The sequence below is a fragment of the Neopelma chrysocephalum genome, unplaced genomic scaffold (genome assembly GCF_003984885.1).
Source record: "Neopelma chrysocephalum unplaced genomic scaffold, ASM398488v2 Primary Assembly neopelma1_43, whole genome shotgun sequence".
NCBI lineage: Eukaryota > Metazoa > Chordata > Aves > Passeriformes > Pipridae > Neopelma > Neopelma chrysocephalum.
This window is the reverse complement of record NW_020897702.1, coordinates 17,878,442-17,950,530: the sequence shown is the minus strand read 5'-3', so window position 1 is coordinate 17,950,530 and position 72,089 is coordinate 17,878,442. Positions and strand designations below refer to the sequence as shown.

General features: G+C 42.2%; 1 protein-coding gene across 2 annotated transcripts; it reads left to right on the top strand.

Annotated features, from left to right (window-relative positions):
- The first annotated feature begins 39,274 nt into the window (after positions 1-39,274).
- On the top strand, positions 39,275-47,452 carry PRSS23 (serine protease 23). Of its 2 annotated transcripts, none has more exons than XM_027677475.1 (2): positions 39,275-39,369; positions 44,268-47,452. In XM_027677475.1, exon 2 carries the CDS (start codon positions 44,281-44,283, stop codon positions 45,397-45,399), a length of 1,119 nt encoding a protein of 372 aa, XP_027533276.1. In that variant the 5' UTR covers positions 39,275-39,369; positions 44,268-44,280; the 3' UTR covers positions 45,400-47,452. The 2 variants fall into 2 exon arrangements, with proteins under 2 accessions (XP_027533276.1, XP_027533277.1); XM_027677476.1 differs by lacking the exon at positions 39,275-39,369 and adding an exon at positions 42,045-42,241.
- The last annotated feature ends 24,637 nt before the right edge of the window (positions 47,453-72,089 follow it).

Sequence of the window (72,089 nt, the reverse complement as noted above, 5' to 3'; positions counted from 1 at the left end):
CTTCAAAACAATCTTCCAAAAAGCCTTTGGGTCTGATTTTAGGAGACTTTAAGACTCTTATGCATCTTAAAATAAAGGAAGACTAACATTTTTGAAGTCAATGGGCCTATATTTTTGACTGATATAAATCATCATAGTCTTTTTGACATCAATGTTTCTCTTATTTATACACCAGCAGAAGCTTAGCAGCTTTGTATTACTAACTTGATCACTTCATTCCAAACACACAGCATTTTTTCTGAGCGCTTGTAGTTAAAAATACGTATTTATTGTGGAGGCAAGAAAACCAGAAAATAGGAAATTAACACTTTAAAAGGCCATTTAATAAAAGTACAGGAAAACTTGCACTGCTAAAAGTCAATTAATCTATATGGTTGGCTGAGAAATCTCTCTCGGATACTATAATCATGTAATAGTTTAGGTAATACAATTTATGTCATGGAACCTGCATGCATGGGACAACTGTAGAAATTTTAATCAATATGTTCATTTTCTAATCAGAGCTGCTCCCTATCATTAAAAACCATGGCCTGCCAAGCTGCAGCTGAAGCCCAGCTTTGCACTGAGGCTGCTGGGAACTGGGCAGATATGTGCTTCTGCTGACTTTGCTCTGAGAAATTAACTTTTGGCAAAGGAGGTGGATAGCAGCTGGCTCTGCTGATGTTGTAAACTTCTGCAGCACAAGTTGCCAGCCCTATGTGTCAGGGAGACTTTTTTGTTGGTTTTTGTTTGTTTGTTTGTTTGTTTTTAAGGAGAAAACAGCAATCATAACACTGACCCAGGCAGAAATGAGTTTGTGTTGGGGTTTTTTTGCAAATAGACATTCTTTAGGTCACAGTGGGGAATTCTGACATTGCAAAGGGGATGAAAAAATTAGCAGGCAATGTAAGAACAGTCTCTACTTGTAGCTGTAATGTGCAAACGCTGCCAGTGCATCCGTATAGGCTACTGGATACATGCAGAAGTCTAGGAGGCTTCTGAAAGCTTTTTAGTCCATGGAAAATGCCACATGTGAAAGTTCATGCTTTATGAATTGCCATATACAACAAGGGGAAAACACAGATTATTGTAATGGTGAACTGTGCAAAATGCCTAATTTATGCCATAATGAATCTTAAGTGATGAACTAATTTGTGTTACTTCTAGGTTAGGAGGGAAGCAAGCCACAGGCCCATCCCTAGGGAGCTCAGAGTAACTCTACTAACACCTATTGGCATGTGCAATGCTGATGAATAAGCTCATTCTCCAGGGCTGAGTGGAGACAATCCATCACTGATAGACAGAAATCTGCAAGCAGCAGAGATTGCAGTGAGCCATTCTTAAATGAGGAATCACTTTCCTGGAATCACAAAAAGCAATCTGATAACAAAATAACTTCATGTCCAAAACTCATATCAAAATCAATGTAAAACTCTATGTCTGTATCCCAACATCACTACAGAGAGCAATGGAAAGAATAGGAGGAGAGAAAGGTAGAGACATTCCAGGTTCAAAGTGCACTCACAAATTATAGATAATCTCTAAAATCTGAAGACTGTTAAAACATTTCCTCAGGATACATCCTGCATCTACCAGCAGTATGTGAGTGGGCAGTATGCAGTAGTGAATATTTCACTGAAATGGAGATGTGAATGTCAACATGGCCAACTCCTAAGTACCCTCCTCTCCTTCGACATTTGATTAGCAGAATATATAAGAGTTCAGCACAGGGAGCAACTGAGGGTTGGTGTAACAGATTCTCAAAACTGAACCACCATAATAAAGTCGAGGAAATGGATACCACCTCTTTATAACAAGGCAAACTATCACTTGCTTAAGTGTAAAATTGCCAATGTGGTATAATAAAAAAATGTATAACATAACAAAATTAATGAAGGATCTTTGAAGCCCAGAATCATACAAAATGCTCCTAAGAGATTAGGTGTTGCCAAACTGCTGAAAACAGGATGAATAATCTAAGACAGGTCAGCAGAGTCTAATCTTGAGTCTAGTCTTGAGCAAACAGAGGTATCTCCAGAGGCTACTTTCTCCCACTCTAAGTGAAGAGTAGAATGGGCTGTGAATCGCCAGCTGGGAAGTGTCTGACTCTTCTCATCTTAAAGAATGGAGGTGTATCTTCAAGATGCTTTCTAATATTTAAACAGGCAAAATAAATTAACCCTTAGAGACCACCTGGGACAAGTCTGGTTTGTGTGCCTTGTTCACTACAGTTTATACACTGAGTTACATCAACAATTATTTTCCTCTTGCTAAAGCTGGCTGTTTCTGTTATTATGTATCCACATCAGTATTCCCTGGGAAAAGCTAAGCTTTTTCTGCCATGAGAGAAGGGTCTCTGCTGACAGCTAGCTCCTGGTTGGATGCTGTATCTCTAGCAGAGAGATCTTGATAACTGAAAGACTAAATCTGAAAAAGAAGGTCTACGTGTGTGCTGGAAGGAGGGTAGAAGAGAAAACGAAGTACAGAAGCAAAATTCCTTTGGAGTACTGAATGTGCTGGAGCCTCTGGTATGACAGTCTGTGTACCAACATCCATAACTAAAGTGCAGCCGTATCCTTGCAGCCTGCCAAGTTTCTCCCCTGTTCCAGTACAGGGAGACACAAGAGATCTTCCCCTTCCCACTCACATTTTCTAAAACCTGGACACTTGGCTGCTTTTCAGAGCCTATGTGAGTCATTGAATAAGAGTTTATTACTCATTGCTGAGCAATAGCTCAGGAATTAGGAGCTCTGGGGTTCATGTGCTGGTAGTCACTGTATACATGATGTTAAATGGGGCAGGTTTGTCTGGGAACCCTCCGAGTCATCACTCCCTTCCTTTTATTTATTTATTTAGTTTTCAACAGGGTTCAGGGACAGGGTGTTCCTGCTTTCTGGGTTATTTTGTTACCCTAGGGTGAACAAGCAGACAAACTGTGCAAGAAAATGGATTTTATTCATTGTGGGAAAGTGACTGTATACGGGGGAAAAAATGTGTTCTACATTCTCTCCACATGATGAATTTAAGATTCATGTGGAGATAAACCAAAAATACCCATGAAAGGGCTTTGGTTTTTGCATTTCATTTCCACAGGAGATTCCCAGAGTTGTTTGTTTGAAATAAACAACATAAAAGAAGATCCTCTGCCCACTCTCTGATGCGAAGTAATTAATAGCTAGATCAGCATTTCCACTCTTAATTCTGCTTTTCATATGGTTTGTTTTAAAAATTTGCTCCAGTCATGAACTTAACATGTAACAATACTTTTTGTTTAGAAAAGTCTTTCATCTGAGCAGCACAAAGTGCTTTGAAAATATTAGTCAATTAAGATTCACAATAGCATGAGAAATACAGGCTTTTTTTTTAAAGAGAAAGAGAGGCATTCAGGGTGAGACACCCCGGTGACATTTTGCCTGGTGATATGACTGTATTAAAAACTCAGATTTCTGTTCATTAATTCTGATAATCACTTGAACCCATCACTGTTTCCGTGACCTACTTAAAAATGGCCTTTTTATTTTTCACACTGAGAAGAAATGTGGAACACTTACTTCAGTAATTTTTTTCTACATAGCTAGATGCACGTTTAGGATATGAGATATTAATAAAAATTTTATTTTAATAAATATAAACATTAGTATAATTATTATTTAGAAATATAAATGTATAATCATCATTAATTATTATAAGACCTCACTAATGAAACAGGGAGTCACCTGCTGCTGATCTGCAGTCATCTTTTGGTTGTTGATCATCAAATATTAACAGCACACTATATCTGCACTGCAGCTGAGCTTAAAACTGATAATGTAGATGGGATAAGGAACTATAAATTATACTTACCTGAGATGGAATTGGCCCTCAGTCTCATACTCACTGAGCACATGGATGGGGTTTAGTCTGGGTAATTTAGGCAACTGACTTACTCTAAATTTCCAAAACTGAGTGTAACAGTTCTTGTCCATTATAGGCTGGTTGTCCTGTTTAGTTCAACTGCTGTTGAAGACTGCCAGAGTGAAATCCCAATTAGGCTTTCCAGCTTAGGAAAAATTGCCAATTTAGGTGACAATTCATTTCCAAAGGTACTGGAGGTTTCCAAAGGCACTTCCTTCTTTCCATTGACTGCACAGACCATGCCATATGGGTTCTGACTTTTAAAAGATTGCTTCTTAGATGGATACCACTAAGGTGCTTCCATTAGGTAGATCCGATGCATGTGTCCTTCTGATGTTCTGCAAAAATTACAGTGGCATCTACAATGTTCAAGTGTCCCCCACTGCCCGCAGCATCATTTCAGCACTCACTGCAGCATTTACGCTTGCTTAAGGATCTCTCAGCCCAGTATTTGGAGCTGACCCTCTCCATGAGAACATGTAAGTTCACAACACAATACAGCCAAACTACAGGTGAAAATCTTATTTTTCCAGCACAAGAAGCAAGTCTAAAAGTCTTAATATTTTTTGTTCTTGCTTGTTTTGCTTAGGTAGAACAGCTGCTAAGATGCTTTGCACTGTGGCAGGGAAGATTACCCAATCCTACTCTGCATGAGGTGACATCCAGCCTTAGCCTATGGGTGCTCTGGTTATTATGGGAATGACCTATGAAGAACCAAGTCAGAAATTATCCTTGCCCCCTTCCAACCTTGTGCTCTGACTTACGGAAGCTTGCAGAAAGTGGTTGTATCATGCAATCAGAAGGAAGAGAAGAAAGAAAAGAGATTTTATAGGAGTCCACAGGACTACATAGCTCTAATGAATGCACAGCCAAGCAGTTTCAAGTCAAATAGTTACAAAAGAGTGAATTACATGAAGTAGGCATAAAATCAATGAAAAGGAGATGAGATGCCTCTCCTGACCATCTGCCCAGCTGCAAGGTTGAACAGCTTGGCACAAAAAGTAGTGGCAGGTGTGGGAAAACTAATAGACACACTGGAGGAGCTGGAGCTGAGCTATAAAGGTCCTAATAATCTCTTGAGTCACAGAATTCACAAAATTAAAACAGTGTGGACAGTGGTGCTCTGATATCCTACATGGTTTGTGACGTTCAATTTGCCCTCGATATCCTATTTTGGAACAAGACAATTGTTAGTTGAGAAACTAGAGCCCTGGAAAGGAAACCATGGGAGGATCCATTTGTGGTACTGCAGAGAGAACCATGGAGGGACGATGTAAGTCCTCATTAGTCCTGTTTATTTCTCTTTCTGACCATGTTTTTTTTTCCAGCAATTACAACAATCGATCAAATGTCAGTAGTCAAAAACCACCATATCTGCTCCTTTCATGGTCTAATCTCCAATGCAGAGATTAATTACCCATGTTTTACACTTAATGGCATAACTATTAGTATATCAGTAAGCTTCCCTCCAAACAAATAAATTTAAATTTGTATTAACCATGGAACCATAAAATACCAGGTTGGGAGGGGCCTCAAGGATCATCTGGTCCAACCTGTTCAAATCCTCTGAAAAGTCTGCATATGAACTGGTTCCCTGACCTTTATCAGGAGAAAATGTATTTCACCTTTAACTCTGTAGAGGCAAGAATAAGGAACATACATGATTGCTAGTAAGCTATGCAGCACATAACATGCTGGAAAGATTGCAGAGTCGCGCATTACCCTAATGACTCTGAGAGGGAGTGACAATCTTGCTCCACAGTATATTGATCACTAGAGGAACTGCCAAACAAAACATCAGTGAAATATTAAAAATACTTTGAACTTGGCCCTTTTTCACAGTATCTTGTTCCAGGGTTTGTAATTGAACAACTTGCAGGCATGAAATGGTCCTGTTTGCATTAGCTGTGTATTCCTTTTGGGGAGCTCTCTCTAACTATGGTGTCAAAATACTTCCCCTCTTCAGCCTGGTAGTTCTTGCTCCAGCCTCCTGTGATTCCAATTTTTCAACAAGTGACCTGCACCATACCTGAACAGGGACTTTTTCAGGATTACATGGAAGTCTGTGTCAAAACAGAGTAGTTTCACCTGTCCAGCCCAGTGCTCTGAGAGCAAAGCCATCTTCCCCACCCACATTTTTAGTCTGTTCTCAGGTATAATCCTTTTTTCCACCAAGCTGTTACAATGCTGAGTACCATAGGTCTTCTGATTGCAAGTGCAGGAGATACAAATAGAAATAATCCTTGTGGCACTAAATAAGAAGTTGGGGAAACTGCACACAGTTACAAGAGGTAATTCTAACCTGATGTATAGCACAGAGCATGGTAGCAGCAAGGGGACTGATGTAGGGATTGCAAACAAGAAGATACATCCCTGCAGCATATGGGGTTTAGACTTTGGCTTGTGTGGAAGCTTGTGATGTTGCAGCTTCTTTTTCTTCTTCCTTTTTTTTTTAATTATTATTATTAATCTAGAGCCATTGTTGGTGGTATAAAACCCTTTTAGCAGAGTGCTTAGGGCATGGCCCACTGTGATCACGGGTAGCACATTCAGTCGCCGTCATTAAACAGTGCTGCCTTCAATGCCCGGAGGTGAATGACGTGATGTCTTTTTACAATGTGGCAAATGCATCTGGCAATGTTCAGATACGGGCTATGAGAAAGTGTTTTTTACAGGCACACATGCAAACATATAAAGCTGTTCTGAGCAAGGTCAGAATAATTCACAATACATTTTTTGGCTCAGCTTGAAGATCATCTGCAAAACCTGCATACCGAAAATAGCAGGCAAGACTAATAAAAAAATTAATAGTTTATTATGATTTGGTTTAATAGCCCTTTCATCTGCTCTTTCCTCATGCCAAAAAACATTGGCCATTACCTGCCCATGAACCTTTGTTTAACTTGACATGAACCACACCTCAGAGAAGACACTACAAGAAAGCTGGAGAGGAACTTTCTAAAAGGGCGTGTTGTGATAGGACAGGGGAGAATGGCTTTAAACTGAAAGAGGGCAGGTTTAGATTACATATTGGGAAGAAAGTCTTTATTGTGAGGGTGGTGAGGCGCTGGCACAGGCTGCTTAGAGAAGGTGTGGATGCCCCATCCCTGGAAGTGTTCAAGGCCGGTTTGGATGGGGCTTTGAGCAACCTAGTCTAGTGGACGGTGTCCCTGCTAATGTGTAAAGATTTAAAGAGCACAGTTGCCTGACTCAAACACTGTTAAGGCCACAGAAGGATTTTGGCATGAGATAAGCACAGAAGGGAGTGACAGTATGGCACTAAATCCAGGCCTGGCAGAGGAGAGATCTGGTTAACACATCCTGAGTAACGCATCCAGACGAAAATTCCCACTGTGGCAAACTGTAAAGAAGCAACTGCTTGTACGTATATCACCGGTCAAACAAAGATCACCCCAAGTTCTGGGACAGATGGCATCTGTGACTACCAAAGACCACCAAAGCCCCCCCCAAATTTGTCTCCATGGATACCTGGAACTTGGACTGCAAGTTAAGCCACCACAGCAAGAACTTGAGATGAAATAAAGATGGTACCCTTGTCTGGGCATTACCTCAGACTTAGGAGGATGTTAACAAAGCTGGGGGAGAAGAATATGTCACTGATAATGGACACAAGGAACTTTGGTGTATGGTCTCATTTGCACCTTAATTCAGGCAGAGGCATTTCTCACTAACTGGATCTTAAACACCATGGCAGGGAGGTTGGAGCTAGATGATCTTTAAAATTCCAACCCAAAGCCATTGTATGATTCTATGATTCTATATGGTAAACATGTTTGTGTAGACATTCAATGGAGTGGAAGGACCAAAGCCAGATCTGGTATTTTATGTCCGCACCCAGAACAATTACACTGGAGTCACTTCTCTATGTCAAAAATTAGTTTCAAAATACAGTTTTGTTTATAAACTATTCCTTTTTAAGGCTAATTCCAGAACATTAGATGCCTTTGGATTGTTTTACCTATTATTCAAGGTTATTTTGTTTCTCTGATAAAAGTCCTGCTTGAATATTTGAGATTTATCCTGGGGAGCACAATAACAGGATATGGTCACAACAACAACTGACTGGGAGGTTCAATAGCCGTGAACTCATAAAACCTCAGCTATTTTGTGGAAGCAGCCCTTTGCATGTTTCATCCCCAGGTGCCAGGGAACAAGCTCCCTGGGTCATGCCATATTTACCATGGAGTATGCTCCAGCAGTTACCGGGATGCTCCAGCAGTTACTGGATGGTCTGTGAACTCACATCGCAACTAACCCCTCAACAACATGTTCATGGGCCTAAGCCCAAGACACTTTCTGCTGCAACATACAATAACAGGGACTTTTTAGCAGCAGATAGAGAATATTCCTGTCACGTGAATGATTTTGGATGTTAACAGAGGGTGGGAGCAACTGCTTTGCCAATGAGTGGGTTTTGAGACAAGCTTTAAAGGAAAAGAAGGGAGGATTCTTGGAGTGCAGAAAGCCTGAAAAGCTAGATTTTTTTTTTCCCCCTCCAAATAAGCTGTGACCACAGAGTCTGCCCATCCTGAGTCCTTGGGATACTGGACAGAGATGATGAGTGATTAGAAACAGCTGAAGTATTGCTTTAAACCTCTATTAATTAATCCTGTAGCAATCTCACTGTCTTCAGGACTTCCTTCAACAGGAAATTTTCCTTCCACTGTCTGAATGCTGAAGACCATTCTTTTCTTATTATTATATGTGAAAAACTTGTTTTGGAATGAGTTTGTCAGATTGCCCTTAGTGATGCTGTACCTACCAAATTACCCTGCAAACGAGAAAAGCCACCACAAAGCACTAAACAACTCACTCCACCTATAGGAAACAGCCTGTAGTGCATAATCATCCCCCTGGGCACGATCACATCTGCGTTCCCACGGCCAGGTGTCCAGCTTGGCAGGACAATAATGTTAAGCTTCTGAAAACAAACCTGTGACCACAGCAGGAGGCAGTCACGGGCCTCTCTCACAACCACTTTTAGCCACCTTCCAAAGTTGGGGTTGGGAAGCAGCCTTTGAAGAGGTGCCAACAAGGAGAATGGTCCTAAATAAAGAGCACGTCTGCACCTCAGGATGCGTGTGTTTATGGATCCCATTAGTACTAGTGCACAGGTAGGATACCCAGGAATCTGAGTGCTGAAAACCCCAACAATTCAAAACCCTCATCTGCAAGATAAATATAAATACATTGCGTAATGTATTAGTGGAAAATAGTATAGGGATGAACAAATTAATCAAGGGTGAATAATACAAAATAAGTAATAATAAAATTCATTGTCATGCAAGAAGCACTACTAGGCTGAGACAGTGTTATCTATAGGAACCAGAGGAGACTCCATTCCTTGTCAGAGTTTCAGCTTGACTTGGCAGAGCAATAAAATACACTGATCAGGAATATGCCTGGGAAACTGGTAAATCATATTATCAATCACTTTCCCATCACTAGAAAAACATCAGACTATAGAAAATTCTGGTTTAATACATTCAATGGGCAGAGGGCATATAATGATAGTCCCAATTATATATTTTCACATACAAATGGGCTGGTTTTTTACATGGTAAGATAACTTGTCGGAAGCAGACTTGCTTATTTATTGCCCTGAAGATTTTCCTATGTTAGGTAAGAATTAAGAAAAGATCTCTGTTACCTCATTGAGGAAAAAAATATTTACTCCAATAGTGACTGCTCCCCTTCTTCCAAACACTGGAACTCCTTGTAAAACAGGAGTATGATTAATGTAAAGCTACACACATTTGCCCAGGCCACCGACTCCTACCAGATGGAACCTGAACTCTGAGTCACACAGTTCCATGATACCAACAGCTACCAGGGACTCTCCTGTATTTCAGTGTCTGCTTTCTCTGGGGTAGAGCTCTGAGCTACATGTTCATTCATGCAGTGAAATTCTAAGTAACTATAGCTTGAAGGCAACATCTGTTCTAAGAGACTTCAGAGTAAAGGGACCAGCAGGTACTGAGATTGTGTTTCAACAGATGGTTTCCTAGGTTCATATGCCACTTACCTCTAAGAAGCAAGGTCCAATGCATGCTTTAAACCCTAAGATATGATTTACACAGAGGCAAATAGCTTGGTCCAGCATTTGGCAGAACTGTTGAAAGCCACTGGTAGTTTTCCTTTACTTTTCTCCATGCCTTTCTTCTTTTTACTGTTTCCTGGCTCCAACATGGCTATTTGAATACACAGTGAAACAACACACTGAGCCTGAGCCTATTTGCTACAGAAATGCTTGTGATACCTATTGAGAAAGGGTACAGCAACAAGAGGATGGTGACAGATGTCAAGAAGAAGGCATGGAGAGGGAAAAAAAGAAAGGTAGGTGTACAGAAAGTAAGTTGCTATATATTGCCCTGATAAATCCAGTAGAAACACCTAAAAAAGGAGTAGGGCATTGAAAGCGATGATACAGAGCCAGCACAAGCAAGTGGACGAAGACCAGTCAACTGTCATATATCAAGTAGCTTCATCCTAATGCTAGGGAAAGAGCAGGGAAAGGGAAGGACAAATTTAGACAATGGTATTACTAAGGGCTCTATCATCTGGGCATCCTTGCACAGAGGCTAAAGTCCATGGTTTCACACTAGAACAGAACTGAAGAATTGAACTTTAGGGTTTGCAAGGGAACATGGGGCTGCCATTTCACACATTTCCGACCAAGAGTGTGGGAGTGCAAGAAGAGGGCTGCGTTGCTTCAGCTTAATGAATGTCCATCAGCTCTACACAGCTAATGCAACATAAAACAACTTCACCTGCCATACCTGCAAGCCAAAATGTGTGAACTGACCCTAACATGAGGGTGGATCCCTTCCAAGGCACGATGAGAGTAGTTTTAGAAAATGCATGTTGATTGCTACTCAGACAAACAAACTTGAGGTGCATTTTATCAGACAGATGGCAAAGTCACGGTAACCACATTGTTTGTATTTAGATAGTCATATAAATTACCGTGGTTTTGGCACTGATAGTCTAAAGTCAGTTTTTCCCCCATACATTCCATGGGCTTTCCTTATAAGACACACTGAAAAACTGCCCAAAGTAACTTTTCCTTTCTTGAATCCTGTGTTTCTAAGAAATATGAATATTATGAAACTGCCGTGGGAACAAGAGAAAGGATTGAGTTTCATACCAATAGCTACAGCCTTTTGGTTTAACCCAAGCCCAGATCACAAGGCATCCCTTGTGTGTTATAAAACACACCATGTAAATAAATCGTAAGCCTCTTAAGTGGAGGAGGAGTCAGGAACTGCTAACCTTTCCCTTTAAGGTCTGTGCTCTGAGTAGTTTAGAAACTTCCCTTTTTTCATTGGTCCAGGCATATATTTGAGTTCAGCTAAGCCATTCCAGCAGATGTTTCCTAACATTCATGTACCTCATGGATACCCTTCATCCCAAGCAAGCAGTCATCAGCAGTGCTGGTGTATGGCGAGATCACTCACCCACTCTGTTAGTAAGGGACTAGTAAAAGTGTGTGGGATCTTACTGAACCAGGAATGCAGCTAAGTGGCACTAGGCCTTTTTTTAACCTGTTCATCCAGATTATGTTGGAGAAATATTTTAAAAATCATCATTGCATTGTTCCTCAATTTAGGGAAGCATCAAAGCTGCAGTATGCCCAGTAGTAATACTTCTTATGGGTAAATCAAATTTTGGGTTTACACAGCATTTTCTAGTGTGAAAAAGGCTCTATCATTCTGTTTTCTACTTTTAAGCAGTTTGATCCTCACATATTCAAATACCAGTGGGTTCCACTTCAGACTGGACTGTTGAATACAAAAGTATATATGGCCAAATGCAATAGAGGACATGTAAACACTACACACACAAACACACTCATAGATGTGTGGGAAATGTACATGTAAATAGTGCATCTGAGGCATATGTATCCTTAAATAGTGTGTTCATGTGCCCTGAATACTGTACCCTTGGATGAACTTTCTCTCAGAGCAAAAGTGTAGTTTTTCATCTTGTACTCATAATTTTTTCCCCATAAAAATATTTTAATGATTTAAGTCCCACAAGCCCAAGAGCTCCAGATGCATATTTTAGTTATTTGTCATAAGAACTATCCAACACAAAAAATGACCACCCTTTTAGCCAGAATGAGTTTGCAAAATGTTTAAAGTGAACTAGAAGAGTTTTTCATTACAGTGAAAAAAATTCTTATAAAATTGTCATTTGTGAAACTTTAAAACCAGCAATGGTAAATTAAGATTTTTAATTTTTTTTTTTTTTGCCATCTGAAATGCTTTAAAAGGAAATAGGTCTCTAGAAGGTGAATTCCAGTTCTTATCAAAGGCAGCAATAACCTTCCAATTGATTTCAGTGGTGCTCAGGTTTTACACAGAGATACAGCTTTTAGCTTTTTCACTTTTTGACTTTGTGGAACCTTCAATTATTACCGTCCACTACTGGTAATTCTTTTGGGAAGAATTGTGTACCTATCATATTAACCAAACTCTTCTGCAAGGGTAAGTTAATAAAAGTCATACATGTTTTTTTAAGTCATCCTAATAGATTAATGAAATGATTTTCCAGAGGACCACACAAACACATTGTTCACCTGCCTGTGACTGTTGTTAAACCAAGGCAAGGCACAGACCTATCTGTTTGGCTTCATATTTCTTTTCCTCAGAGCATCTATCCACTTTGTCAGGGCTTGGATGTGGATGCAACAGAGGAACCAAACAGAATTGCATGTATGGATGGAAATAGATGCATGTGCTTCAGAGTAAGCTGGAATTGCACTGATTTCAGGAGGCAAAATTCACTATCATCTCCTGAGGAATGGTATTTGGATGCATCCCTTAGGGTCTTTTCTTCCGAACATGCCTATCTCTACATTTGGGTGGAAAGTGCTTGCAGAGGGATGTGCCAGAGGGAGCAGTCTGTTTCAAGTCAAACGTGGTTAATGTACCATCCACTTCTCATCTCTATATAAGACAGTGTAATTGGTTTTCCAATTCTTTTTCAAACTGCCTACTTTTCACTCTCGGTTAATGATAAGCAACACTATTTGTTTCTGGAATTACTTGGGTGATGCCCACTTAATTGCCCTCTGCTCTTTTCACCTTGGGATGAACTCAGATTTACCTGAAAGGGAAAGTTCTTGCAGTCTTCAGTTAAATATTTACTTAATGCCTTTTTTTTTTCCTTGTCTATGGTATTCCCAAGTCCTCTGAGACATCAGTATCAATTCCTGCTGCTCCTATAGACACTCCTCTCCTCAAGCAGGGTTACTCAATACTCTTTTGGATGCATTTTCTACTATTTAACTTGACTGCAAATATTTTCATATTTGTGTTACAAAGGTCAACAGTGACCTTGTGGACAGTTTCCTCCTGTTCTCAGAAAAGTATGTGCAAGTGTGGTTAGGATACAGACATTTCAAACTGAGTTCAGAGTGGACTGCAGGACCAGACTGCATAACCTATATAAGTCAGAGTGATTAAGAAATTACTGAATGAAAGACTTATGTGGCCCTTGCCTCACCAAAGCATATTTACTGAATAACAGTAAAATGCATACCAGTGCTGAGGTACTTTGAAACATATTGGCTTGTCATAAGAGAATGCAGCAGATATGTAAGGAAAACTAGGGGAATATCATGAGCACAAAAACCAAAAAAAATTAAGATTAGATTCAAGATAGATGTGGTTCAGCATTGATGAAGCTATTCCTCATACTCCTAGTAGCAGCATTTATTTACTAGACTGCCCTTTTCTGAATAGGGAGCATTTTGAGGCTGTGAGAAGGAAGAAGGTAGTACGTTGAATGGGGAATATTCACAGCCCTGTGGTTCGGGGATTCCCTTGACATCCACTATGTTTTAATTCAAAGTCTCCTTACAGCAGGGACTTGCTCTCCAGCTGTCGTTACCTTTGGTGTCTTGCTGAGTATCATCTATGTTGTTATTAAACTGGTCTTTCTTCAGCTCACTTACTTCCCATATTTTATTAAGTAAAAAAATATTGCTAAGGTCAGACAGAATTGTTTTAGCCAACGTAGAGTACAATAAGTTGTACAAAGTGGAAGTCGCTACAAAAGGCTGGAGCGATTGAAGGAAGCCCCTGCCCCGAGGACACTGCTCACCTGGAATTTGAATGAATTCAGACAAAGAGTTTAAACAGGAGCTTCCCTCCTGCCCCAGCTGAGTGATGCTGAGGTGTTACATGTAAGGGGCCTCATGTGTGAAGCAGAGGCATTTCCCAGATGTCTTGTCCTGTCCAGTTTTTGTACTAGACCAAGAAATAGATATGCTCTGAACCCTGGGAAGAAGAATGTTCACCCTAAGGAGCCTACCAGAGCTTTGTCTTTAATAAAGACCCCGAGCGATGGGGTGGTGACAGCCTGTAGAAAGCTTTATTCATATACCAAAATATTTCCTCTTAAGCATTAATGAGGACTTTTCCTTTAGTATTATGCAGCTGCTGACATGCCTCCCAGGCTGCCGGTGGTATCATGGCATGATGGACTTGTTTACCTAAGTAATTATTTTGAAGGTTGAAGTCCATTATGAACCTGGACTTTAAAGGCTGCACTCCAGAAAACCGATTTTTGCATACTCCTAACTGAACAGAGAAGCTTTTCTGTGTTTCCCACTCTTTCCTAACAAGGATTCCTCCCTCTCCAGTTAGTTGTAGTGGACACTCAGGATCTCTGCATGGGCTGGAGTTCAGTAGGAACTGGTGGCTCAGTCAGCTTTCTGCCAGGGACTTCATCTCCCTAGAACATTTAGCGTTGCCAGAATTCCTCATTGGGAAGGGTAACACCCGTGCTTTCTGAAATGCAATGTGCATAATTTCTGTTTGTCCCTTGTCTAGAACTGACATTTATATGGCAAACACACAACATTGAAACAAAACAGAAATATTAGAGTTGTTTCTAAGACATTTATGAACTTTCTCCTGTGTATTAAGTAGTGCATTTCTACCAAACTCAGCCATGGATGTTTTTATCTCAATATTTGATTTTACAAACCACAGTGATGCTAGTTTGCCTTTTTTCCTCTTACTGACTGACCACTGACCCTGAGGCATCCTTCTGCCCAGTCTGTACCCACAGATTTCCAGTTTCAGTGGCCTTCAACAGCTGAAACAAGAGAGAATAAAGAGTACTGGCAAGAACCAGAGCCCTCAAGTCAATGCTTTCCAGCAGCCAAATTCTTTATACAAGCGGCACTCAAGAGCAAAGAGGTTTTCCTTGCCTTTGTGAAAATATCTGTGTGCTGTCAATCTGAGACTTGTTCAGGGTGTTCAGGGTGGTGGCTGGCTGAGGCAATCCAAACCCTCCCATTTGGTTACTCATGTAAAAGCACCTCAGGTTAGAAGGTTTCTGTGTTTATCTTGAAGATGACTGATCAGATTCAAGCCAATATGTCTTGAACAAGCCTTGAACATGCCCACGGGGATGGAAGGTATTTGGGAGGGACAGTGCTAAGCCTTCTTTGTGCATGCTTAATCTTAGGTTGCTGATAAGGTTTGAAAAGTGTGGCAAAAACCTCATTGCACAGTATGTACTTTGACACAGTACCAAGTCCTTGGTGGAAATGTTGTTTTCTTCCCCTGAAGGGGATCAGACTACTATCTACATATCACGTGCTTTCTTCAAAGGTGCCTGGTGATGCTTTCCACAGTTTACTTAACTGGTCCATGGAGCTTGTTATTAAAAAACCCCACTGTCTGCAGCTGTACTACAAAATGCAACAGACCAGTGACTGTTGCCTGGCATGAAGTCAAAGGGCATGTTATGATTCATACTCACATGACTAAACTCTTTTCCCCCTAAAAACAGGGTGGCCACACCCAGCCTACTTATTGGGAATGGTCCCAAGAATGTGCTGTTCTCCACACTGTGCTAACAGGTATTGTCTGCTAGCTGATGCTAATCCATGTCAAGGGACCATGAAACAACATAGACAAGCGTGGAGCAGTGTTAGAACTGGTGTCATGGCCCTGTTTATTTTACTGGTCTAGACACAGCCATTAATATTAAGAGTTTAGCAGGATTCTTGAAAGGGCCAGTGCATTTTTATGACCAGTGAGAATATCCAGAGGAACAGGAAAAATATTTCAAAAGCAAAGAAATCCCAAAGAAATCCCCAGATCAGGTACTTTGGAACTGATAAAGTATTAAGTTCCTCTGGGATCAGATTGCACAGAGTTTCTGGTATCCCCCCGGCAAAATCTGGTGCTGCAGGTTTTTGAGAAGAGGATGCTGGACAAGACAGCCCTCTGTCCTATTTATGGCAGTCCTGGTGCTAATTGCCATGCAATATTACACTTTTGGTAAAATCTATGGAAAAACTGTGAAAATACCTCTCAGGATCTCTGATTTCCTTGGCTCATTCTCTGATCTGAACAGGGAAAATCCTGCAATTGGAAGCTGGCAGCTGGCTTCTGCCCAGTGCAGCATTGAGATCAGCTGGCCTGAGTGTACTAGCCACAAAGCTGCTGAGTGAAACTGTTCTGCTTCACCCTGGGATGGTACATTGAAACAAATGTGGATTTAGTTTGTAAGGCAGTTTTACTGCCTGATATCTTTATACTTGTGGGAAATATACGTCTAAGCTGTGTCTGTCATGATTTTTGCACTGAATTCTTCAGCTGATCCCCAGCTTAAGCTTTTTCTCATGTTTTCTTATTTAAACCTAACTAAAAAAGGACATTTAGTCTCTCCCATGCACATATACCATGGCTTGCCTCCTGTGCCCCTTCTCTTACCTCCAGGATCCAACTCGATATCTTGTTCCAAACATACCTGTGGTGTGATGAGTTGGGGAGTTTTAACTTCCACTTGACCTTCCTTTTGTGGAAGTCCGTGAGAACCAGCAGCTGCAGAAGAAGGGGCTGAAGCATCTGTGTAGAAATGGCACCATGGGCAGACCCAGCCACTCATTCTTACACACAGCCAACCTGTACGATTGCCCTGGCTGGAAATACCAATAGATTATGGGAAGTTCAGAATAGCTGTGAACGTCATCTGCGCCCTCTTTCCCGAAGGCAGAATCTGAGACACAAACATAGTCATTTTATGAAAAAATAGTGATGCCTGAGTGAAGAACCAGTCTTGGCAACTCAGCCAAAGTCCCAGTAGTGTCTGTAGCAGGATGCCAGGGGACCGCATGCATGCGTCAGTTTGCATGGCCATGGTACAGGCACAATGCCTCTTAGTGTGGGAAAGAAGACATGGGTTGCATAGTCCATATGGGAGACCCTGAGCCAAAATTACTCATGTCCCACCATTTCCTTCACATAAGTGGCACTACCTTTGATTGGTGGTAGTTGGTGTGCAGATATTTTATGTGCAGGGTCCCTTTACATGGAAGAAATATTATTACAGATAATGTATCTGTATGCCCCTTCCATTACAAAGACAGGTTTCAGGTATGACTTAAAATGTGAAGCCACATCCTATATCTCATGCTGACCCAAAATTCCCACTAAAAGAGGACTGTGGAAATACAGAATCACACGCAGAATCAGGCAAAGTTTAAATGCAGTTTGTCCTTGTTCTTTCTTGTGGGTGATATTCCTTCCATTCCTGATCCTTGGCACAAAGTGTAGCCAACATTTAAACCCTTAGCGGGATGTTTAAGTGGTGTCTAGGTTTTGTGCTGGGTCTCTGCACTAGTGTGAATTTTTACCAATGAGGAGAAGGGTTGCTTTGTTCATATCGAAAAGTACACAGCCAGCCTTCTCTGTAATATGCCTCTTAATTTATTTTTGATTTAATCCTTTGCATTGAGGGAATGCTGATTGCCCTAAATGAATAAAAGCTGCGACTCTGAGGCATGTGCCTTTTGCTACCTATGGAATCCAAAAAGTTACATTCAAATCAAATCAAAGCACTTCAAGGGCCAAATCTAGAGCCGTTTTTTCTAATTGGCACGTAAAGTTTTAGTTAATTTTGTTAATATTTTAAGGCAAACTAAAAGCAATATTTTAAATGCTGAGGATTAAGCACAGTTTCCTCAGACGTGTGAGTACTTCCACACCTCTTTATACAATCTGCCACTAGCAGCTTTTTGGATAATGGTACATCAGATGCAGCTGTTGTCTTTGCATCATGGGTTGCTAGTGAAAGACTCAAGGATCTGAGCTGTAAAACAGCTATCAAGTAAAAAGAGGAGATGAAAAGCTCTGAAAAACTGTCTGCTGGAATACAAAAACAAAGTTTTGGTTCAGTGGCTTGGTAAATATTCCAGGAACTGCTCTTCTTTCTATGGCATTAGAGGGGAAATCCTCCCTCCTTTTCCCTGTCTCTTTGTGGAGGCTGATGTATCTGGTACTCATTAGGGGGTGGTTACAGCAGCCGGATCAAATGAGCTCAGATTATACTTATGAGTTACTATAGTCTCCTGGTTCAGGCAGGGGGCTGTGACTCAGACATCCTGACCTGCGTTCCTGGTTTTGACTCACAGTCAGGCTATGGACAAGTCCCAGGTACCCAGGTTCCTTTTTACCTGTTTATTGGATACACATAGCACTCTCCAGCTGTGTGCAGAGGCAGGGAGATGCTTTGGTGAGAAGGACTATAAATGCAAAAATGCTGGCACACAGGTGATGAGGGAGAAGTATTTTAGTGAGCAGACCTAAACATACCATGGTCAGGAAGAGAAGGGTGGAAAAAACGGTCGCCAACTGGTCAAGAGGCTGCATTTGTCAGAAGAGAACGATGAGGATCCCTGACCCAGGTAACTGGTAACAGCTGAAAACACAAACAAGCCAGGCTTGCTTGGCTCTGGAAGGTCCCAAGCACAGGGCTGTGAGCACAGCGTGGACTTAATGACTGAGCTTAAAGCTATAAATATACAGCCACTTTCAAAGAGCACTGAGCACCAAAATGAGGTTCTCTTGAGTTCCTTTGAAGTATTTAGCTTATATAGACTTACCTTGACAACTTATGTGTTGGGCTGTCCCTCTCCCCTGATGAGTAGGATCATCACATAGCTAGAGGATGGAAAGAGTTAACCCTGTCCCTCACATAGCTGTATTGTCCCAGCACATCTCTGCTAAATTCAGAAACTTACCTCATACATCTAAGGGTATGCCTCCACTAATAAATTAAACAAGCCAGAAAATGTTGCAGAGCACTGGACTTGAACTGCTGCTATCAGAAGGGCCCTTGACATTGATGTAGTGGAAGGCACTAGCCATGTTCAAACAGTCCCTTGTCATGACCTGGGGGCCCACTAGCTCCCAGCTGGTGGTCCTTACAGAGACACCTTGATTAGGAGAGCAGGAAGATTTACTCTCCTGGGTAGCAGTTGCCTGGTGCCATCTGGCCTAAGGAACAGAGTTTGGACACATTTAACTTCCTAATACAGACCAGGTTTAAGATCTGGAAAGATAAAGACACTTTCAGTGTTTGAGCCAGTCCACTCAGGATCTGAATCACTCCTGAAGGTGTCTGTCTACCTCTCTGCACTGGGAGACTTAGGTGTTATCCTCCTCAGCAGCTGCCCCAGCTGCAGGTGTACAGTCAGGGCAGAGGAATTTGGGCAAGTAAGGGTAGCCAAGATATATGGGATTAGACCAGAGGAGTGTATTTTCTCTTGTATTCTGCTGGATGATAAATTAATTAAATGATTAATATTGGTTTTAATACTCCTATCCTGCTTCTCCAATCATTGTAGTAATAACATGTAGCACTTTGAAAGCTAATATGGATGGTTTGGGAATAAGAATTTAATATTTGCATCCAGCCAGGGTCACAGAATGCTTTCTAAATTGTAGTTAATTTTCATAACATTCTCAAGAGGACTCTCAGTATTAGTGTCCCTGCTCGATGAATGTGTAGACTGAAGTACAGATAGATGAAAGCATTGTTTGTCCTTTTCCCCCTCCCATATAGCTAGACAGATGAAGCTGGAAGTGCAGGCCCTGGGACTCAGTTCCTACTCTTCCAAACCAGCCAGCCAAGGAAGTGTCTTCCTTCGTTTTAATGAAGTTCTGTTTGCTGTTTCATTTTACAGACTGTTAGGCCAGAATAATGGGAAATAGTTACCCTTATGGACAACAGGAAGCCTTTATAATTTGTCAAAGTACAATTAATAGCTGGCAAGTTCAAGACCAGCTCTCTGTCAGTATATACCATTTGGACCAGAGTCACTTAAAGGTTTCTGTGCTTGTGCCTCCAAGTTGGCAGGGTCAGCTGCAGCTCAGGCTGAAATCTAAATCCCTAAGTGCAGAAGTGATCCTGATCCTGCATAGCCTTCTTAGAAAATATATCCCAGGCCTCCAAGACCATGAGTCTTTTACATCTGGTCAGAATAAAGGCAGAGAGACAGTCAGCAAAAGGCAAGGTCTGATTTGTGCTTTTTAATGGAGTTGTTTTCTCCTCAAGCTCTTCTCCAAGGTGGATTTTCTTGCCAGACATTATCAGCTTTAGTGGTTTGGCTTCAATTTTTGCTCCAGATTCTTTTGTCCTCTTGACTTTTGGATCAACTCTGCACTGGCTCTATTTTGAAAGTTGCTTTACCCATATTAATGTTTAACTTGAGTGAGTATTAAATCATAAGTTTAACATGGAAATGTTTTAGTCTCTGGACAGTTCCTTTCCTTGCTGCTTTCACACTGTACATGAATCCAGCTTCACTTGGCAGAATTTCTTCTATCTGGTGCTAATCTCATGACACTGTTATTACTGTGGCCTCGATGCAGTGGAAAACAATGGAAAAAGACTATGGTATTGTAGGCAATACTGTGGGCTCCTGTGAGTCAGAGCGGCTGAAGGTGGGAGCCTTGAGTGAAGTCTGAAACTCATTTACTTCACATTATATCCATGAGTTTCCATGGGAAGTGTTTTAGGGCTGGGAACTTGGTGGTGAATCTAGAGGCCCTACGAGGAAGGAAAATGTATGTTACTGTTGTCATATACCTCTTTACAACTCATCAGTCATGGTTTGGCTATTAGATACCAATAACAATAAATGGGAGTGAAAAACAGATATTAGGTGTATCAGGACAGTTATCCTCATGAAGAGTATCTTAACTTTCCATGTTGGTCCTACTTTGTGCACGTTTTCCAGGGAACATGGTGATAGAGTTGTTATGGTTCTCATTGCCCTGAGTTGCCTTCAAGATCTCACAGAACCATAGAATATCATGACTTGGAAGGAACCCACAAGATGATCGCGTCCATCTCCTGGCCCTCCACAGGACCATCCCCAAGAGTCACACCATATGCCTGAGAGCATTGTCCAAGCACTTCTTGAACTCTGTCAGGCTTAGTGCTGCGACCACTTCCCTGGGGAGCCTGTTCCAGTGCCCAACCACTCTCTGGGTGAAGAACCTTTTTCTAATATCCAACCTAAACCTCCCCTGACAGAAGTTCATGCTGTTTCCTCAAGTCTTGGCATTGGTCACAAGAATGAAGAGATCGATGCCTGCCTCTCCACTTACCCTCGTGAGGAAGTTATAGACCATTGTGAGGTCTCCCCTCAGTCTCCTCCAGGCTGAACAAGCCAAGTGACCTCAGCTGCTCCTCATATGCCTTCCCCTCAAGGCCCTTCACCACCTTTGTTGCCCTCCTTTGGATGCTCTCTAATAACTTAATATCATTCTTATATTGTGGTGTCCAAAACTGCACACAGGAGTCAAGGTGAGGATGCACAAGCACAGAGTAGAGTGGGACAATCACCTCCCTCAATCTCAAAGAAAGGCTTCTAAAGGGTTAATACCCTGAAAAGCATAGGCCTGCAGCTTTCCTTTTCTGATGCCAGCTACTTTGTCTCATATCCTATCTTTGTCTGTACCACCCTCTGCAGAAGATTAATGTATAGCAGAGTTAAAAGCCATCTTGTCAAGGTTTGAGGGCCATGGCAGAACAGTGGAAATAAGAGCTAAGGCCTCTCCAAATGCCTATAGTCTTCATTTCACCCCCCCCTTTTTTTTTTTTGAGAACGGTTTTTAGAGAAAGATTGACTTATTTTATCTTTATGTCCAGCACACCCATTAGCAAACAACCCTTGGGGTTGTTTTTGTTTGGGTTAAATGACAGCTAATGATGATAGCCATATTCTGTCTGGTACTTTCAGGTTTCCTGCCTTTACTCCTGCAGGTAAGGGTGACATCAACTCACATTGCTTCAGCTCCCTCATCTGCCATATCTCCACTGGGACACATTTTGAAGGAAATGCTTTCATGCTCAGTGAGGGAAAGGCAGAGCAGCCTAGAAGTGAGAAGAGGAGCTCCACACATTAATCTCAGGTTATTTTCTTGCTCTTCTATCTTCTTCTAAAGCCCAAGCAGACAGCTCTGCCTTTGTAGAAAGACATTCTTTCAGCATCTGAGTGAACTCTCTAGACCCTTCTACTCTCTCTGTACATCATGTGCTACCTGACCATTCACATCCACGGCAGTCTTTGATACTGCACATAAAGCACATCAAGCTCTATAAGCCACAGGTAACTGAGGCTCATGACCACCTCTTTGGGCACAAAGACAGTGCAGGTGCCTAATATCTACCTTGTTCAGATGAACTGGTGGACAATCAAAGGACCCAGATCTGTGCTTCCCCTCTTGGCATTCTCCAGAGCAGTGAGCAAGCTGCTCATGGCCTGATGATGTTGGGGCTATCTGGATTCTCCAAGCCCTTTTCCTCACGTTTCAGGTTCTGGGTAGATATGGTCATAGTTTTCAGTAAGCTTGCAATTTATTGTATGACATTCTCAAATCATTTTATAAATCTAATACTTAAAGCATGCTCTGCTCAGCACTGAAATACTCTCATCTAGGCTGGTGCTCATCAAAGCAGATGCTCTAATAGCATTGGTATTGCCACCAAGGTCAGAGACTGAAAGATAAGTGTCCTACTGCTACTGTCAAAGCATTGTAAAAAAGTACATTGTACTAGGTTGGAATTTGTCTAAGACTCAGAACTGAACAGCTTTATCTTACAAAAAGATTTCAGGGTCTTTAGGGAGCGTGGGCTGTTTGGTCTTCAGATGTATATCCCCTGCTCTTCTGGCAGTACGTGGCCCATAACGTGCAATGGGATGTTTGCCTGCTGTTTAGTGAAATAAAAGTCAGTGATGACTGTGAGGGTCTTTCGGAGCCTATCTACTCCCTCCTGACTTCTGCTGCTGCTTACAGGAGAAATCTCAGCCTGAGGGTAACTTTGGCATCTGCAGCCTGTTTTATAAAACAGATACCAACAGTATGAGTAAGGCAGGATCCCATGTGACTGTATAACCACTGGTTTGTATGGAAAGATATTTCTCACATTAGAAAGTCCAGAGAGTGGGAGAGGGGAAATCTACAGTAGTGGTTTGTCTTGTGACTGTGGAAAAGATATGTGATGCAAGCTAAACTCCTGACCCCGTCACCTTTACTTGGCATGGGAAAACCTTTTCTTTCCAATTCCCAACTGGCAAAGACTATGCAAATGGTTATCTACTAGAAGGTTCTGTAGTTCTGTGTTTCTCACTGAGTTTTATATTTTATTGAATGAAAAAAGCTCAAAAACTTTGGCTCTCATGGCTTGAAATAAAAAGTCTGGTCAGAATCATTCCTCCAACAGATCCCCCCAGAAAACGAGGAGGAAGTTCGTTCCGTGAAGCTAAAGGGGTGGTAAGTGGAGCTGTGCACATCATTCCTGGCTCCATCCAACTTTCTGAGACAGCTTGCCAACCTTGCTCATCAATGATAATGTATTCCATTTTCCTCCCCATGACATGTGAAGTTCAAATTAATCTGAGCAGCAAACAGAGACAGAATCTCTATTGACCGGTTTTGGCTGGAAGTACATTTTCTGATTTGCAACCAAATTTTTCATGGACGTTAAGATCATTTTATGAAACAACCATGTCTCCCTGCTTTTATGAGAATACAGCTGGATTCTACAAAACAGGTGTGAGTCCTTGACCCTAATGTTTTAGTCTACATTAAAATAATAAAGGGAATAGAACAAAGGGATTAGATCTATCTGAAACCTCAAGCTTTCATTCCACAGGAAATGCCAACATTTTAATGCCACTGCTATTATGGTAGGAAGAAAGAATGCTATTGTGACTTTAGCTTTTGGGAGTATTAATGTAGGATAGAACAAAATATGTTTGGAGACAACAAGTTGTTGTGAAATGAAAAATTAGTCAAAGAATTCAATCCAAAATATCATCAAAGTCAGCACTGTTATAGAGGAAGTTTTGAGTGCAGATGAAACAGGAAAAAATGCTGTCAGAATATTTTCAGGTAGTCATAGATGCTTTAATTATAGTTACTGTATCAGTAGGTAGACAAAGATGAAATAAATGCACAGGTCTTTTCCTGGTGAAATCTAGATACTAAGTCAAAATGTCCTTTGACTTGCTCTTATTCAGTGTCAGCCCAGTCTAGTGGGCTATATAACCTATATATGTGTGTGTGTGTGTGTGTGTGTATATATATATGTGCTTGGTAAAATACAACAAACAGGGGGATAAAAATTTTCCACAGTGACCCATTTCCAGGGACAGTGCAAAATGACTTCCAGTAAGGAATTCTTATGCTTTGAGAAGACATCATCATTAATGTCTATGATGGAGGAATAAGCTATCTTTTTGCAGTGAGGATTTACCTAGGAGTGACTGTGGAGGCAGCTGCTCTCCTCATTAGCACTGCCCAGAGCTTGTCCTCAGCTCCGGATGAGACAAGCTGTGTATCTGTTTCCCCACTTGCTATTTAGCCAAGTATGTAAGTCCAGCCTTGTGTTGCAGCAGGTTCACAGAAGCATATGCATAGGGCATAGGACCAGTTGAGATGCCAGGTTTTGAATCACCTGTTTTCACCACAGGGATATTTTCAGGCTGCCTGACCCAGAAAAGATAATGTGTCCCCGAGCCACAGAGCAAGAGAAATGCTGACATTTTAGAACAGTTGGCATGAACCCCTGCCTGGCCACTGGCTCCTTGTCCTTGAGACATTCAAGTTCACATGTGATTTTGATTCAACTGCTGTATCCCAGTAACTTTTCTTTGCCTTCCAGCTGCTCCCTGCACTGCACCAGACCCCGATGGACTCTGTCAAATTGCATCTCTCAGCTGCAGGTAACTTGGTCCAAATTCCCTTATGGCAGTGTTGTGCATCATTCCTAATTTCTGTGGCTTCTTTTCTCCATATGAAGATCTGGATCCCACAGTGGGAAGATCAGAGATGGAAGAAATAAAGGATCAGCACAGTTACCTTTACATAGCTTGCTTTTACATTTTCTTATTGCCATTCCCTTTCTTCTGCTGGCAGACAGGAGCAGTGTCCAATTCTGTAACTCCACAGAGCATTTGAACTTGAATGCATTCAACTTCTCAGAAAAATCTCTTCTGGAAAAATTATCTTCTGACCACAGAGTAATCACTGAGTGAAAAAGGCTTTGCAGTCATTCCCAGTTAAGTCCTAAAGGACCTTGGAAATCCCTGGAAAACATAAGTGCAGAATTAAAGTGGCAACTACCTCCTTCTCCAGTATTCTAACTCCCAGAGGGCTATTTGAGACAGGGTCTAGCAAGCCCACACCCAAAAAATGAGAAGGCTGTAGGAACTACCCAAAGCAGTTAGGCATGGAACTATGTACTTCCTACCCATTGCACTGAAACCACAGTCTAATAAAACAATTAACTGCTTCTATCCCTGCACATAAGTTTTCATTTGCTGTAAATTAATATAATTGAATACGCAAAGTGATTGGTCAGGGTAGTTTCTGAAACACTTTAAGAAAAAGCTTAAATATAAGCTTTCAGATTTCTTTATGCTATGGCTCTGATTGTAGTATCCCTTCAAATAATTGTTTGCAAAGCAGCTTTCAAAGTGAATTTTTATTCCAGGTTACTATTTGCTGTAACAGTGGGGAATGATACTGCCTGCAGCTGGGCATGGAAATGATTATGGGCTTCTTGGCAGCACAGGCAAAAGCTCCCTCTTCTGTAGGCTCCAGGGCTGAGGAAGGAGGGCCAGAAGGAGACATGAAGGACTAGGGAAGAAAAAAAAGTCATCAGGCATTTGAAGGAAAGTCCAATTAAGAGTAAAGCAACTTGGAGATGTCAGTACAAGTGTAATTCCCTCTGTTTATCCCACCCCTCTCTCTTAGTACCTTGTATTCCAGCCCACCCCTTCATGAAACCCACAGCTTTAAATTCTTGTTGGGACTGTACTTTAACAGACTTTGGGGCTTCTAATACTTCAAAGTACTGAAATGCCTACTTCTAGAGCAGAAAACCTGTCCTGCTTCTACTCTTAGTGTTTAATCAATCACAGGTTCCTAAGTTGCCCTGTTTTCCTCCAGAAACGCAATGCTTGCAAGCAGAAATTGAATGTGAGACTACCAAAATGAGAACTAAATACTGACTGATATTTGCAGACACAAGTGATTTTTCAGCAAAGTGTGTCAGGAACTTGTCTTCTTGGCAGTGTCTTCATAATTCCAGTATTATCACTAATTTTGGCTAGTAACCAAGAGGGAAAAAAATTTTGTGCAGAATGCAGGGGGAATAAACTGTGACAAAGGAAAATGGACAGTGTAGGCTGGGTTCCTGATGAGGGACCTGTGAGGCTGAAGAATAATCATCCAAGGGAAATGCGTCATGGAGAATTGTAAAGAAATTTACTTTGTAAAGGACCTCTGGAGATATCTAGTCATCCTGCCCATTAGAGCTCTCCTTGACACTGAGCCCATCCTTCTTCCCATCTTTTCTGTATTTCCTGAAGAGAGAGTATGCACAGACCTACAGTTCCTCTGATTTGTTTCCCAGGCAGTGTATTAGTGTTCAGGAACTTCCCAGGATGTCCTCTGCCTCTGAGGAGCATGAGAGCCTTCCCAGGGCCCTGTCTCATCTGTGATTTCATCTACATCCGCAGACAAACCCACTTTAAAGTCTTGCTCAGTGGGTTAGAAAAGAATCAGAGGAGCATTATGACTGAGCCAGACAATGGCACATGGAGCATTCCCCTTTTGTCAGGCATTCAAATCAGGACTGAGGCAGCAGCAACCAGAATTACTGCCAGCAGGCAATTTGGAGACACAGGCTTGTAATCTAAATTCTTCTTCCAACAGCAGCACCTTTTACATATTTATCAGTTGTCTCAGCAGAAAGGCCAGAGACTGAGTGAGCAAGGAAGACCCAAGGGTCTACTTGCCTCCACATGGACACTGACACATGCTAAAGGAGCAGAGTACTGGTGCACAAGGGATCTGATGCTGCAGCACACCAGTAATTCCCAAGGGAAATGACAGAAGTTTTTTCCTAAACTGAGAGTCTCTCTTTAATTCCCATACTCCATGATCTCTGTCAAACTATGACATTAATTAACCACCGAGAAGAAACAAACAGTTCCTCAGATAACTTCTAAAAGTAAAACAGTTTAACCTCAAAAGCTGTTGTTTTCCAGCTCCACATTTCTTTTGTTTTCTGTTCCTCAAACATTTCCTGGAGGAAAGAAAATCAGTTCCACAAATTTATTGTTATCTCCTCAAGCATATTAGAGACAAATTAAAAGTCTTGTCCTTCACTGAATGACACATGGGGTTGTATTATGGAATCTCTGTCAGTCTCCTGAAACTGCTCAGAGGAATACGGAATATGAAAGAGCATGAAATTAAAAAATGAGTTAAGTCCTAAGGTTAGGGATGTAGCTGAGAAACCTAATTAAATTAGAGTAATTTTAACTACTGGAAGGGGGTTCTGTGATGCTCGCTTTATTCCAAGTTGTGCCAGAAACACAGTGTGTAAACTTAGACAAATAGACCATTTTTTCATCTCTTGAATGCAAAATAAGGTGAGAAAGTAGCTTTTATTTTTCATTTTTATAATGTATAGCACAGTGCTGTTCCAAATGGAGTTAGGACTTGTGGATTCCAGAGAAATACTAATAATATTTGTAGCAATACAATACAATACAATACTGTTCTTAATCAGACAGAGCTCCCATTTATTTCAATGAGAATATTGCTTGCAGGATCAGGTCGTCGACTCCTAATCAGAGCTCAGTCAGCTGTCAGCTTTCCCTGACAAATTCAGTACAGGGGATTCAACTTCATCTCACTCTCCTTCTGCTACTCGCCTGCCCTCACAACAGAAACTTCGCATTCACATTCAGAATAAGAGCATTCACGACACACTGCCAGGCCTGGCATTTCCCTCTCTTTGTTAACGTCTGTGCTTGCTTTGGTGCCGTCCTTTATTGTAAGCCTAATAAGTACATAAAGGCTGAGGAATGGGGATCTGAGCAGACTCACAGCAATGAGCTTCGAGGAGCTTGTTTGCCCAGGCAGACAGACTGGGTAAACAATTAGCTCCGGCTCCAACATTCAGGTCCTGTAGAAGAATTGGATGCCTGGCATTGGCCACTCTCCATGACATTCAAAATTTGGCTTTTCTCCAATCAAATATTTAACATTTGCAATCGTTTGTCCAGCCCCACAGCCTCAGTTAGGAATTTCTGCTCCATTCTATTTATGTAAATGGACATTTGGCAATTATTTACTAAGAACTTTGAAAAAAAATGTATTTAGCTTTATAGCAAGGGTAAAAGAGAGTTTGTTTGAAAATCATATAATGGAACAGGTCATCAGCTACCAACACCTACTACCAATACTATAAGCACTGTACACTTACACAAAGTATAACTTGGAGTGTTGCTGTCACAGACCCTTCTGTGTTCATTGCTGGTAGCAAACAGCTGGCTTTTAATGAAACATAATAGAGAAATTGTTATTTTAAAGCTGCCTTTCCATCTATAATCATGCCTGTTGCGGTACAATGGAGAATTGTATCCTTAGTCCTTCATGCTGGCAATGCAGGAAATATTTAACAAGTGCTTGTGAAGTATTTATTTTCAAATACGTTAATGGTATGTCTCCAAATCAGTAAAGTTAGTGGACTTTGAGGCACACATACAGGTTGTACCTTTTGTATCAGGACATCATGTTTATTATAATCCACAACCTTTATAGTTTCAGATTGATGCGGCAAAAGATGCACAGTATTATCTAAGTCAATCTCCTGTACATCACAAACTCTTATATTTCACCCCGTTTCACTTTATTCAACCCATCTCTTCAGTGTGAGTAAAGAACTTAAGTGCTGTATGCCACAGATATTCCAAGTCAGCTTTGACATGGTAAATAAATAAATAAAATATGCTAAACAACATATGAAAAACTGCAAGACAATATTTTTTGAGATGTTAAAGAAAGTGAGAAAAAACGGTTGCTTGTTTTCATGTCAGGCTGGACATGAGCCAGCAATGTGTGCTTGCTGCCTGGAAAGCCAATTGTATCCTGGGCTGCATCAGAAGCAGCGTGACGAGCAGGTTGAGGCAGGCAATTCTGCCCGTCTACTCTGCTCTCATGGGACACCACCTGGAGTGCTGCATCCAGGTTTGGGGCCCCCAGCACAAGAAAGACGTGGATCTGTTGGAGAGCCACAAAGATGATTAGAGGGAAGGAACACCTCTTCTATGAGAGAAAGCAAAGAGAGTTGTAGTTGTTTAGCCTGGAGAAGTGAAGGGTCTGGGGTGACCTTATGGCAGCCTTGCAGTACCTAAAGGACTCTGCAAGAAAGCTGGAGAGGGACTGTTTACAAGGGCATGTAGTGATAGGACAAGGGGGAATAGCTTCAAAGTGAAAATGAGTAGGTTTAGATTAGATATTAGGAAGAAATTATTTACTGTGAAGGTGGTGAGTCACTGGAACAAGTTTCCCAGAGAAGCTGTGGATGCCTCATCCCTCAAAGTGTTCATGGCCAGCTTGGATAGGGCCCTGAGCAACCTAGCCTAGCGGAAGGTGTCCCTTCTCATGGCAGGGGGTTTGGAACTAGATGATCTTTAGAGTCCCTTCCAACCCAAACCATCCTGTGGTTCTTTTTGTTTTTCTGATTGTTTTTCACTTGTCTTTGAGAACAGAATCAAGCTTGCATTATTATGTGCAAGAATCGTTCTTGCACACAACCTCTAAACGCGCTATTAATTGTTTCCTTCAGCCATATATGCACAAAATATTTAGAAAAGAACAGAAGGTATGGCGAAGATCACTGTGGAAGTCTCAACCTCTCAGGCTGTACATGTTTTTGTAAAGAAGCCACAACCTGTTCAAAGTCAGTGGATGGTCCTTGTTGGATATTCTGCAAGAGGGGGGCTTTCCTGGACTTAAAAGGAGGATCTAAGGCTCAGCTTTGGACTTGGTCCTGCTTTGAGGAGGTTGGACTAGCAGATGTCCAGAGGCAACCTGAAGTACTCTATGGCTCTCTTAACCATTAAATCTCTAAAGATTTAGTGACTACTGATGGTCTAAATGAATATTAAGGACAAGTCATTCCATGTACTACTGAGAGCAGAGGTCTCAGCAGGGAGCCACTAAGAAGAATGTTCGGGTGATCTGGAAGAACTGATAAGGTGCTAGGCAAAATCTAGGTAAGAGCAAGGTAAATAACTGAAGTTTAACCTTTGAGAAATATTGGCCTACTTTTCCCAGGGAAATTTACAGTTATATGGGCTCCAAATCAAGAGAAAGACATACAGACTTCTCTGGGATCAGGCTGAGGCATTAAACTGATGGAAAAAGAGAAAGTGAAAATGTAGAGCAAAAGCACACTCATTAGCTCAAATTTAAAACATCATGAAAGGAATCAGCAAAGCAACCAAGAGACTTGCAAGGAAGAAAATATCTAATTTTTCTTAAGCTAATACTCAGCCTGGAAAATAAGCAGAAAGAATTTGCCTGGTCATTATTAAACATCAATTTGGCCCAACTGATATTACCAATTTAGTGGAATGATTTCTTTGACCAGACAGTTTAAATCACTTACTATAACTAAACCAGCAAGTAGTGATCTCAAAATAGCAGAAACTGTATGTCAAAAATGGCATCGGCTCTTTCTGTCACTGGTAAGGGAAACCATTGATCTCAACTGTTTTTGAACCACAGGATAAGTACCTACGTAAAACATCTCTCTGCACTGTATAGAGAAAGTGACTTAGGCTGAATGATCTATTCTGGATTTCCCACAGTAACAGTGGGACTGTCTAAAAATTACCTACAACAGTTTCCTAGACTGAAAATCAACACAGAAAATATATATTTGCCTTGCCAGTTAACAAAGGTATAGTTCCAAGAGTTAAATATAATTGCTTACAGCTCTTTCTAAAATTAGACATTTCAAAATCAGGAGTTTAAAGAAACTTTTCAAGAAGATCTCTTGACCATTACTGTCAATTTTCAATTAATCCTAAAATAGAAGGAAAACTGTACAGGTCTGGAAAAAAGTGAGGGTGATATGAGTATTTGAATAGGATATATGGAGTTACCCAGATAAATGTGGGCTTTTCTATTTGATTCCAATCTCAGATCACATAATCAGATTGGCAATGTATTTCACAAAGGATCAAAGTAGTATAATAAAGATTTATGGAAACAGATTTTGTCAAAGAATAATACTGCTTTTAATGAAAGCCCAAGTTTTAGAATAACAGTATTGATATATTGTACATATATTTACTGATACAGTACACTCGGACTTTTAAGGCCTTTGACCATAAGATATCTTGCTAAACAGCTGAAGTATAAATAGAAATAACTAGACAGTGATGAACCAAAGGCTGTAACGTATACCTACACTGTGGTAATTTTTAGTTCAAGACTGACTGTTCTTTAAAATGGCTTTCTAGCTCAAACAAGACAAGTGGCCAGGGGCAGAGAACTCCATGGGTAATGCAGGATGTCAGGTTGGATCACAGTGCTTCCTTCCATCTATAAACCCCTCTTTGTGTGGGTAATAACTATCAAGTGAAACACCAAAGTGTTTTGCAGAACCTAAGGTAATTCTGGACAGGGCCTTTCCTCGTAGCCTAGGTCCGCAACTCCAATCAGTAGTTGTATAGGATCTTCCTGCTAATAAACTAGGATGAGGGCAGTGTAAGTATGTTTACTTCTCCTGAGAGCAGCTGAACTACCATTCAGGGAGTATCTCTGTAGATGTCTGGTTTGGGTGCACTGCTCACTCCTTTCCTGTCCCAGGAAGTCTTCTACTTCTACGGGAGTCCGTGGAATGTGGCCATGGAGTTACACAGGATACCTTACCTCTCAGACTTACTACTTAGGCTGTTGATAAATGCAGGCAGATACCTATACCCTGCTTGTCTTAGATCAATGAGGATTAGAAAGTTATGTTAAATTCTAAATGTACTCAAAGGCACACTGTGTCACAAATAAGTTATAAGAAATCCAGACCTGCTATAAATATTCCTTATGGGACATGTCTCTGCAAGACATATCATCAAATATAAACTTTCCTTATCTTCTAGGCTTTGAACTGTAGATTGTAGCAATTAGTGCTGGGAAAGATCTATTGGATTACCTAAACTGCTACGTGATATTCAGGATAGTTTCCCATTCCTAATGTTTTGCCTCACACAGTTTATATATCTTGGGGGGAAGGGCGGGTGGAAACGTCCTGGGATACTATTTCACAACCAGTTCGCACAGTCAGAAATTTTTCTGGTGACATTTAGCCCAAATATGTCTTTTCTAATCTCACTGTATTAAGCTCTTGTCATTATATTCTTTAGTGCCATTTGAAATAATTCCTCATTAGGGTCCTATATACTCTAAACTGCAAGTGCAGACTGTTAGATTCATCCTGTGATAAACCATGCAAGTTTTCTTCATTCACCTTTAATGTATTTTTTTTTTCTAATTTACCTCCAATTTGTCTGTGTCTGATATGGAGCTAAGTAGCCAGAACCAAGTGCAGTCCTGCAGCTGCAGTCACAGCTAAGAAGCATAAAATTGCAATTAGTAGCTTGCAAATGAAAGATGTCATCTGTCATATGGGAATCATAGGTTAGTGAAACATGTTGCCTATTTGGGAGAAGAAACATCACTGTTTTCATAGTTGGATACACCAGATTTGGAAAACAACCCAAGCTCATCTTGACAAGATGTGAACAAGAGCCACCCAAGAGCAATTCTCTGGTGAGGAGCACTTAACTCTGAATGGTATATTGCTGTCTAACTTTAAGAGCCAAACATCCTCTCCACATGAGCTGTCTAGCCTGCCTCTATTGATGCCCAAGAGAAAATAATTCCAGACTGCAGTTCATTCCATAATAACATCAGCATCTAACATGGGTGGGCTGGATTGCTCTCTAGAGATGCCTCCTCTCCTCTGCTTAAAGATGGCCTTCCTTAGGCTACTGGCACCATTTTTAGATGGCTAAAATTAGCCAAGGTTAATCTTGCTTACATGTTTCCAAGCTAATCATAACTGACCTCACCTGGCTCTTCATGTTTCAGACCAGAGGCCCCTATCAGATGGTCCCATGTGCTGGCTGTGATGGCTAAACAGCCATCCTGTGCACCCTGGCCCCCCATGTTAATTCCCCTTAGAAGCACTGATTCACAGGGGGTTATATAGACTCACAGAAATTCTACTAGCAAAGGTTTACTTGACCAAGAAATTAAGACAGAACCACTCAATAAAGTAGTCCCAATCCCTGACTGGTTTTCCTTTTTCTTTGCCTCCTTAAGATGGGGAGGTAGACCTATTTTTGAAGTCCCCACAGAGCCTACATCCGTTGCAGGATAATCTTGCCAAGAACACCACCTTCAATTATTCCTCTCCCTCAGGGAGGTTTTAACTGCACGAGCTCTGCCTGAGCAGATGGACCATAGCTTGAACATAGTCTGAAGTTTTATGTGGTCCCTCACTCACAAGTCACACTATTAACTTCAGGGTGCCTTTGTGCTGGTGCAATATGACCAGGCATCAAACTTAGTCTGAGCTCAAGCATCTTATTAGAAATGCCACCAATTCTGGCTGTACAAGGGGACTAGGAAAGGCCCTCCCCAGCATTAGCCAAGCAAAATCACTGCAGAGGCTGACAGGCAGGTGTTGAACGGTTTGACCAAGCGCTGTGCCCAACTCATCTGCTCTGCAGGGGGGGCTCTCACTGTGGGGACAACCTTCTCTTTTGCTGTGTGCCTTGAATACAGGATTCTCTTTAAACAAGCGGGGCATGAGGTATGATCTCTGATGGGAGCTAAAAAATCATCTACTAATATCCTCAATGACCTCATAAGTATTCAGGAACTTCATGGTCACATACAGCACTTATAAAGCTCACTATTCCTAGATGAGTACATGATGGATTCAAAACCGCCAGACAGAGCCATGAAACTTATAGCAGAATCTACACCCAGCAGATAGACACAGTCTGACATGGAAACAAAAACAGTAGTGATGAATTCAATCCAATTCTGCCTGCATAACACTGAAGATTCCCTTTTTCAGGAAACTCCCTAAGTTCTCAGGGAATGCAGTTGCAGTGGATGTTTTATTTTTAAGGTGTTATTTTGGAATTACTTCACTGTTTTGATATGCTGTTTATCCAAATGGTGAAGATGCAGTGTCTTACGAGAATCTCAGTCATGTTGGAGCAAATCCAGATGCCTGTTTTATTTCAACAAGTTTTCACTATTATGAAATTAAAGAGGCACTGTTAGTTTAAATATCACTCGTTAGAAATGTTTTCAGTAATATGAATAGTAGGAATTCCCAAGATCTGTATAGTTTAGATCATATATATGGTATATATAGCTGCAAATTTTGAACCAAGCTGAATTCAAAATATTAACCTTTTTCTTCATTCTATGCACCTCATAGTTTGATCAAAACTTTCTACACAATATACTCAATTTTTTTAGAGAGTCCCATGCCATATCTGACAGATAATCCCATTAAGCCTTTAAATAGAGAATTCAGACCGGGGAGGGAGGTGATAGTGGTGGGGAGGGGGGGAGATAAGGGACAACCAACCACCATAAAACTATTACTAAACACATTGTATATTCAGTTCAGTGTTACCTCTTGTGTTTCCCATATAGTAGTAGATTAGTTTTCCAATAGTTTTAGGAACTTTCTGTAAAGCTTGAGTTGTCTCAAGCAAAGCTCTTTATTTGCAGTTAAGTCTGCAGGTGGAACTGTGCAGTAGAAAACCTCCTGTTTGAGAGAATTGCAACTAGGTGCTCAAATATCCCTATTTACCTAGGAAGATCATGGACACACTGAGTCGGGTTCACTTCACATAACTGTAGACATCAAAAAGTTAGATTTAACCTTTCCTAAAAGACAGCAGAAGGAAATGAGTGCTTTTAAGGAACGATTCTCCGGCCTAACTTATATCCCATTTTAGGATGTAATAAGTCACCCTCTGAGAAAGCCCCTAAAGACCCACAAAAGGAACCTAGAGTGGTCATGACTGGCTTTTACTTGCCTTTATTCGTGCAGAGGAATCGTCTCCTAGGCTAGAGTCCTCCATGCTGCTCCATTGTGTCACACTTGCTAATGACAAAATTTTTGCCAACACAGGAAGGACATTGTATACATTCAGCTGTCAGTTTTCCCACTTGGCAATCTTTTTCATAAACCAAACAACTCAGATCCTCAGTCCTCGCATGCTTCCTTTAAGAGCTTGACAGTAAAAGCCTCTTGCTTCTGGGAACTAGGAATAAGTGCCACACCCACCACCCTTGCAAATACAGTCTGGGAGAACCTGAGAGAGTTCCTTCTCTCTGAGTGGTATCATCTTGTAGTGCAGCACATCTGGGGCAAATGTCTGCCTCTCCCCTTCCAGTCAGCACAGCATTTAGTCATGGGAGTGTCACAACTGTAACTATCATCATAACGCTGTATTGAGGTTGGACATGCTCTCACACTTTTTGCACAGATTTGGGAACCACAGCAGCAGAGCCTCCCTGAAGTCCTGAACTGAAGTAGGGGCAGGGATGATGATAGGACTTGCTTCTCCAAAGTCCCAGTCTGCATCATCCTTGCCTTCAAAAAAAAACTTTTTTCAAAGGGATAGAGTGTTTTCACCCTTAACTTCTTTCTCCTGCAGTTCAAAAGCACTTCGGGAAACAGCATTGGTGAGAAGGGGACTGTGTCCCAGGGCAAGTAGAAGGAGCCAGCTGGAGAACTGTCATTGCAGTGGGGAACTCCAAGGACTTTCCTGCTGCATTGCATCAGCAGTGAGCAATGGGGGGACTCATTTGAGCCAACTGTGGGTTGTCATTCTTCCTTCCAGACTCAGTGGCCTCTGAAATCGCTCCATTGTCTGCAGTGGAATCTGGCACAGGCCCATAATGCCAGGTTACTTCACTTCCCTGCAGAATAAAAGATTTCTTCAACCATGAGAAATTATCTCCTGACAGTGCCATTGATTAAGGCTCCCACCTGTAGACTGTTTCATTTTCAGCTTACTCACAAGGTGCTGAAAAGTCAGCCTGTGTGTTATCACTTGACAATATAGTACAGCTAATACCTCTTCACCCTTACTTACATTGCCACTTACTGCTCTTTGCTTCAACAATGGCTCACAGTAACATTCAGATCTTGGACCTCACTTTCTTTTAAAAAAATCTTGTGCAGCCCAATTTCACCAGAGCTCTTGTTTCTTAATAATTATACATACGGGAGGGGAAAAAATCTGTATTTGGTATTTTTTCCCTCTTTTCAATTAGAAAGTTAAAACAGCATATTTTGTCTGTAGCTGCCGGATAGAACTGGACAGTGGTTCATTTTCTCTTAAGGCAGACATGAAGACAGGCCAGACGAACTGTCTTTTCTGAGCTTATGGTTTAATGTTTGCCCTAAAAATAATAAAACCCAGAAGTTTTTATGGCAACCAAATGTCAACTAAATTTCAAACTAAACATTCTTCTCCACTCCTTTTGTTGTGAAAAAAAAAACACACTTTGTTTAATTTTTCATTCTCAGGAGGGGTCTTGTAGAGACCAAGCCTTGTGGTTGCTATTTGTCAATCTGTGTTTGTACATAGAGACACACTTCACAGAATCACATAATCACAGAATGGCTTGGGTTGAAGGGGACCTCAAAGACCTTCCAATTCCAACCCCCCTGCCATGGGCAAGGACACCTTCCACTAGACCAGGCTGCACAAAGCCCAGTCCAACCTGGCCTTGAAGAGTTATAATCTGTGTAACGGGAATATAGGTGCTGTACAACAACCAGGTGGCAACCAGGTGGCAGGTGCTGTACAAACATAACACAAAAAGATTGTCCTTTCCTCTAATGAGAAATACAGAGACAGCAGTCAGTCACAGGATGAAAGAGACACTCCAGGAAACTATGAGAAGTCTGGTGGAAGGTCTCTAACTGTGGACATTTACACAGACACTTCTTTTGGATGAGGTGCCTTCATGTTTTCCAGCACTGCCTTCAGCTGCTGCTCCAGGTGGGGAAGGTTTGTAGTCCCATATTGTATCATGGATAGCCCAGGGAGTCCCAAACCCCTACAGTTAAGTAAAGGGCAATTCCGCTATATATATATTAGCAGTGTCTTGTATCTCTGCTCCCCTGACTGCTGCAAACACTTCTATCAGCATCATATCTTCTAGGATTGTGTCTATTTGAATTTGCCTCTGGAGATCAAACAGTCATTCCTTAGTCAGTCAGAATTTATTCAAAGTTGCTGCAAATAAAAAATTGGGGGAAATAGACATAGAAGGAAACAACCATGCTAAAATTCATTCCTTCTTCCCTTTGAGATTCTTGGAAACAACAGTGTGATCCAGGAAGGCTGATACATTTGAGATAAAGCAGAAAAGGGACATACAGAAAATTGTTCAGCAGAGGGTTTGCAGTCATCTAGAAGTGACTAGGCAATCTGTACCTTGCCAGAAAAGTGGTCATTTGTTGTGATGACCTACTACAGTCAGGAAGACCTATGAAAGCTGGGAAGGCCCTGGAGCACATATGGCAGTTGTGACACAAGAGGCTGCATGCCCACGGAAAGTAACCCCCCCCGGACCACTGATGCACCCCTGAGTCCCACTCTAACCAAACCCTTCAACATTTTCATCCCCTAAGGGGCATGGGCCAAGCCCTCCATACATACAAAACAACAGATGTGTGTGTACAGGGCAAAGTTTCTGAGCAGTGCCTGCGCATCTAGCTGGGAGGTCAGTAGACACAGAGTCCAGAACAGGAAGGGACCTGTGTTTAGTATGGTACTGCAGCTGGAGCCTGACTTGTCAGCTGCCTGCTGATACTCCAGATATCTTTCTCACTGTTGCATGGTCATTCCCTCATGGGCCAAGATCAGCTGCACTGGTTTTACCATCCGTTCCTCAATCCCAGTTGTATTCTCTAGCTGTGTTTCTGCTGGAGAAGCCTGTGTTCTACCTCTGGGGACCTCTCCCTCACACTGCAGTTCTTTTCTAGTCATTCACAGTTGAGAAAGACTTGTCTGAGTAGTTATGATTTTGGTAGCACATGCTTTTTCCACTCATTTGGTAAAATCTGCAGACCCAGACAGGAGCTGGTGCTAGGCCCAAGTAAATGCAAATTAGAAAAATAATGTCTGAGAATGTAAGATCTTGTCATATTTCAGCTCCTCACAGAGGGTTCATGGGTGAGGCAGAGGTTTTGCCATGCTTCAGGCCCTTCTCATCCTTTGGAAGGGCAGCAGCAGGGTGCAGAGGTCAGCAGAAGGCTGCCAATAAATTGAGTCCTGTGAAATTTATATTTCCTTTCTGGGGTAATGGTGATCAGCTGGGAATTTTGGCAAAACTTTTTGTGGATTTTTCTTGTAGAGTTAAAACATTGCAGGATTTTTGCCTTCTTGGCTCTGGTTTCCTCTTTTCTTGCCAGATGTCATTATAAGAATTCAAGAAGGATGAGTAATTAAAACCCGTGCAAAGAATGTGTTTGACAATTAAACTCAAATATGCCTGATAAGGCAACGTGGGTGACTGACCGCAGAGCTCTCGGAGCTGATGCCCTGTGACGGCAGGAGGGACCCAGGGGGCTCACACCACTCCTGGGGACCTTCCGAGAAGGGGCCTGGCGACCCGGACACTGGGGACAAAGAGCCTGGCGCCGTCGGGGTCGCAGAGGTACCACCTCCGCACCCCGAAACCTCCCACCCTGAACCGGGGTGAGGGTACGGCAGCCCCTGCGCAGCCCGCAGTGCCAGGGCACGGCGAACGAAAACAAGGATGAATCAAAAAAAAAAAATGGTTTACTTCGGGAAATACACGAAAACAGCAGTAAAATAACAGAAAGGGCGGTGACGCCCTACAGGGTGCCCCGGGGCGGCGGCCCGCGGGGGAAGCTGCGCGGAGGGACGGGCCCGGGGCCGGCCCAGCCAGGGAGGGGCGGCGCGGCGGGGCCCCCGCGGCCGCGGGCGGGCAGGGGCGGCGGCGGCACCGCCGGGAGCGCTGCGGAGCGAAGCGAACACGGAACGAACACGGAACGGCGGGACCCCGCGGCAGGATCCACCTGCGGGAGGCGCCGCTCCGCCCCGCCCCGCCCCGCTCGGAGCGCGCCGCCGAGGGCCGGCGCCCGGCGGGAGGGAGGGGAGGTGCCCCCGAGCCCCGCGGAGGCGGCGGGAGGGATGGGACCGGCACCGGCCCCGCCACCGCCACCTGCCTGAGCCGCTCCCGGAGACGCCGCCGCCGCGGGGAGCTGGTAGGTAGCGGGTCCCCACGGCCGGGAGGGCGCCGCGGGGTGCGGGTCGCTCCGGGGGACAAAGGGGCGGCGGGGAGGATGGCGAGCGCTGCTCTCGCCCTGCCGTGCCCCGGCCGACCCCTCACCTGCCGGCGGGCGCGGGGCCGGGGGCACCCGGCGGTGCGGAGACCGGGCGGCGGGAGCTGCTGTCCCGGTCGGGGCGAGCCCTCCCTCCCCGCGGGGCTTAATGTTTAACCCCGCTCGCATCCACCGGAGCGCACCCGGCGCCACCTCCCCGGCGGCTGCGGCCACAAAAGGGAGAACGCGGCTCTCCCCGCCGGTCCCCGCCGCGGGTCCGCCGGCGCCGCTGCCGGGGACCAACTGTCCCGGCGAGTGAGGGAACAGCTGGTAAAAAATTCGCCTTTGCTGCGTTTCACGCTTGGAAGGCGTCAGGAGTAGTGCCCTGTTGCTGTCCTCTACTTCGCTTCATCGCGCCGTGACTGAGGACATTAGTGTTTTGATGTGTTGTTTTTTTTAAAGAAATACATGACACGAGCTCTTTAGTGAAGCGGTTGCTGGAGCTTGGGGCAGTTGTTCGCTTCCTGGCGCGAGCGGGGTCCGAGGGGTCGGTGAGATCCCGCCAGGCCCCCGTTTGCGCGGTTGCCCCATCACTTAGGTGGTTTGGTAGTCCTGGGGATGCAGGTCCTTCCTGCAGCTTATCCCGTTATTCCAAGTGACCGTCACTGTCCGCCTGTAACGCAGTTCGCTCTTGTACCATGCAGGGAAAGAGAGAGAAAAAAGAAAGGAGGGTGAAAGGAGGCAGTCAGATTATTCTATAGGAATTAGACTGAGAAACACGTACTATTCTCCCTTTCCACTGTGTCCATGTCACTGATACACGTGTCAAAACACCTGCTGTGCCCGGAGTATATCTTAATAGACACACCCTTGGCCTTCCAGTATCCAAGTCCGTTTCACGTTTTCCTAGACATCTGTTCCTACAGCCCTCAGTCAAGCAGGTAAAGCAGTATAACCCTCGCACCACCCTCAGCATTGCAGGCAGGTTAATAGAGATGTTAGAAGGCAGTAAGGCTTCTGTAATTGTTAAAGCACGACTCGATTATTTTTGCTGTGTTTTAACAAGTTCTGTGACCAAGAAAAGCAGAAGAGGTATTTTGGCACAGCACTGACAGTGATTTAGTTCTCCTTTATAATTTGGTTTGAGGCACGTTTTTCTCTTTTGCTGCCTTGGTTTCCTTTCTTCATTTTTTTGCTATGTTAATCATTCTGGCTTCTAGCACGGTGGAAAAACTTTCTTCATTTCAAAATGTAATGGAGACTGTTTGGTTCACAGGCTTTCATACTGGATGATTCAAGATTTATTGTTATTTAACCATCTATTACAAGAACCACCCCTGAAGTAGTGAACTCTTGCAGAAAAATTACTTGCTTATTAGAAAATGATTCATGTCCATCCTGAACAAGGCAGTTTTCTTTCACCAACATCCATCTCAGGGCATGAGTGCCCAGAGCAAGCAGGAAAATGTGTCTGTAAAGTATTTTAGTGGCATGGGGAGCCCTAGGGTAGCTGTCACTGTTTCCATTCTCTAAACAATTTTAATGCCATTAGTGAGTGTGATTATGTACAAACCGCTTCTAGGGGGTTCCTAGGCTGGATGTCAGAGCAGGGCTTTGTACTGAGTCAAAGGGTGGATTGAGTTTATGACACAGTTTAAATAGAAACAGAAGAGCAGTACTACAGTAGGGCAGCACATCGTAACTCATTCAGTATTGCTCTGCGATAGCCGTGCAGCAAAGTACTCACTTCACACCAGTTTGTCTGATTTGAGAACACCTTTTAGGGTCACCCACAAGTAAGTAGCTGAACACAGAGAGTTTTAACCCTAGCTTTCTTTGCAGCTTTTTGGTTTTGTTTTAAACAAAAAGGAAAAGAGAAAGTAGAAGGAAAGAAGAGCCTTACTGAAAGGTCACTGTTTAAATATAGAGTGCTTTTTCAATTCCTTCATTTTTCTGCTTTACTGTTTTTAGAAGAGGAACAATCTATACAGAAAGAGGTGCTTTGAAAATAAGACATATTTATTCTATTTATTGCTGTACAGAGCTGATTTAGTACTAGTTATGTCTCCAGATGAGATATAATTCTGAAAGCTTTGGTAAATGCCTTGGTTTGTGAGCACTGTTTAGCTTCTCTATTCAGGTGTAAACCCACAACTCTATTTTATTGTTAGGTTTTAATAACATTTGAAATGAAAGTTCTGTAAATGATGTAAAGGCTTTTTTATCCCATGTAGCTGCAATGTGATTATAGCACAGAAGCAGCAGGGGAGAGGTGTGGGAAGGTTTGCTCAGAGACATAAAGTGGAGTAAGTACTGCTTTACATACCACAGCACGGACACAAATACCATCTTCTGAAGCCTTTTTGGGGGACCAGCTCGAGTCCCAGCTCCTGTCGTGTTCTCTTCGTAGGGCGGCTGCCCTCTGCTGTCTAAATCTGCCTTTCCAGTGCTGGCATTGCTGTGGTGGTGATAGTGGGGAGATGAGGGAGGGCGGGTTGCAGGGAGAGGTGGTGTCTCTTCTTGGCCCAGATGATAATCCTGGAGGAAGCAGAGAAGCTTTTGGGCACACAGTCTCTTTATCAGGTCGCTGTGCTGACAGGCACGAGGGAATTGCTGCTTGTGCAATTAACAACTGACAAGATGCTTCTAACTTTCCCTTGCCAGCTAAATAAACCAGCCAAAGGCCAGCACTGACTCAATTAGTATTAATGGGGTTTAGACCCAAGAAATGGCTTAAGTGGTGCAATTTAGAGAGATTCCATCTATCGGGAAAGCTTCAAATGTAAATTGTGGGAATAACTTTCATATGAAGCAGGTGAGAGCAAACTGCTTAGAAATATGTGCTCTTAATGAGTGGATCAGGTACCTGATGCGCAGCATAACTGTAGTTCAGCTTATTCTCAGCTTCTAACTGTGAAACCAGTAAACATTGCTGCATACAGCCCTTACTGACACAAGTAGAACAGTTAACAGTTGACTTATGCCAAGTGTATATTGTTGTGGGGATGAAGTGGTATCGTTTGTCCCTGTTACCTTCTTTTTCTATGTTTTCCTAGTCACTGCTATGCAAGTATATTTGATAATAGAGCAGGTGTTCCATGTGCCATCCTTATACCAATGTCAAACTCTCCCATTTCATAACTTGCAAAATGCAGCCACATCCAATATTAATCTTTGCTGTGGAAGGAGTCAGAGGAACTGGTGGTTTTCCTTGAATACCAAGTATTTTCCAATTTTGGGACATCCAAAATTACTCAATTCTGGTTCACGTTTAAAATGGCTTATATTTTCCAGCATGACTCACTTGTTAGGTATAATGCAACACATTCTATAAAGTTTAACCTAGAAAAAAATGTTTCTTTAAAATTGTCCTTTTTGTTAATGAAAAAGTTGCCAACAGAATGTGTGATCACTTCTGGAAGAGTCAGTACGTGCCTCTGTGGGTATCGGTAACATCAGCTCTGTTCATCTGCGTCTGTTTTTTGGAATGAAAATATTTTAGTATCCCGCATGAATCAATTTGTATTTTGAACATTGTGTGCTTCAATGGTAGCCTCTATTCCCAAAGAGGATGCTACCAAAATTCTAAGATTCTAGGCCCACTATTTGAGTTGGACACCTTTGGACTTCAGCAGTCTGTAGCTTCTAAAGTTTTTTTTTGATTCAGCTTAGGAATGGAGTGTTCCTATAAAAAGCATTGGAGAGAAGGATTTTTCTTTTTTATTCTTAGATAGCTGTGGTTATTTCCTGCATGATTTGCTTTGGTTTACTCATTTGAGGCATTTCAGGAATGATCCTGCAGTTGTGATCAGTGTAACCTCAGCAGGGTTTAAAATATGTGTAAGCTCAACATAATTGTGAAGTTTTGTTTGAATAATCTTTGTGTGAGGGAGATCCTGCCTGCCTTCTTGCCCAGGGCACAATGCCTCCTGCAGCGATTCAGCTGTATGGCTAATTTTCAAATAAACTAACATTACACATTTTCTTGACACAGTACTGGTGCACGCTGTTCTCTGCAGTCTGAGTCGCTCTGCCTGTGGTTCATAAACACATTTACAGTCCCATTTGCCTCCCTGTGCTCAGAGGGGGTTGGTTTGCATTTCTAATTAATTGAGTTTATAAAGCAATAAGCCAGTACGTTAACTGAAAATTCCCTCAGGAATTGTAATCTTCCTTCATTAGCTGCCCCTGTGTAATTGAATCACCCTGTCTCATGTAAGCCTAGGGGCGAGCGAATGCTATGTGGAGCAGAAACGTTCCTCTAGTGTGAGTTGCAAGGGGAAGCGAGTCTCCCATGTGGTCATGTTCTGCAACCCAGCCCCTGTCAGGTCACCTTCTTCGTCCACACACACGTCCCTACCATCAGCTTGATGTCTCTGACTAAGACAGCAAATGGTGTGAAGAGATTTTAGGACCTCTTTCAGCAGAGTCAGAGAGTAGGGGGGAGCTTTCAGGGAATGCACTAATCTAGCTGAAGGCAGACTGTTACTCTTTGCAGGAGCTCTGGTTTCTGAGTGGAGGGATTTGCATGGAGTCTGAATTTTCTTTACATCATGTGAAGACAAATACTGTAACTTCCCCCCGATGTCAGCTGAGAGTTGGTGGCTCAGAGGGTTAAACACCCTGTATTTCAGTGTTAACCTGGGACACTTGTTTCAAGGTACAGGTTAAGGCATTAGTTTAACATTGAGAAATCTGAGCTACTTAATGTAAGTTAACTCCATTCAAATCGCTTGACCCTTATTATATTTATTCTCGGTTAGCAAGCCGTTACTTAGCAAGGTAGGTTAATCTTGCAATCTGTTTGGGTGAATAACTGTACTTCCTTTTGCTTTCCACAGACCAGCATTCAGAATGGCAGGCTTGTCCACTTTAATCCTCCTTTTGTGTGCTGCTAAAGATGCAATGCCCTCCAGTTCTCACTGGAAGCCAACTTGGCCGTCTTACAGAGTTCCTGTTATCCTGCCGCAGTCTACCCTGAACTTGGACAAACCACAATTTGATGCTGAAGCCAGACTGGAAGTGGTATCTCCCTGTGGCCCAGCATGCCACAAAAGTTCTCCGCTGCCAACTTATGAAGAAGTGAAGCATTACCTGTCCTATGAAACCTTGTATGCTAATGGTAGCCTCACTGAAACTGAAGTGGGCATATATATTCTGAGCAACAGCGCTGATGGGTCTCAAGGCAAATCTCGAACTAAGAGGCAGATCTATGGCTATGACAGCAGGTTTAGCATTTTTGGGAAGGACTTCTTGTTGAATTACCCATTCTCCACATCGGTGAAGCTGTCTACAGGTTGCACGGGGACTCTGGTGGCCGAAAAGCATGTTCTTACTGCTGCTCATTGTATCCATGATGGCAAGAGTTACGTCAAAGGCGCTCAGAAACTGCGGGTGGGGTTCCTAAAGCCCAAACATAAAGATGGCAGCAAAGGGGCCAATATCACCAACTCAGCAATGCCTGAGAAAATGAAATTCCAGTGGATTCGCGTGAAACGGACGCATGTCCCCAAAGGATGGATCAAAGGCAATGCCAATGACATTGGCATGGATTATGACTATGCCCTGCTGGAGCTGAAGAAGCCACATAAAAGAAAGTTTATGAAGATAGGTGTGAGCCCACCAGCCAGACACTTGCCTGGAGGGAGGATTCACTTCTCTGGCTATGACAATGATCGTCCAGGAAACCTGGTTTACCGTTTCTGTGATGTCAAAGATGAAACATACGACCTGTTGTACCAGCAGTGCGATGCCCAGCCAGGTGCAAGTGGATCTGGGGTGTATGTGAGGATGTGGAAGAGGCAGAATCACAAGTGGGAACGTAAAATTATTGGTATATTTTCAGGCCATCAGTGGGTGGACATGAATGGCACCCCACAGGATTTCAATGTAGCTGTTCGCATCACACCCCTCAAATACGCACAGATCTGTTACTGGATCAAAGGCAACTACCTTGACTGCAGGGAAGGATAAAGACAATGAAACTCCTTGAAAGCACTTAACGACTGGTTTTAATTACTCATCTGAGGAAAGATTAGACTTGTGCTGCAAATGTGTGTGATGTGATCATGTAACATTGGGAGGTGATATGTAGCTTTTCAAGCCAGCCACCTTGTTCTTAGGACAGGGACTGTGTGGTGCTATCATTACGGCTTGAAACTGGGGAGAAAAGACGTCTGCTGGGTGGGGAAGGAGCAGGTGGACTTGCTGAATTTGCAGCTGAGCAACTGAAGATTAATTAGGGGCGGATCAGTAAACAGTATGAAAACAGAACCGTCTCCAAAGAATCTTGTAAAAGGGACACTGTTGACTATCTCATGCCTACAATGTTTGTTTTAATAAATCCTAGGATTAGTAGAAATGCTTTGATCTGAACTTTTACAAGAAAATATTTCTATGCTGTTGGGGGCTGAAGAGGGGCATTTAATGGTGTTTGCAACCCAAACATTAAAGCTTTGTGTTCCTGCATGAGAAAAGGGAGTGTGAAAAGGGCAAGGCTTGCGCCGTGGGAGATGAATGCCACACAAATAGCATGAAGGGTAAATAACCACATAACACTTCTAACTTCCTTTTGGCCTGAGTGATTTGAGACTTTATTAGTAACATAGTTAAGAAAAATGGTTTTTGAGCAAACAGACCTTGATGTTGCAAGGATTTGACTGTGAAGATGATGTTGGTCATATGAACAGTGCCATTGCATCCTGCTTTGGGAAACACAAATTGCACATGGGATTAAATCTATAGGAGCTGGGGCATAGCCTTACACCTAGCAGGATCCCTATGAATATACTATTATTATAGAAGTGTGTGGGGACAGAGGCTTTTCTGTTTATGACCTACTTAGATCCTTAAAGGAAATTCTCATGTCAGCAACTCAGATTTTCAGAGAGGAAGCCTGTCTTTGGTCTTGCTGGCTATCTGAATTGCTACCTGCAGAGCACGTAAAGGAGAGAGCAGGACAAAAGGAGAGAGTTTCCCCCCTATTTGATGAAGATACTTGCTGTTTTACCTAGTAATACACCAGGTAGAGGGACCATAGATTTATAAGTGTCTCTCAGCCATATCCCTTTGACATGTAATTTGTACGGCATCTTGATTTAAGTTTCTTGTGTTGTTTGGGGTAGGAATCTTCCTCCCCATGAAACCGTTGAGTTACAAATAATGCAAATGCACAGTTCAGTAAATCTGCAGCTGGAACAGAGCCACATTGTAGGATGCAGCCTTAGTTTGCTGTGAAGTGATCCTCTGCTGTCTCTTATAGATAGCAACGACTTACATTTTTATTGTAGCAGAATTAGAGTTTAAAACAAGAACTGTCTTTTATAGGTAAAATCAGTGCAACCAAATACGGTAGCTCAGCAAACAGCATTGGGAAGTCAATGTGGTCTTTACAAACAGCGTTTCTCTGGTGGGTTGTGCCACTATGTTGCAGTAACCGGGTTAAGTACATGCTGCCCTGCCAATATTATTTTTTTAAATAGGAGGATAGACACTGGCTCCAGTTCCAGTTTCTCTTCCACCCATCTCTCACTTGTCTCCTGAAGCTTACCAAGTTGCCCATGGTGCTTAGTATTGTGGGGCAAATGCAAGTCCTTGGTATGAAACGGTAAAGCTGAGAAGGAAAGAATCTAAGCAGAGCTTCCCTATGCTATACAAATATAAGGAAGATCTTAATTCAGCAAAGCCTTTTTTACACTCTACTAATTACTACGGCATTTGTAAACATATGCCTGATGGTGCTTTATCTTTGTGGCGGCTTTGGCTCTAGTTTTGAAAAACATTTTTGCTAGAGCTGCCTATGATTATTATTGTTATAGAAGCAGCATAAAAAATGTGGACCCTCATGGGATTTTGGTGCACTCAGATACAAGCAGTTACTAATGCTTTGAAATATGAATAATCACCATATGTATCTGATGGTCTTTTTCTGCCTTTTTATTTTAATTTCCTTTATTCTATGGCTGTTATCTGGAGCACTTTTGTTTGAATGTATCACAGTGAATAAAGAAAAGTTATGGAATTTCAATGCAGACATTCTTGTATTTGTACTATACTGGGTTGCACTTTCAATATCATTTCAGTGACTTACCTATAAAGGCAGATACAGATTTATTAAAATCCTCAATGCTGTTTATTTTCCTTCAATTTTCTTTTGCTCCCACCTGTTAGAGGTTTTTGTTTTGGTGGGGGTTTTTCGTTTTGTTTTTTTGGTAGGCTTAATTACTTTGTGCCTTTGGATGGTAATAATCAATCTTAGCAGTTGCAGTTCCAAAGCCAGTCATAAGCTCTGATTAGTTAGAGCTGAAAATAACCTATTAGACTAAAAAGCCACATTGTTTTTATGAACTTTAGGGTAAATAAACTCTGGAGGAATTTGACCCAATCAGTATAAGGTCCTAAGTGAAGTTGGCCCATCTTCTTTTTCTTTTAGTTGTTGCAGTATGAAAAAAGTTCCTCTGAGGCTAACAGTGAGACCCACAGTTTTTAGAGAAGAGCAGGATGCAGAAATTTTTTCTTTTTCAAATTGCTACCCATACAACTTTCCTGACATCTGGGTGTGAACACTACGTCATTTGGGCTTGAGAGCGTCAGTCCTGACTTATTGGATATATTTCGCACCCACTGATCCTGTGTTCTCAACTGCTCTGTTAGACTGTAGGCTGAGAACTTTTCATAGAATCACAGAACCATTTACGTTGGAAAAGATCTTAAAGATCATCAAGGCCAACTCTAAACAATGCCTGGTTGACCATGAAGCCGTGTTCCCAAGTGCCACATCTACATGTCTTTTAAAAACCTCCAGGGATGGCGACTCCACTGCTTCCCTGGGCACTCTGTTCCAGTGTTTGATGACCCTTCCGGTGGAGAAATTTTTCTTCATATCTGATCTAAACCTCCCATGGCACAAATTAAGGCCATTTCCTCTAGAGTAATGGGACTACGGTGGTTTTGGGGGGTTTTGTGTGTTTTTTTTTAAAGTATGCAGCAAGTTTAGTGTAATCAGGAGTGGGAGAGTCCCTTTCCAATGTATGCCCTGTGCAAACATTCCGGATTGTTTTGGAAAGAAAAGGAAATCTCAGATAGTGTAGTCAGAATTGTGGTGCTGAAGTTCGGTGTAGTTTCACCTCTGCCTACTAGAGTTGGTGGTAATTTTGCCAGTGTATTCATTCCAAGTAGGCCTGGGCCTTGCTAGGCAGGTTTGGAAATCACATCCTGAGGATATTTGCTTTCATGCTGCAAAGAGGGCTCCTTTAAAACCAGAATTTCAAACTGTGAGAAAGATAGCCATGCAGTCAAAATAATGCTCATCAAGGAAACACAAGTAGCTAAATTGTGTACAGGCATGACACTTGAAATTTCATTGTCCAACTGGTGACTGCCAATGACCTGCAGAACTGAGTGAAATACCTCATTATTCTTGTATCTGAAGGCTAGACAGTAGATGGATGTCGAGGGGCTGTTTTGGCTGTGAATGGAAAGGATTAAAATCTGCTCCTGCATCTGTAAGAGGCTGACATAGGAAAAATTTTACTTAATTGGAGAACAGTGCTGGAAATGGAAACTGAAGTCTCGAGAAAACACAGACCCTGCCGAGCTCTTCCCCAGCACACACTGAACTTAACCTACTGAAGACTGCAGAATATCATCAAGTTTCTTTCTCAGAGGAAAGATATTTGCCTTGCATCTGTAATTGTTTTGCAACTGAATTCCCAGGCCTGCCTGTTTAGACGGCAGCCCTTGTCTTAAAGTTGCACGCTGAACCCCAAGCAAGTATAATGCATGCTTGAAATTCTTTTCCGTGTTTCCACTTAATCTGCCATTTGTTAGCGGGCTTTGGTAGCATGCCAATGCAATATGTACAGGCCTTGAGAAGAGAAGCTTTCAATGAGTGGATAAAGTGTGTTGGGTAAAAAGTTCTCTGCTTTCCAGGAGTAAAAAGCATGGACAGAGAAGAGCAGCAGAGAAGAGCAATGCGATTTGTATCAGAGGAGCAGGATTCCTACTCTACTGGTTGCTGTGTATATATGGACACTTGTGGATGTGCATGTGTTTAGGGTTTTTATAAATAATAATGTTAGTTTCCATTCCTTGTTCTACTAGGTACAGAAGAAAAACTTAAGGGGTGAGGTAAATTAAATCTCTCCAAATGAGTACATCGGTGCCAGCTCTGAAGCCAGTGTGCAACACAGATGAGAAGTTTAGACTGTGACTTGTCTAATAGGTACACAAGAGAAGAGTGACAGTGAAATAAACATTAGGAACCTGATCTTTTCCTCCCAGAAGATGTTTCTCCCTGTCTCACATAGTGACTATTAGGCTGCACATGCTTTGTGCCTGCTGGCAAAGGTGGTGTGCGCTTTTATAGGTAAATGATTATACAAGGGAAGAGAAACATCTTAACATGCTCCAGACACTGTTATCAACACTGATTATTCCCAGGATAAAATTATCGGTGATGCTTTTGATGTGGATTGCTTTTTAACTAAGTGGGCATAGGTTGAGCCATGAAGCAGGCTCATACTGCTTTTTTTTAATCTGAAGATCTCTAACAGTAATTAAGTGCTTGTGACTCAAGGGCAGTTGGTGTATGTTCATCTGCAAATTTTATGGACAGTTTGTTTTTTTTTTTTTACAATAAATTCCATTTAAAAGATATGTATGCATCAGCAGTTTAACAAGAAGTTAAACACTTCTATTAGTTCACCAAGCAAATAATCATGAATTAAAATACTCCATTTAAATGGCATATGTAATGAAAATATCTGATACATGTTAACTGATGTTTGTTTATTTGCAGTCGTTTCAGTTTTTGAAATTTGTGCTGATTTGGTGAGGACCAAATCCAATAAAAGAGTGTGTTGGAAGACTTTTGATTGGGAGAATGGAGGTTGTTAGTTCATACAGGAGTGACAGAGCAGTAATAAGTAGGAGTAATAATCAGAAAAGTATAATTTTTTTCTGCTTATCCTAAACAACTTCCTCTAACTGTTTTATGTCACATTATCATAGATTTGGTGATTTCTAGAGGTTGCATGCATGAAAAAGTTAGTTTAATGATGATTTAGATTATTTTTTTGCATCCCTTTACCTTTGAAGCCAGATGTGTTTACTGCTATGGACAGGTCAGAAAAGCAGAAAAATGTTCACATTTGCAAAAGTTTGGTCAAGGCTCATCTAACATGAAGTCTGGCTTCTGAGCTGAAGTTGAGGAAGGGCAAGGAGAATTGGGATTATTCATCCTGGAAAAGAGAAAGGTTTTGGATGGCCTTACTGTGGCCTTCTAGTACCTGAAGGGAGCCTACAAGAAAGATGGAGAGAGACTACAAGAACATTTAGGGATAGGACAAGGGGGATTGGCTTCAATCTAAAAGAGATTTGGTTTAGATTAGATATTAGGGAAATATTCTTTACTATGAGGGTGATGAGGCACTGGAACAGGTTGCCCAGAGAAATTGTGGATGCCCCATCCCTGGAAGTGTTCAAGGCCAGGTTGGGTGGGGCTCTGGGCACGCTGGTCTAGTGGAAGGTGTTCCTGCCCACGGTGGGGGATTTGGAACTAGATGATTTTTAAGTTCTTTCCAACCCAAACTATTCTATGATTCTATGATGCTACATGATTCTATGATGTATATTCGTTCAGAAAGGGGTAGGTTTAAATGGGGTGTTTTAGATGAGTTTGAACCTGAGATAGTTAGAAAATGGTTCCTTTTAGCTGTTTTCCCAATTTCTCTATCCTTTTTCTGTTCTGGCCCATCCTTGGAAAATAAAGTTTCCTGTGATGAAAAAGAATGGAAATCCTTAAAAATGAGGGGATAAGGTGCACTCAAGAAAACCTATTCGACTGGGTAGTTTGTGCTTTCCTGCTGCAAAGAGGGAGCCTACCCAACAGCTTGGCTGTTCTGATCATTCTGGGACAGGGAGGTTACACTTGCTTTGATCTTGACCAAAAATTTCCACCTAGGTCAAAGAATCCTTTCTGATAAAAACACTTTTTGAAATCAGGATGTTTCAACAAAGGTTTGGTTTCTATTAATTGCCATTCATAGAAAAGTATTTTTCTAATGAATTTCCAATCGCACCCTGCTTCAGTTAATATTTCCTCCTGTGTTCTGGTCCCCATGGAAATGAGGATGATGTCCCTGCTTGGAAGATGACCTTATATCTTATCAACAGCATTTAACAAAATTCTCTTGTCCAAAAGTCTTATTTTTCCTGAATTAATTGCAGGTTTGTTTGCTGTGAATGGAGGACACGGGGACTTGTTTCACTGTTGGTGGGCCAAGGAGGATGTGAGGAGGTTCTCACCACTGCAGCAAAGGGTCAGCCGACCGTGGGACTGGAGCTTACAGAAACAGGTGGAGCCACAGGGGTTTTCTGGCCTCCACTGTCTCACAAAAGCTTCACTCAGCAAAGAAGCGTGGGGTGGAAGAAAATGTCACACTGGGCTTCATCCTGCACCCACCAAGGCTGCTATTGTGTTGGGTGGGAGCAGGATTGGTGCGCAAAGGGATTTGCCACATGGCTTAAATGTCACCATTTGTGTGGGAGCACTTCTCTCCAGCCAGCCCTTCTGAGGGATCATTGTGGGCAATGAAAGGGCAGGAAAGGCTTTTCCAGAGTGTGTGGGTGGCAGAAAAGGAACCCTTCATGCTGGGAACACATCAGATGTGCAAAAAACTGTGGAAAGTCATTTCCCTGAGGTAAAGAGCTCGGTTGATTGAGCTCTACAGGTGGAAGGAGGGCAGCTTTGCTCAGCAGGCCCCCTCCCCATGCCCAGAGGTATCTCTGGCAACAGCCGAGCAGGAGAGGGATTGCCACACTCTCACCTTTATGGATGAACCACTCAATATCTGTCACCTGTCTCCTGCAGGAAGTAATTATTTAATTGGAAGACTGATAAAAACTGAGAGAAAAACGAAAGAAGCTGAGAGGTGTTCAGTCCATGGTACCACTTAAATAACTGATTACAAACAGGTACCTAGAAATACTCATGTTTTTCCTAGGTAGCTGTGGCCATTGCTGTTCTTGCCAGTGCTAAAAACCTTGACTGCCTGGACTGGACTGAAGCTTGTGGGTAGTGTGGAGACATCCACTTTAGAAATTCCCATTTCCCAGGTCTCACAATAAAAACAGACTTTCTGTCTCCTTGTTTCCACCAGACCTTATTCAGGAAACACAATCCCCTTTTAAGTACATGATCTTAAGCTCTGTATAATGAAATATCTTTAGGGTATTTCTCAGTAATCGGCTCCCTGAGTTCTTCCTGTGAGACACTATGCTGCTCTTCCCAGCTTTATGTCATCAGCAAATTTCATTAATGTGCTCATTCTTCTTGGGCAAGTGTTGCTGGTGAAGGTATTTAGTTCAGACAGGCTAAGAGTGATGCTTGAGAAGCTGTGCTTGTAACCTCTCTCTTCCCTGACACTTCCCCTTTCAACACTTTTTGTCTCTGCTTCAGCCAGAAATTTTTGTTAATAATTCCCTATATGGCACCATTTTAATTGCTTTGCGGAAATCCAGTTAGATGAGGTCCACCAAAACCAATTAGTATAAATTAAATTATTGCTTGAGCAACGCTAAGAATCTGCAATAAATTATGTGCAAAATAGATGGCCTGTTTCATCATGCTCACTCTAATCTTTATTTTAATGTTCACAAGAAAAAAAACCTCACAGCAATTAAGATTACAATTTTGGGGCGTAGCTTTTAGTGTAATGCTATCAAAATAACTGAGGGTCATATCAGACAAAATTTCAAAATTATCTGGGTTTCAAGCCTAGGAAAAGGTTGTATACATTCATTTTTCTTAAACTCTAATCCAGAGCATAAATACTTGGTTGCTTCTCTTTCTTCATAAAGCTGATCATTTAGAAGCTGGAAAACCACAGATAAAGCCTAAGGACATAAAAGGGATGTTTTTTTTTCTATAGCTGCCTCATTTGCATTGTTACTAATCTGAGCAGACGCAAGATCTTTAGCATCATCATGATGATAAAACAGCTTGTTCTTTTGATGTTAGATAAAACACAATTTTGATGTGATTCTGAAGCCAAGAATCATAAAATCTGCTGTCATAATATCTTCCTCTACACTTGAAGGGGCTGTGAGACATCTGGAAATGGAAGATTCTTTTCTTTTACCCCATAAAAAGAATAGTGTTGCCCTCTTTTTCTTCCCAGTTTTGACTCTTGCAATCTGGAAAGATTACAAAAACAACCTGTGAAGTCAGTTTATGGAAGGCTTTCTTAGAAATCCTCTGTTTAGGGTGTGAAATATTTTGTTTATCTGAGTGGAAGAGTTGAATCAGGAATCAAATTTAGGATTATCATCAGCACTAGGTCACACAATCCCCTATTCTTTCAGAGCTGTTGCTAATGAGAGGGTCACGGTTCCCTGTATCACCACCTTGCCTCTGCCACAGCCTTGGAGGGGTCTCCAGCACACAGGTGTGACCTGGAATGAGCCAGGGGCTGCCAGGGCTCCTGTTTCCTCTGCCAAGGGGCAGCAGGAGCAACCTGTATAGTCTTGGCTGCTCAGCACCCAGCTGGGATCTGTGTTTTCCAGCACCATCACAGTGCAACAGCCAGAATCATGTACCCATCTGACTTGAGAAAATCCTGTTTGATCACTCTTAGGTTTGACTAAGGTACTTCCATGGCAAGTTTTTGGGTTATTTTGGTTTGGGTTTTGTTTTGCTCATCTCTGTTGTTAGCTGCTCCCAAATTTCCGTAATGATGTTTTTTCTAGTGATACAGTAAGAATTGCAGCGTTGGGACTTATGTGCAGGGAAATTTCTTGTTACATTGGTACGAAACACTGGCACCTTCACTTAATCATTTGCTTTCAAGTGCTTTATTTTTTTCCAGAAGTCCTGTTGCTGAGGTACAAGCCACAGGAAACCATATGCCCAGTAACACACACTTGCTTTTGTGAAAGATGTGTAATTTGAAGGTGAAATGAAAATAGGCTGCAGGATTTAATGAACTATTTCACATGATCAGTCTGAATTTAATACATATGGTGGCTTCGGGTCTCATAACACTTCACAGGAGACCAAGGGCCATTGCTACTACATTCTTTAATAAACAGGGAAATCAAAGTCCGCAAATGCTGAGTTCTCTGCATATTTTTGCTGCTTAGTGCTTATGTGCCTGCTAAATGTTCTTACCACGGCAGAACATGGTATATTACAAGGCATGTCAAAGAGAAACCATGGCTTGCTTTGATCTTGGGGGTTCCTGTGCTACTTGCCACTGAAGGTTTACATTTGCTTTTCATATACTATATGCAGTTTGTTTGGCTTTCAGTAAAAATGACAGGCAGAATTAATAACAGCCCTAATATCTCATCAGGAGATGCATTCCAAAAATATCTGTCTATCTACACAGTGAGTGTTTGAAAGCCTATATAGGATCCTTGTCAATAAAATTCTTCTACTTCACTCAAAGAGGGAAAATGCTTTTCTCATTTGTTTGGGAAAATGCTTTCCTCATCATGATGTCTTACTTTCACGCATCCAGAAGGATATTGAAGGTAACTGATTATTTCTTAATCAGCCTTTCACACTACTACAGCCCAAGTTTGCCTTTTGTTTATTAAAAAAAATTACAAGAATGTTTTGTGTAGCAAAGAATGAAGCTATATTGTAATTCTCTGGGACACGCTGGGGAAAGCACATGGAAGTGTTTAATTAAGATGTTTTATCAATGTATGTGAACCTTGACTTAAAGCTGCATTGCCCAAGAGGATCTTCACATTCCTGAACTCCAAAAGAGTTCAGAGATTGCAAACTTAGACTGCTTTACAGGGATCTATCTGATACCTACACTAGTCAGCAGCACATGTGGAGCATGGTTTTATAGCACAGACACTCCATCCCTTGAGCACAAACTGCATCACTAGATGGTTTGGTATTTTGAGGATGGGCCAACTATGTGGCCAGGGACAGGAGTTCTCTTTGTTTTTATACTTCTCAGATATTTCCTGACAAAAAAGGAATGGTAAAACTTAGGATTCTCAGATTCCCATCTCTGCCCTAATGAACAGAAATTCCTCTGCATATTTGCCTGCCAAGTTTTATCTTGTCTGCTGCACTCCTCATTCTTCCTCATCACTACCATCTGGTGCTGGAGATGTTCCACTTTGTGTTGTCTAAACTGGTTATCAGAGAGTTAATGAGTACCTGGATAATACAGAAGGGAGATACGCTTCTCCTTCCCCCACATCCTGTTAGTCAGTGGGATTTCCCCTCTCCTCGGCTTTATTTGTGATGCAGTAAAAATAGATCAACAGAGTTCCATGCAGTATTGTGAGCAGAGTTTACTTTTAATCAAGCTATGTGGTCTTTCTACAACATCAGTGACAAAGCTGCTATTAAATACCTTTGAAGTTCTTCATAGCCTCCAACTTCAAATGCTTCAGCAAAACAGATCCATTAAAGCTTTTAGCTAAGAGATAAAGAAGGTGAGTAATAGGAGCTTGGAAACAAAGCTGGCTCTGTTTCCTTTGGAGTGTTGAACAACTCTTCAAATACCAATGGGCATGAGCAAGCCCAGCCAAGGAAGGGAAGGAAGATAAGAATATATTTGGATACCATCCATTCTCAAGAAGAGGCAAATGATGAGAGAGAAACCTTTTCACAAACAAAATCATAGTTTTGTGTCACACACAGTGTCAGGCCCAAGGATTTTTTCATGTAAAAAATGGAATTATCCACCAGCTACTGTGTGGTGTGAACACCAGCAAGTTGAAAATAAGACCGTGATCTCTTAAAATGCATGGGATTTATGTCTTATGGTATCCAACTTCTAGAGCATCACCTTCTATCCACAAAGTGATTGGTGACATTCAGCCCTTTCTCTTGACTGATGACTGTCCTTACTTCTCAGAGTAAGGTCAAAGTCAAGAGGTGTCTATAAAAAGTGCTAGACAAGGAGACAGGTAAGAGTTTGCCTCTACCTGGAGACAGCCTGTCTACCATAGGGAGGAGCTGTTCTATAAATCAGTAAAAAGTCCATCCAGACAGAAAAAAAGAAAGCATTAGAGATTAAAATCATGAGGTCATGGTTCACAGGTTTGCTGTGAATGTGCCATACCAGAACACTTCTCCACCCCTGCACTGTTTCAGTGAGAAGCATTCCTCCCCTGCCCATGTGAAACATTAACTGAAGTTAATGCTGCAAATTTCTTGGGCAGGACAGTGAACGCAAAAGCTCTCTGTAAGGCTCACTCACTAGTCTTCTCAGTCCAGGTCCCATCTTCTATCACAGCCAGTTACCCATTTACTGGCTTTTTCTCCTCTTTTTAAGCTCATCCCTTCACCTGGGCTGGTTCCTATCACCACTGGTCTCAGCTGGCTCCTCATCTCCCTACAAAGACAGGAGAGGAGAATATCCTGGCCACTGATTCCCTTCTTCAGTCTCTATGTCACCTCTGTGTTGACTACATATCTGCACCCTTGACTACCTGTCCTGAATCAGATTCTCCAAGTCACAGTCTCACATGGAAATTTAGATCCTTCTCAACTTATCTGTCATTTCTTCTTTCTAATCTCAAATTTCCACCTGCCCACTTTTCCTTTTCCTACTCCTGTCTTAAGCATTCCCATGTAGAATTAAAACGATGCTTTCTCAGTACTCCTAGGAGCCCCAGTCACCCAGAGCAGAGCAGATCCCAACCCTTGGTTCCAACATGAGCCACTGCTCTTCATCATTGGGAAAGTCAATGTTTGTCCCTGCTGTCTTCAACTGGAGCAGTCACAGAGGTGTTGTGGATTTGACGCTTTTGCAGTCAGGTTAACACCAGGCCCTGGTTAGCAGCACACTCTCATGAGTGTAAATTGTTTGAGCACATGGCATAAAAATGAAAAGTTTGAGCATGTGCAGTAAGGACATTCTTCAAAGACAGTAGTTATTTGCGCAGGAGAAGCTTCTGTAGTGTAAACACAGGTTTGTTTTTTTTTGCTGAAAGCGTAGAGGTTGGTCAGATTTGGGCAGACTTTTAGAAAACTGTAAGAGAGATATAAGGCTGAAAACATGTGGTCTGCTAAAATATGTTTCTCTCTCTAATCCAGCAGCACTGGAACAGTCTTTTTATACCTCTTTTTTTTTTTTTTTAACGTGCGCAACAATCTCTTTCATCTCCTTGTTTCAACCCAGGAATGAATTCAGTTTCCAGAAATATGTGAACAGAAGGCTGAACATCAGGAAGATCACCATCTTACGGCTTGAGTTTGCCAAGATCTTAGGACTTTTAATAGCATCTGCCAAAGGTAAGTAGCAGGGAACCTCAAAAATAGGCAGTCTGAGACTTGTAGTTGAGACCTGACAGGAATTAGGGAGCAGAGGATCTAAGACAAGAGTTCAAGAGTTCTTGAGCTGCTTAAAATGTTTTGAAGGCAATGCCAGGAAGAGCTGTGTATGTAGTCGGAGGACTGGAGAAGAAGAAATGTTAAGGCAGCAAAAAGGATGTGAAAGATGGACTGGACATCTGTTTGTTCATTATGGGAATTAGGGTTCAATTCCATTTAGAAGTGGACAGAAAACCCTTTTCTACTTCCCCAGTGAAGAAGAGTTGCTCTACTCTTCCTCAGGGAGAGAAAATTGGCACGAAGGTAAAGAGACATACATGAGGGGAAGAGAAAGGCAAGATAACATTTTTCCGTGGGAAGTATGATGTTTTAGTTAAGTTAAAAGAGAAATTTACTGAACAAAACTAATAACTGAATGATATCATTACAAATAAATCCTATAAGCCATTTTCACCCCATTGTACAACTTCATCCAACTTACAGTAGACGATGACAACTCAAGCAGCTGTAGAGATTTCTGACAAGATTCAAATGTAAATAACTGAAGCAAAATAATGAGGACGGATGTGATTTTAGACAGATTTAGTGTGGTGAAAATTTGAGACAGAGTTAGGATTAAGTTTTAAATGAGAGACAATTTAGTTCTGAGCAAGAATTCTAACACAGAGGAAACAGTGAGATTCGATCTTCTGGGGGATATTTATGTTCTGTTGAACAGAAGAACTCAAACCATATTGGTGTGTTTGGAGAATTTAGTTGTAACTGAAAGACAAGCTATAACCAAATCATTCCCATTTTATACCAGACCCAGAAGGAAGATAATGCCTGGAATTCAGACGTGGATTTACTTCCCCTGCCTGTGTAACCACACACAGATTTGGAAAACATTTAAACATCAAACTCCAATGAAATAAAGAGAATTAGTCTGGGCTTTAGTTTCTCTGGATGCAATGTGGGCTGAGTAAATGCAGATGTCTATAATGTGATAAACACTTCTTCACAGTCAATGGAGATGAGAAGCCATTTTGTAGGTCACAATTCAAGTTTCCTTAAAGTTGATGTTTAAAATAGGTCAGTTGAATCACTGAATAATATTGTTTCTCTCTTTTGTCTCTAAAAGTAGCTGAGAGCTCTTAGCTCAGTTACGGGAGAATGGAACTTTCCTGTTTTGGAAAGGTAGTTGACAGCTAAAACTGTTAAATTTGGAAGGTACTCAGATGCTGGTCTAGCAACATCAAAGTACTATAGATTTGAAAGGTCAGCCTGGAACACACTTTGTTTCCTCTTAAAATTCAAAGGGATTTGAGTCAGATGTGATCTCCACAACATGTCGTTAGGGCTTCTGCTCATCTCTGAGAATGGTTCTGATTTTCTGGGATCCAGTGAAGCACTAGTCACCAGGCAGACCCGTGATAGACCCCAGCAAAGTCACTCCTATCCTTTTGACACTTGACTTAGTGTGCCACAAGCCAAATAAATTAAGAAAACTCTAACTGGATGCAGTACTGAAAAAAAATTAAAGTTGAAATTGTGCCCAGTTGGCCATGCCTAACTCTGCACATTTACAGGGTTTTGCATCTATTAGTTGTATTTTATAAGGCTACTTTTCATTCCCTCTTTCAGTACTTTCTCCCTTTCTTCTTTTCAAGGAGTGTTCATTTTATGCTGCATACATCCTGCTGGACACATGGTCCAGCATCACATCACCTGGTCTGGAAACCACCTTGAAGTCAGGAAACCTGTGCCTCAAATCTTATTCTATATTTAGTATTGATCTGATCCTCTGACCACATAAAATGCAAGCAAAAACCACCACATTCACAAGATGCCTACTTTCACCAAATCTCTTCTGTATTGCTTCAGGAACAGGAAAATTGATTTGACGTTCACCATTTGCAGGTTCCCCACCTCTGTCCCCAGTCCCTGTGACCTTTATAGAGGCATCTGTCCCTTCCTGTCTACTCATTTCCTCTCAGATGCTTTCTGCAGCATTTAGCTTCTAAACACCTTTTCCGTTTATGTTTGACCTTTCCAAAGCAATGCAAGATATTATAGCACAAATCTCAAAGCCACAGTATATTCTACCCTGTCAGCTCACAGCACTAAGTTCTCCCTCTGTGGCTTCTTCTCCTTTACCTTACACAGCTCACGTGCATGTTGTCATACAGGCTCATCTGGTTCTGATACAGTGTGCTGTTTGAACATGCTGTGAAGTCCCAGGTTCCTCAGGGAAGTGGTCATAGCACTAAGCCAGTCTGAGTTCAAGAAGCTTCTGGACAATGCTTTCAGGCATATGGTGTGATTCTTGGGGTGTCCTGCATAGGGCCAGGAGTTGGACATTATCATCCTGGTGAGTCCCTTCCAACTCAGCATATTCTGTAATTCCATGATTAAAGGTGTGGATTCAGGATAGCACTGTAGCACCAAGCAAGATCTGATTCTGTGCTTGTGGGTGGAGAAATTTCCCCACCACTACCTTCAACAAAACCAAATCATGGTTGTTCATGGTACTTTTCACAGTGTTACAAGACCACTGAGGGGAAATGCAGAGCTGTTCTTTTTTTTTTTTTTGCAACTCTTCAACATTCTTGAGGATCCTCATGTGCAGAAAAACTGTGATATCTGGGTGACTCTTGTTCCAGGAGTTTGGGCAATAGGATCCTATTTGCCTCCACAGACAACACCTTCCCACCCAAGACTCTCAAAAGTCACTTATCTATTTTCACTGCTTTCTACAGGTTTGCACCTCTTGAGGTCTGAGGACAGCTCCACTCTCTCTCTTCCACTGTTTTCTCCGTGTTTACACATCTCCCTTTGCCAAAAATTTCTTCTTGAAAGTTTCCTTCACACTCATTGTACACTGTTGCCTGTAATTCACCTCTTCTTACCTGTGAAAAATCAAGACTTATCTCATCTTTTTGATTACCTCACTTATTGTAAGGAAGGAAGATGAGAGTAAGATGCTCTGGTAGGAATGGAAATTCCTATGAGCCAGTGAGAAAGCATAGAGCTTCAGAGGAGCCACAGACTGTTTTTCTGTAATAAACTCACCAAAATGATCCAAAAGTCTTTTGAATGCAAGTTTTGTTAGACCATGAACACCAGGCAATGAGAAAAGGCTCCTACGTCCCTGCTGGCACTTGTGGCATGTCTGGAAGAAAGGTGCCAGCTCACTCAGGGACTTTCTGAGCTGCAGCAAACTATACAGAGCCCTTGGTCATGCTTTCCTTTTCCTTCCTCCTTCTGCCCCTCTCACCTGTGTCACAGTTTCTCTGTGGTTCTGCAGGACTTCTGTTCTGAGCTGGGACACTCTCTTTGTCCCACATCTCCTCCCCTCACCATCTGTAGACACTCAGTTCCCTTCAGGCAATGGATAATTTTCCATCTACCTGCCCTGGTCACTGACATGAACAGAAGCAAGCAGACCAGAGCTATCTTCTCAGGTACATTAAATGAATTTGTCCTCTAAGTAGGAGATTTACCTTTCCAACACCTTGGTTGCTCCTGGTTCCTACTTGTGAATGGCAACTCCCAAGCATTTTCTCCCTTTGCAGGCTGTCACTTGGTTATTCTGTCCTTTTTGTGGTGGTTTGGGGAATTCTAAAAATTCATAGAATTGCTATATTGTGTGAACTACACAGTGTGTCAGCAGGCCTGGCAGTGCCTTTGGCTTTTACAGTTAATGGATTTTTTTGGTGTTTTTTTTCAACACAAGTCTTATAAGAGTCTTTTAAGTGTCTCATGCTATCATGTCCTTAGTAGCACTCGGATATCAGTAATGGCAAAAAAGATTTATTTCACCATCTAGTTCATCCCTCTGCTGTTGCACAATTATTCCCCGGAGAGCACTTCAGGCTCCCATCCAAGAAGTTTTTGTGTTTAGCTTCAATCTCAAAAGCAGCTCTGCGAGCATGATAGTGCAAGGTTCATTGTCTGCCTTTCAGCCATTTCAAAAATTAATTTGCCCAATGTACAAATAAAAGGTTATTTTTTCCCCTTCCAGCAGTCAGACCCATAAACTGTTTGAAACATCAAAGCCAAACTGCATTTCTTCTGGCTCTAACTTCATTAACCAGAAAGCATCTGCAACTGGAAATGAACCTGCAGCTGTGTTGATGGTTTGCAATCCAGAGTTGAAAATCACTTCACTTTCTTATGGCTCTGTTAGCACTTTATTGCAGGCAGAAGGGGAAAGGAAAGAAATATTGTAATTATTATGGGTAATAATTTTAGAACGGTGCTCTTTATTGAGTGATGTTTGTATGTATCAGTATTTCAAGGAACTCCATTTTTAAAAGGCTGCCTGACTCTGACAGTCACTTTAGGTAAGATATGAATCATAATTCACTCAGATCTAGTTTGATTAGAGGCACTGACTTCATTAGTGGTAAGAGGGAACAGGGACAGGTGATTGACACAGCTTGGTGAGGCAGCAGAGAGATTTCTTCTCTTGAGCTACCATGGGGGAAGAACCTACTTTTTCTTGTCTGTGCCTCTGTGACCCTTCTCTGGGGAAATACCATTTACTGATTTCTGTCTTTTGCATTATAAATGACACAAGTGTTATGAGGCACCCACGGGGGCATAGGTAGCTCCAAATCCTCATTTGAATACACAGAAAATGCACAGCACTGCTTGCATGCCAGGGACCAACCTTTCCCTGAAATATGAGACATTTTATGGGATAGTCACCCACACTCAGTCACTGGGCTACTATGAGGATTAGTTCATCCATATTGAATGTGTTTTCAAGAGCTCCAGCCGTGTAGTGACAAAGCTCACATGGCCAGAAATAGTAAAAACTACTGCAGATGCAATGTGTTTTTCAGACCCTTAAGACAGATTAACCTACAGATAAATAAATGCCATGTGGAGTCTTTCCCATTGCTTTGATCAAAGAACAGGTTTTTTTATAGCTTAATTAAACCCACGGGTCTGTTATTCCCCTCATCCACCCATCATCACACACAGTTCAGCTGAAAAGGCGCTGAGCCTTGAAGATCAGATTTCCCACTTTCCCTCTTTCCATTGCTTGCACCGAGCTTGTTGCTATGGGGCTGACCCTGCTCAGAGGGTTTTAAGCTGGGAAAGTCCCTTGTTAAGGCTCAGCTTTTGGATAATAGCTGGCATGGCAGGGCTGGGCATTTGTACCAAGGTTGGAAGATTTGGCTTGCATGGTGGGATTGCACAGAGAGGTTCACAATCCCGTGGTCCTGTTTGCTGTTAGACACATGATGTGGGCAGTTTGGGAGGCCTGGCTGCATCCTTGGGATACCTGTGTAGAATTTCTGTCGCAGAGGGAGAGGAGGAGAACCCAGATGGGGTCTTGGTCTGCTCTGTCAAGGCCGATGCCCAAGCTGTGGGCTGTAGGCAGCTCCTGTTCACCAGCAAGCAGCTCTCGGTTCTGCTCAGGTCCTGATGATGCAGAAAATGGGAACCTGAGACTTAAAACCCAATTTTGTTCTAAAAGCTGTGCCCCTTGGTATGTACTTTCTTCTTCTGGGCTGAGCATTTGCAAAATGTTACTTAATAGAGACATAATGTAAAATCCCAGCTCCAGATGCACGTGGCTTTTGGTCCAAAAATAATCAAAATCTGAGGCTGCAATCATATGCCAGTTTTGCAACTGGCTCTGTGACAGCAGTTGAACTGTAACCACAGAATCAATCAGCCTAGCTCTTTGGGAGGTTGAAATTCAGGCCAGGTTTTGAAATCTGGGACATCTCTTTAGTAATTTACAGCATACAAAAAGAAATTCAATAATAAGCCTGGTTTAGCTTCCCTAAAACCTTTGGATTGACAAAGAAGCACTTCCACATGTTCAGATCTATTGGGTCCCTCTGCTCTCTTTACAGTGAAACCTTTGCACAGCATGAATTGACATAAGTTAGTATTTTCCAAACTTTTTGCATTGATTTTAAGCTAGTTCCCCTTCCTCTCTCTAAGTAGGGGGGTTTTGATGGGCGAGGAGGCAGCTTTATACACTAACTGCAGTGACACGGTGGAGTGAGTGGCATTTCTTTGCTGATCTCATTGACGAGCTGTTTCATCCTGGGTTTGTTTCTGCAGCAGTGGATCTCTCCCCTTGCCTGGGATTTCTGGGACCTTTGTTCTGCAAATATCTCAGAACTGTAAAAAGTTTGAAAAACAAGAGAGACTGCAGGATATTAAATGCTTGTTCTTTTTAAATAAACAGATGATACTTTTACCAAATGCTATCACTTCGGCCATATTTTTCTTCTGTTGTCATTTTTGATGGCTTGTTTTTACTGTAGAAAAAGTCTGTGAAGCAGCTGCCAGCAAAGTGATGGTAACTGGATAGCATCTGTACATTTGAAAATCCTGTTAAATGATATGTGAGGGAAGTCTATTAAAGCATGTTTGTCTGGAGTTCAAAGTTATTTCACGCAGGGCATTGTTCTGTTGCAGTCTACATCTGCCTTTTTTAATTAAAACACAAAATTAAGTTATTGTTAAGAGGAGTACTTGAAATGCTGTTGGAACAAATATCATGAGATACCCTGAGTGATGTGGTAGCTGTGCAGTATGGCACAGACCTGCATGCTCTACACATCTCAGCTGCTGGAGAACAGGTTGCTTTGAAGCTGCATCTTAGTGTATATGCTCATGAAATGGAGATGAACATTTATATCTGCATGGGATAAAAGTGATAACAAGGACTAGCTTTTTGAGGTCAAAAAGGCTCCATGTGGAAACACAAAGGATGCCATGTGGAATACTTAATTTCAGGTATTCTTAGCAACTACCACTTTTCAGCGCCATGTGTTTCGTTGCCTGGATGTAAGAGCTAGGAAGTTCCTCTGCAACTCCTTTGAGAGGTCGTAAATCTTCCTGTTGGGAAGAACAGCTACCAAGAGTTTCCCACACATCTTTTGATTGCCACTAGCGCTTTCTCAATTTTTTTTCAGCCTTATCAAAACAAAGTGACGTTTAATAATGTTTTGCTATTCGGACACACATTCAGGTGATGATCTACCTGCACATTACACTGTTTTGTTTGGTTTTGTTTTGTTTTTTTTGTTTGTTTGTTTTGTTTTGTTTTCGGTTGTTGTTGTCGGTTTTGTTTGTTTGGTTGGTTTGGTGGTTTGTTTTTTTTTTAGTTTGTTCTGTTTTGTTTTTTTTTTTAGTTTTTATACAACATAGAATTCACCGTGACATAACACTTTATTTTTAACCTAATTATATCTATATGCAAACCCAACCTTTCACTTAACCCCTTTCTTCAGAACTTAAAATCGGATGGAGTATTGAGTTGACTGGCCTGGAAACTAAATCCCTCTTTGTCCAGAGAACAGCCAATGTCTTCAAGGTGCCCTTGAAGGTCAGCTGCCTAGATTTGATTTGCAAGTGAGGAGACTTGTGCCTTCTGGCTTGCTCATAGGAAAGCTGTTCACTTGCCGAAGCCGAAAAGGTCAATGAAGCAGAGTATGGAAAGCACTTTTGGATGACTGCAAGAGCTACTCCTGGGGTCCTCATGCATGGGCTGGGTACATGGTATTGAAGTGCCTGCTCAGCTGCAGTAAGAGTGGGGCTGCTCCTTGAGAGAGGATGAGTTGGAAGCTGAGGATGATCTCAGCACAGGCAGTACCATCCCTAACAGGGCACAGTCACAGGGCCAGGAGCAGTGACTAGCTCTGCTGACCATCAAGTGTCCATTGGACAAGGCAAAATCTGGGATCTATTTAGGCAGCCTGCTCAGGAGCATCTGGACATGGAACCAGAGACAGGACTGGAGACGAGGCTACTTACAGCATGAGTGCAGAGAGGGCAGGTTGGCCAGGTCAGTTAATTCAGGGCTACGACTGGTCTCAAGGTCCTGGCACTGCTTAGCACCAGCTCACTTGCTATCAAGATGGTGTGGTGGAGGCAGGCCCTGCTTTGCAGGAGGGCTGTGCAATGGATGCTGTCTCTCCCTGACCTTCACACCTGCTCTGCTCCTATGACTTTTAGTCCTGTCGTCTTGGCTCGAAATCTCAAAAGCCCGGAGCCAGCGTCCTAGAAAGTCATTTGGATTCTTTCCACTGGCTTCAGTTTTGTTTGAGCCAGCCAATTACTGGGACAGGCTTTTCCTGGTCTCCCAGCACTGCTGCCGAGCATGCTGCTTTTCCCATCCATGAGAAAGGCAGTCATCAGTGGAGAGGTTTAGGTCAGGTGACAGCCAGGAAAGTTTGCTTGCAAATGGCTGGAGGGACCTCAATTATTAGAAATTAAAACCACACCATGGAGAGATGAAAACAAAATATCTGCAAGTGCAGTAGGGTCTGTTAGCCAGAAAGTACTGCTCTGCTTTTGATGAATTCTTACTCTTTAATTAATCCTTTCAGTTATTATCCTTCTTGGAACTTTTCTGGAATAACAAAATGACAAATCTAGGCAATCAAATATGTTTTCACAGGGATTAACCTGCATCTGATTGCACTTGGCTTTGCATGACTCCGGGGAGAGCAGTAGCAGCTGTGCCCGGAGCCGTTGGAGCACTGCCTGCATGCCAGGGAGTGCCCAGGGTGGCCCATGCCCCAAGAGAAATGCCATGCCCTGTGGAAATAATTCAGATTCTCTCTTTCAGGTTTCCCATGGGGAGAAGGCTTACCTGTGGCTGAACTGGAGCTTCACCCCATGTTTGTAAGGGAGAGGGTTTGGGTCTCTATGGTGCCTGTTGACTTTGCTGCTGGGGCTCCTTTGCTCAGGAAAGTCCCCTCTCTGTCCTTGAGCCTGATAAGTAGAAGGGACGGGTTTTCTTTAACAGGAAAAAGCCACTTGGCTCTATTTGTCATTCTTCATTAACCTTATCTCAGTCTCTTTTTATCCTCCTCTCTCCCATGTTGCTTGGTCACTGTAGCTCTTAAAACTTCCTCTCTTGATAAAGATGTCTTGTTCAAAGTGTATTTATATCATTAGTTACAACTGCCTTACTTGGCGGTGCGACCCTTTGTCCCTTTGTCATTGGCTTGGTTGTTGTTTTCTCAGTCTCAGTCTGAGGGGCAGGGTTATAAAAGTGCCCTGTACAAATGGTGAGGCCCATCTCTTCCCTGGAAACATCTCCAGGCTTCAGTCTGTGCCTCTGCACATTGTCCTTTCAGGATCACAGGAAGTCGGTGAGGCTGGACTGCATGAGGGACACATAACACCTAGTGCTCAGCTCTTCAGCCCTGGCTCCCAAGGAAGCTGGACCCCAGAAATGGCAGCACAAAAAGCAGAGCCGAGGAGCCCTGAGCACCAGTTGTTCCCCCCAATACCTTCATGTAGTTTCATTTTTCAGCACATTGCCTGGGTGTACGCTGTCGAACACGTTTGTCATAGTCTTTAATGTCCTTTGCAGTCATGGTGACACAGAGTGCTCTGGCTGTTTCCAATTACCAGGTCAGCCTTGCTTAAGCATTGCACTTGCAGCACCACTGCAGTCTCTTGCACATACCTCCCTTGTGTCAGCATTCCTCACACTTTTGGACCTTTAACTCTGAGGACTTTGAGGCTGATTTTCCTTCTCTTCCTGTCCTTTGTTATATAGATTAGATACGGCATGGAGCTTTATGAACATAAGAAGCCCTTGATTTCCAGTGTCACCCTGAAGAGATTTAAAAGTCCATGAAACAAGAGCCTGTGATAAGGCTTCTGTTATCATTTTCTATAGAAAAAAATGTTGTGAAAATTTATAAATAAAAATCAAGGAAAAAATAAAGAAAAATAAACAAAACCTGAAGAATTCTTAAAAATATTTGGAAATTTGTGTCAGTTCTAAGATGTGCCAGGGCAGTCTGCAAAGACTGGTACAACAATGTTTATGTATGTTTGGTTTCTAAGACTGGCTTTCATGGAAACAGCATGATACAAAGTGGTTTTGGTCAGCAATCTCAATACCTTTCACACCAGCACAGTGCAAAATAGACAGCTTAGGCTGTCAGTGTTAGTGTCAACTCTGTATTCCTGTGGTTGAAGTTCACACTTCACACTCAGGGTTCAAACCTGTTACCTGCAGACAGAAGATGTGGCAAGGTAAGTTTTGCAGCTTGAGGATGGGTTGTGTTGTCCATGGGGGCAGAACTAGGACCTCTTCTGGCATTTTGCTTTGGGCCAGGGTACTCATCTCTGGGGGTTTGGTTCAGGGGTTCTTTGAGAACCTCTGTGTTCTTGTTGTGAAGAGACAGATGTGCAAGGGTAAGAGTGTGGTGTGCACCAAGGAGTAAGCTCTGTATGGAGTGGGTGTACTTGAGCCAAACTGGTTTAGACATAGCTTGAGACATCTGGACTGCAGTTACACAGATGGTCTGTATTTTAACATCTGGTATGGGATTAAGTTGCATGCTAAAACATGTACGTACCAGTGTGTAGATGAGGTCCGAGTGTCTATAGCCCCTTTAGAGTCAATAGAGATACAGTTAACCACCATGGAGCCTTCAGTATAATTTAGTGTACCCTGAGTCACCTGGTAGTTAGTCAGGTGAGTAATTTCCAGACTCCATTCACTATATCTTTTTTTGAGGCACCATCCACATTTACTGTGAGAGCATAGTCCCTAGTTCACATGCAGACACCTACAAGTAGGTGCTTGAGCCTCATCCCAGTTTTCTTTGCAATGCACACCTCCAGTGCCTGTAAGATTTCAGGAAATTTTGTAGATGTCAAAATTGATTAATGACATTGTCTTTTACCAAAGGCCCCCAGAACAGAATTATCTCTTAGGCACCTGAGTTCAAAAATCTTGACCACTGTTGTTATTCTCAGATTTCACCCTCTAGTCAGTTACGTTTGTCTGGTTCTGGATATGGAATAGAAACCTAACACCAAAATATTTCTTCAAGCTTTGCTGGCTTCTCCATGAATACTATAATGTGTGACTCATGCTCTTTGGCAAGGATAAGAAGCTGGATTTAAAATATGGTTTTGTACTTATTTTGATTTCCAAATAAAGCCTAATGGAAAAATATTATTTATCCCTGCACTTTATGCACTAAACAATGCAGTGACTTGACTGCAATAAAAAAAAGTTTAATTTGCCATACCAAAAAAACCTCCCACAATGTTTTTACCAAGGATTTTTGGGTCTGAAAAATCTGACTGTTTGTCAATACAGCAACCTTTTCTGATTAGTCCCTGGCAGGAGAATACTTTTCTGCTGTCTTGGTGTCTTAAAACAAGGCTTGTGCTACCTGACAGGGTGTTTGGGATGCATATTACTGGAGATTAGCAGGAGCTGTAAAGCTTCTGACCTTTTAAACAGAAAAGCAAAATCCAAAATCTCCACTTCCAAGTATTCACAGCTTTAAATCTCAGGCTGTGTCTTTAACCTTGTCTTTAATTAGACACCCGGGTAATATCACAGCAGAAATAACCCGGTGTGTCAGCACCAGCGTAGCCTCCAGCAGCAGACGCAGATGCTGTTTGGCAGCCTGGCTTCCTCCAACACTCACATTCCTTCTGTGTGCACTCACCTTCCCCGTCGGTATCCAGCACTTTACCCGAGGCTCCATGGTGGAATAGAGAAAATCCTAAAGAAAGTCATGAAGAAAAATGCTGCTTGGTTCAGCTGCAGCCAGCACAGTGAGAAAGAAAAGGAGGTGAATGCTTTGTCTGTACAACATATTTTCCAAACCCAGGTCAGACAATGTTGGGTTGCTCATGCTCCAGAAAACTAGATTTGTCTTGTTCTTCACTCCTGTGCCCAGTTGCCAGCCCAGTCAGTGCCTCTACTTGACCTCAGGGATGTCGCTTAAACACTCTCTTCCTCAGTTCTTTCTAACTATAGATTTATCCTTCCCCTCACTCTTTTCTCTTCCCACTGTGTTACACCAGCCAGGCAGAGGGACATAACCTCAGCACCATGGTGACACAGCCTTTGGCTCAAAGCTGGCTTACATCTCATCTGCCCTTGAGCCCTGGCGAGTTCACACCTGCCCAAGGTCTCCCAGGCAGATTTATCCACAGTGACCTTGCCCGAAGACTGAAAGTCATAAGTGGAGTGCACTGTGCAGACTAGTTTATCCTCCTTCGTTGGAGGCAAATGGAGTGTGAAAAGAAAGCTTATTGTCCAACTTTACTGAACAGGACACTCACCTACAAAATACTTCAATCTCTTCAACATTAATCTCCTTGCTATTATGGGGATTGCCTCCTACTGTAAGAACTTTGCACAAAGCTTGTCTCAGGGAAATTCTAATCCGAAATTCTCTGTATAGGTGCTACTAGAGTGACAATTATAATACAAAACTTTGGAAAGAGTAGTAACCTAAAAACCCTTGTTTTCCATATATAATGGCATTTCCCTAATTTTCTAGTGTTTAGGGAAGTTCAGGTTTATTCCTAGTAGCTGGTTTTAGCTTTACTTAGGAAGTTCAGTCTGTGACAGTGTCCCAGAGGAAGGACTATTTAGATTTGTGCAAACTGTGAATGTTCTAAAGAAAAATAAAGAGCTTTTCTCATTTGCCTTCAGATGGTGAATATTCATCAAAAGTAAACTGGAAATATTTTAATCCAGACATGACCTTGCAGCTGAAACAGAAACAACAATTACTTGCAGTGATGTGGGGCTGAGTCACATTTTGACAGAGCTGATCCAGACAGGAAGGGTTTACCTAATTTCCTAAAGGTGTTCAGGGAATCAATTTGTCCAAGATCCTCTAATAGCCGGAATCCAGTGAGGAGAAAAAAAATACTTCTTTTATTGTCATGAGCTTTATCCTAGTTTTTTTTTAATCCCGAGCTAGCACCACGGTCTCAGGAAACAAAAATGGGCTTGATCACTGCTACCAGCAGCTGCCTGGGAGCTGGTGAAGACTTCATCGTTCATGGAGACCGAAAGCATAGAAAAAGCAAGTTGAGCTGGACTTGTATTGTCTTTACTTTCAGATTCAAAGAGGGGATCACAGCAAGTCAATGGAAGATCACGAAGGTATGGGACACTAAGACCTCATCCAAGGGAAAATAAAGGAATTTCTAAGCTTGCCAGAGATTATATAATCATAGAATCACAGAATCATAGAAATACTATCTAGTTCCCACTCCCCTGCAATGGGCAGGGACACCTTCCACTAGACCAGGTTAGCTCAAAGCCCTATCCAACCTGGCCTTGAACACTTGCAGGGATGGGGTATCCAAAACTTTTATGGGCTACATGTTCCAGTGTCTTATCAGCCTCTGAGTAAAGAATTTCTAACTATCATCTAAAGATGAAAGAAGATGCTTTGAGACGGTGTTGTCTTGCAAGTTCTGAGGACTCCAAGTGAATAGCCCACAGATGTGTGCTATGGATTGATGCAAGATCAGTGTCCAAGTGAGCTCTCTAAAACATTTCACCTTTTTGACCAGCACCACTTTAGTCTTGCTTGGTTTTATTTAAGCCATTGTTGCCTGCAAGGTGCTTTGCAGTGATGCTTAGAGGTGCTTGCTAAAGAATCACCACTTCTCGTCTCTGGACCTGCTGCCTCAAATGTTGTCACACTGATATGAAGGTGATGTACAACCAATGTGAATATTTCCCAGACACCCTCCAGGCAGAAGCCATGGTTTCAGGTGTCACCTCACTGAGGCACCCCAGAAGGGCAGAGGAAGCCCCTTGGAAAGGGCATGCAAGTCTTAGAAGAGGCCACAGCCATACAAAGATGTTTTTTCTTATGCTGATAGAGAAGTCCCTGTGTTCCTGATGAAGTATTACATGTTTCCGGTTAGTTTTGCTACTCTTACTCTCTGACAAATCAGCTTCCACACCCACCAAAAGAAGTAATAAAACTAAAAACCATAACCTGCAAAGTTTCTGAAAATTTCTGAATATGTTATTTGCTGGTCTGGAAGAGACACTGCAGTCACAGCTGCAGAAAGAAAAGAAGCACAACAAACAGCCACATTGCAACTTGTAAACAGGAATTTTCCACACACAGGGCAAGGCAAGGAAAAGAAGAACCCACCACTTTGAAAATGGGAATGGGCTATCTTACAATGTTTGTGAGAATTAGAGGTTCAGATAGAAGCTGAACCAGCCAAACAAAGAGCCAGGACTGAGCAAACATTTACTATTGCATACCCAGGAAAATTTTGCATAGCTACTATTCTTTTGAGACCAAGATGTCAGCTAAAGCTAGGATAGTCTTAGTGGGAGAAGGATGAAGACTAGGATCCAGGTGGAGTTTTGTTCATCTGAAAGCATGCAAAAATTGGGGAGTTTGTATATGGTGTCTATTAAGTGACTATGGAAACATGTAAACGTCTGGCCCTTGCTTATGCAGCAGACTGAATTCCTGCATGTACGCAGGACCTCACCATCTGACTTAGGTGACTAAAATAGACTTGCCCTGCTTCTTCTCCTGGACAACTATGCAGGGACATGTGCAGAAGTGAGTTT

Excerpts from the sequence above, each read along its gene's own strand:
- PRSS23 (XM_027677475.1), top strand. The coding sequence starts at position 44,281 with ATGGCAGGCTTGTCCACTTTAATCCTCCTTTTGTGTGCTGCTAAAGAT.